The 72,089-nt window shown below is 32.8% G+C and overlaps 4 protein-coding genes across 4 annotated transcripts in view; 3 read left to right on the forward strand and 1 right to left on the reverse strand.

The window, feature by feature from the left end:
- The first annotated feature begins 133 nt into the window (after positions 1-133).
- Positions 134-26,397, forward strand: LOC132724313 (CD109 antigen-like). Its single transcript, XM_060709158.1, has 31 exons — positions 134-213; positions 607-798; positions 1,009-1,079; positions 1,322-1,447; positions 1,871-1,910; positions 2,128-2,212; positions 2,497-2,584; positions 2,847-3,068; positions 3,834-3,999; positions 5,105-5,241; positions 6,558-6,656; positions 6,906-6,968; positions 7,318-7,506; positions 8,814-8,981; positions 9,510-9,632; positions 9,933-9,987; positions 12,310-12,460; positions 12,857-12,965; positions 17,187-17,300; positions 17,495-17,605; positions 17,954-18,082; positions 18,790-18,928; positions 19,703-19,879; positions 20,517-20,758; positions 21,584-21,658; positions 22,205-22,391; positions 22,700-22,911; positions 23,298-23,453; positions 23,912-23,974; positions 24,316-24,425; positions 26,331-26,397. The coding sequence occupies exons 1-31, from the start codon at positions 198-200 to the stop codon at positions 26,395-26,397; spliced, it is 3,882 nt and encodes a 1,293-aa protein (XP_060565141.1). The 5' UTR covers positions 134-197.
- Positions 26,398-26,706: 309 nt separating this feature from the next.
- LOC132724293 (C3 and PZP-like alpha-2-macroglobulin domain-containing protein 8) lies at positions 26,707-28,502 on the forward strand. Its single transcript, XM_060709136.1, has 3 exons — positions 26,707-26,851; positions 27,917-28,022; positions 28,392-28,502. Exons 1-3 carry the CDS (start codon positions 26,729-26,731, stop codon positions 28,475-28,477), a joined length of 315 nt encoding a protein of 104 aa, XP_060565119.1. The 5' UTR covers positions 26,707-26,728; the 3' UTR covers positions 28,478-28,502.
- A 15,797-nt stretch (positions 28,503-44,299) lies between these two features.
- On the reverse strand, positions 44,300-47,879 carry LOC132724304 (uncharacterized). Its single transcript, XM_060709147.1, has 3 exons — positions 47,841-47,879; positions 47,388-47,426; positions 44,300-45,801 (listed from the first exon to the last, which is right to left on the reverse strand). Exons 1-3 carry the CDS (start codon positions 47,853-47,855, stop codon positions 44,596-44,598), a joined length of 1,260 nt encoding a protein of 419 aa, XP_060565130.1. The 5' UTR covers positions 47,856-47,879; the 3' UTR covers positions 44,300-44,595.
- A 5,817-nt stretch (positions 47,880-53,696) lies between these two features.
- Positions 53,697-72,089, forward strand: part of LOC132724287 (protein inturned-like) — a gene marked incomplete at its 3' end in the record, with an annotated part of 24,101 nt that continues 5,708 nt past the window's right edge. The window contains 12 exon segments of the mRNA XM_060709126.1: positions 53,697-53,966; positions 60,007-60,710; positions 61,004-61,089; positions 62,213-62,515; positions 63,376-63,488; positions 64,011-64,178; positions 64,821-64,998; positions 65,597-65,650; positions 67,572-67,634; positions 68,184-68,402; positions 69,317-69,474; positions 71,529-71,641. Coding sequence (XP_060565109.1) covers positions 53,833-53,966; positions 60,007-60,710; positions 61,004-61,089; positions 62,213-62,515; positions 63,376-63,488; positions 64,011-64,178; positions 64,821-64,998; positions 65,597-65,650; positions 67,572-67,634; positions 68,184-68,402; positions 69,317-69,474; positions 71,529-71,641 — 2,293 coding nt within the window. The 5' untranslated portion in view covers positions 53,697-53,832.

The following is a 72,089-nucleotide window of genomic DNA, read 5'->3' on the forward strand; positions in this document are numbered from 1 at the left end:
TGAAATTTGAAAACATATGTGTTTTCACTGAAACGTATACAAAAACATAAGCATTTTATATGAAAACGTCAGTGTTTTTGTTTGAAACACTGGTAAAACACGTGTAGTGTTCCCAAAATTTACAGTGTACAAAACTCCCCAAAATTGTCTTCAATGCTGAAATCAGCTCCAAGTCGAAAGTTATTGCGGGGGACTCAATGTCTGTTGCAGCAAGTATGAGCTATTTGAAACAAGAAACGATTTATTTATTTTAGTTTGCGTTTATCCGCAATAAATAACAAATAGGCAATATAATTAAAAAGCCGTATGAACAATTCAATGGTCAAGTTTCATAATTGTGAATTAATCCCTGTCTCACCGGAACACCGTGTTAGTTGTTCATTTTAATATTACCTATTAAATCATACATCTCCGCCGAAACAATGCTTAAAAATAAGATGTCATTGAAAGTGCGCATAGTCATACATGCTATGTACAGAGGAATAAAATTTAGCATCAGCTTTTATTAAAAATGTCTTCAAATATTATCAATGGATAATTGTACATGTAATATCTTATTCCCATTATTTTTGAACGCTCGAGAGGATATACAATGATTATTTACAGCTGCAGTAAGTGCCAAAATCGTCTTGAAGTTACCCCTTGATCTCCCCAACTCTCAGTACCAGCTAAATGTAGAAGCCAGAAGTAATGATAAGACTACAGTTTTCAAGAACTCGACAGATCTTAGCTATAGCGAGAAGGGAATGTCCATATTTATACAAACGGATAAGGCTATTTATAAACCTGGACAAAAAGGTATATATTACTATTGATATTTGTGTATGTAGTCAACTTACTTAAGATTCGCAATTTTATACTGTAATGACCAAAACACTCTGTACGTTTGTTACGCTTTTATATCAACAATAGATACTCGGTCGAATGTTACACTGCCGTTCACTTTGGTAGTGTCTCAGGGAGTGTATGCCTCTAAGTGTTCTAATGAGTACTTATAATTTGTTGCAGTTCAATTTCGCACATTTGGAGCAAATCCAGATCTTTCTTTGGTGTACAAAAAGATCGACGTCTCAATTTTTGTACGTATTTTCAAACTAAAAATGAAATAAAATGTTGTTATAGATGAATATTTACATAAGATTATATGCCATCTTGGCCTTTATAAAAGAATAGTTTATTTTATAAAGATATAAATTATGGTATAAGAAACAAATGTTTAATTTTTTTTAACAATCATGTAATGGTGTATGTGATATAAAACCTAATATTTGCTATATAATTCAGTTGATGGATATTCTTATTGTGATGCTGTTTATTTAAGGATCCCAATAATAACAAGATAAATCAATGGTTGACAGTTGATGACCCTAGTGGTGTATTTCAAGGTGAACTTCAGTTGTCTGACCAACCACCGCTTGGTGATTGGAAAATAGAAGTTATACAAGGTGTAAGTTTGACATGTTTTTTACTTGTAAAGATAAGAAATTGCAAATTTGCTGCTTTATAATTTAATTTCAAAAATGATAACAATATTTCTTAACGAAATGAACCTAACACGTAAAGTGCAACGTGCAACGGCGTGTGTTCCCAAAAATATTCCCAATATTAAATGCATGATGTCTTGTCCGTTAATGCGTAATTGCATGCGCAGTTTTTATGCAAAAATACTCATTTATGATACACAATACTATCTCTTAAGTAGGGATTTTTTTATTTAAACGCTTTTTATGAAATCCTTGCTATATAATATTGTTGGACATTCACGCATCTTGTTTCTGTTTTGTGTATGTTTTATTAAGTTTAATGTTATCTCAACGTGTTTTGAAGTGAATCATTTAATCAATCAATCAATATATTTTGTTACATTTAGGGTACGTCGAGCACGAAGACGTTTACAGTAGAACAGTATGGTATGTATCTGCAATAATATTAATATTGGTATAAATAAATAGTATACATTGTATGTTCTATGATATATGCGCATGAATGTCAATTGTATTACTTGTATAAATTGTGTACATGTATGTTAATCAAATAGAATTTTAAAATGTCTGGATATTAACCATAAACATAAATTCATTCCGGTATTTCTAATTCCTTTGTTCATTTTCTATGTTTTCTATATAGTATTACCCAAGTTTGAAGTCAAAGTTATGGTCCCTAGTTTTGGCATAACATCAGACAAGGCTTTGTCCGGTAAAGTGGAAGCAAAGTGAGATTTTAAAGTCATGTTTAATTCATGTTTATGTTTAATTCAGTCTTATAATAATAATAATAATAATAATAATAATAATAATAATAATAATTAAATTTATTAATTAGATAATTAATAATCGAATTAGTTATGTTATATTCTGCCATCTATAGACACCACTAAAGCTTAACTTATTTATCCCATACTTGAGCATTTAATTGTATATGCTTTAAATACTCATCATATAACGTAAAGGTAGAAATTTGGAACAATGTACTAATCAAATTAACAATATCTTTTAGGTATACATTTGGCAAAGGCGTAGAGGGTAATGGGACTCTGACTATCAAGCGTAAATATAGGTCAGGAGAAATAAAACATTACTTTAAGGTACGTGTTTATTTATTAACTATGTATTACATTAACATGCAAATAATGTGCATTTCTTAAGATGTACATTCATATTCTTTAGATATACAGTTATATATTATATGAATGTGACTTTAATGTATTAGGTAAGATTCCTGTTTTCATCATGTAGCCTTGAATTCTGCCTAGGTTAATGGATTAATGACAATATGTTTAAAAATAAATCACCTCGTTGCAGCTGGATAAAAAAAAATCTAAAGAAGTTTTTTCCTCTTATTTACAGATAAATGGCATTCAAAGTTTTTCTATTGATATGAAATCACTTGTTGACAAATTTGGAAATCTGAACTTTGCAACACTTGAGTTAGTGGCTGATGTAGAAGAAGGTCTTACTGGCAATATTAGAAGCGGGTCTACCGAAATAAAGTACTATGAAAGAGAAGAAAAACTGGTATTTATGGACGGAGCCAATAACTTCAAACCCGGATTAAAATATACGTGTTATGTAAGTTAAAACATAATAGAACTCTTTAAAGGCAAAATTGAAAACAAAATGTTGTGTCTTTAAATGTATGTCGTGGCACTAATCATTGTCGTATATACCGTACATACTACATTATCTAGATATTGTATCATAGTTTGGGGACCTTTCTGTTGAAAAAGTGTCAGAGTTAAATCGTATACATATACATGCACAGTGCGGTAACTGGAGTGCAGGTATCAGTTACCCGCACTCCAGATAATGCCCGTTGATTGGTTCATTTTTGCTGGGGTTTACTTATTGTGACGGCAGAGAAAGGGAAAGGGGCAGAAATATCATATTCAAATGCTCGTCCATTGGTTCATTTTTTCTGGGGTTTCGTATTATGACAAAAGGGAACGTGCTGTCATGTTTGACTATGATACAAAAGAGAAAGAACACCAAAACACTCGGCAATCTGATTTATACTCGGGGGCTACGCCCCTCGTACAAATCAGATAGCCTCGTGTTTCGGTGCTCTTTCTATTACTTGTAGTATGTACGGTATATATATACCGTGGGTAACCGACGATGGGCACTTATATGAAGTTAAATACTTACATACAAAGGCATGAAGATATGAATTACCATTGAAACACAACTGGCAATAACATTATATCGTTTTGGTATTATAATACATTTTACTTGTTAAAGAAATGTATTTAATTAAATACATACGTTAGATAATTATAGCTTTCCATTTCGTTCGACAAGCTGCTTTTAAAAATATTATTTCTTTCAATTACATAGCTGTTTCTGTCTGACCAAGATGATAAACCTCTGGGAGCCACAGACTCGCAAGTAAATGTAACAGTGACCATGCGCTTCGGAACAAAGACCCCCGAGCCAATCCCACTTCCGGAACCTATACCAGTACCGATGCCGCTTAATGATGCACCAATGGCGAAAATGATCGGTTGAGATCTTTATATATTTATCAGAAACCACTTATTGATATGATCCAGTTGCTTTAATAATAATAATAATAATAATAATAATAATAATAATAATAATAATAACTTTATTTTGAGAAGGTGACATATTAAGAGATACAACTTATTTTTAATATGGCCTTCTGTACATAATTAAACAGAAAACAGAAATTACAATAAACAGTAATATAATTACGACAAACACTCTTACAAAATACATGGCAATTTTGTGGATTATAAATAATAAGTTATGGAAATTAGTATCTCAACATCGTATGCACATACAATCATCAATCAATGTTAACAATCAAACAAGCTATATAAATTTCTGTTAAAAAATCAATTTTTTAAGTTTTTAGCGCTTGAAGTGGTATTTTATATTAAAATATCCTTAAGTTTACCCTTAAAGGTGTAGTTTTTTGTCAGTTGGAAATGTATTCCATAAATGTGCCGCTTTGTATGTAAATGTTTGTTTCATATAATTTGTCCGTGGCCTGAAGTGAATAAGATCATTATTCGTTGAAGAGCGAACATTATATCTATCGTTATTAGAAAAAACTTGTAGTTCAGATATATATTGTGGTGCCAGATTATGTTCACTTTAAAAACCAATAAGGTCATGTGGTAATTGCATCTGTTTTCAAAAGTAAGCAATTTTTGTGTTTTGAATACACTTTGTTACATGCTGTTTCAGAATTACTCGAAGTGCCCTCTTTTGTATGTTGAATATTCTTTCGGTATCCTATTTGCAGTTTTGTCCCTATATAGTATTGCAGTAGTCCATTGTTGACACAATATATGCATTATAGTATAACATTTTCATATCATCCGTCAAAAAATATGAAATTCGTTTTAAAAATGCAAGTTTTGAATTGATTTTATTTATTACATTATGAACTTTCATAGTAATGTAATGAGGTTATGTATGAACAAGATTTTTAATGAATAAATTGTATGTTTATTAATGTACGTTTGATATATAGTGTAACATACAATCTACTTTAAGTGATATAATCTTTAAATTTGCCTCATAATCATAATAATTTAAATGTCATAGTATGATGGGTTTTTCTTTTTTATTCCATATAGCACCACCTTTCCCACCACCGACTGACTATCCTGATCAAACAATTGTGCTTGGACCCAAAACACTGAACGTTCCAAAAAATGGAATACTCCCATTTACATTTTCCGTACCTATATTCATTACTAAAATAAACATCGAGGTTAGTTGAATTTTAGAATATTTATTTTTTATTCATTTTTAAAAGAAACTCTAAGAAGGAAAGAACAGATGATTTATTCAGATTTGTACGCATTACATCTTTCGTACATGTAAATGAATATGTTTATCGACATGTGACACAATATAAGAAAAGACTAATGTTTTACTGTAATGTAACAAAATTGATATGACTTTGTGTTATTGAAATTTAAGGCTTTCACGCCCGTGACACGTACAGGTATCAACTTTTCATTACTTTAATTATCTTCTTTAAAGCATAAGACATTCACTTTTCAGATTTAAACAAATTTAACCGTCCAGTCTTTTTTTTGCGCCATACCTACTCTTTTAAATGCATTTTTGCCAAAATGCAAACACATTATGTTTGCATATGAAGCAAAGTTTTTATAGAATTTATCTTTATAATTTTGTTTTTATTTTGGACCAATTCTATAAATTTAGTGACTTTTAAATAGGCAACAATTACTTATTGCAACTTAATTAAGTGTGTAGGTCATCTATAAACCAAACATATCTTTAAACATATACAAGTTGTAAAACACAAACACCTTTACCCATAATATAGTTTGAATTTGATAACATTTGGCCAGGGTTTCTTTACTTTTTTTTAAAATGAAACAATTGATTTATTTTCTTTGCATTTCTTGGCTAATTTACTGTCATACAGAGCTAACATTGTGATACATTTATATGGTTTATTCATTCAACCAATAATTATTTATTTGTTTGTTAGCTTATGTATTTATCTATTTACCTTAAATATGAGTATGCTTCTAGAAATTTTGTAAATATTGATTTCTGGATTGCTGTTTTCTGTAAATTGATATTGCTTTATAGTTATATTTGACTACATGTTAATATTGTATCTAGCTGTTTAAACTGTTTTGTTAATATTGTAGTTATATATTTGTATATATGTTCAGCTCTTCATGTACATTGAAGGAAATAAAGAATCTATCTATGGCTATTTTACTGAGATATCAGTACAAAAGGACACTGGAAATAAAATGCTTAATTGGCTGGGATTCGAATCCCGTACATTTCACATCAAACCTGTCGAAACAGAAACAAGTCAGTCGTAACCAAATGATTTTAAGAATTCCGCGAGGATTTGAAATTAAAGCACATCGATTGTTTTCACACTCAATAGCCCAGTATCTAAGAATATGTTATACATATATTGCATTGTTAAATAAACGTTTATAATAACATTTTTATGCTTAACGAAACAAATAAGAACCAAGATTATGATAAAAATGATATAATTATCCAAAATATTACATATGCACATTGCAGGCAAAGTTTAAAAACCTGAAGCAGTTAAAATATCTTGAAAAGTTCAATTCACCCAGTCACTCATACATTCAAATTGCACTGAAAACAAGAAATCCACAGGTAAATATTAATACATGTACTTTTATATAGTGTTGAATTAACCAATGATTCTGCTACAGAATAATTAATGCATCGTCAGCAAATTGACTATACTTGAGTGTAAAATGTTTATGAACAAAACATTTAAATCTACAATAAAAAGTTTGCATCCAACTAGTGTTAATTTAGATAGGCTTTGTAAAAAAATATGTTTTTTACCATTATTCCTAATTGCTCATATCAATTTTCAAAAATATTTTAAAATTACAGACCGGTAAAAAATGCAAATTTAGTGTGCAGTCAACAGTTCGCAAAATCAAGGTCAACTACATGGTAAGTGCAAAGTTATTTCTTGCAGCTTTCGTTAATTTTATCAATGATGGCAATTTCAATCTGGCATTAAAAGGGGAATTCTCAAAAATGACGTCGTTAAAGCGTAAATGAAATTGAGAATTCATGCTCTACTATGGGGAAAATAACTTTTTTTCGAAAATTTAATTCATTTAAACTATTGATGATATAATAGAATGTGCAAGAAAAACATCTGCCAAGTTTTTGAAGTTTGAATCGGCTGTCTCGTGCGGATATTCCGTTCCAGGCTGCAACATATTAGTATTACAGGTATTATCAATATGGAATTTATTATGCGTGAGAATGCTTAATTTATTCAAATATTTTACAGATTATTTCTAAAGGATTGATTGTCAAAGGAGGTGTATTCAAAATGAAGAAAACATCGAAGAATTTTAAAGTAATGATTACCGCTGATATGGCACCATCTGCAAGATGCGTAGTCTACTGGACTAAACAGGATGGTGAAGTTATTGCAGATTCCGTCCAATTTGATGTAACTGGTATATTCAAAAACAAGGCAAGTTCTTGTCAATTAACTACTCATTTATTGTTAATTTCCTTTTTAACTCGACTGTACGAAGTATATGGAGAGCTGCCATACTCGCCCCGGCGTCGGCGTCCAGATTTCAGATTAAAGTTTTGGTGCAGTAAAAATATTTTTCACTATAACTTTTTTTATTTCTTAAGGTATCAACTTCAAACTTAAATATATGTTTCTTATCATCAACCACATCTTATGTGACAAGGTTCATAACTCTAGCACCAATATTTACAGACTTATCTGCCCTTGAACTTAGAATTTTCCTTAAAAATTCCAATTTTTTATTGTAACTTCATTATTTCTTAAGGTATCAACTTCAAACTTCAAATATATGTTCCTTATCATCAACCACATCTTATGTGATAAGGTTCATAACTCTAGCACCAATATTTTCAGCTTTATCTCCCCTTGAAGTTAGAATTTTCCTTAAAAATACTTTTTGTACTGTTACTTCTTTATTTCTTAAGGGATCAACTTAATTCTTCAAATGTATGTTCTTTATCATCAAAACCACATCTTATGTGACAAGGTTCATAACTATAGCAACAATATTGTCAGGTTAATCTCCCCTTGAACTTAGAATTTTCCTTAAAAAATACTTTTTTTACTGTTACTTCTTTATTTCTTAAGGGATCAACTTCATACTTCAAATGTATGTTCCTTATAATCATCCACATCTAATGTGTCAAGGTTCATTTCTCTAGCACCAATATTACAAGAATTATCTCCCCATAAACTTAGATTTTTTACATGAAAACTGTTATTTTGATACTATAATTTCTTTACTTTTAAAGGTATCTACCTCAACCTTCAAATACTTATTCCTCATCATCAATTACATCTTATGTGTCAAGGTTCATAACTCTTAAAGCAATATTTTCAGATATATCTCTCTTTGAACTTAGGATTTTCTTTAGAAATATCATAACTTCTTTACGTACTTCAAACGTCAAATATATATTCTTATCATTACACACATGTTGTGTGACAAGGTTCATAACTCTAGCGATACTATTTCCAGAATTATTCCCCCTTGAACTTAGAATTTATGTTAACAAATGTTATACACAATTGATTTTTCTTTCATAGTTTTGTCCTCCTTACTGCATCCAGTATTTTATTAGTCGAGCTTCGCTGCCTCCTGTGACAGCTCTTGTTATGCATAATTGTTTTACTAACATCTCATGTTTCACATTACAAGAAAAAAGAAAAAGTAGGAGAAGTATATATAACATTCTTAATACTACCAAAATTGAAATAAACATAATTTATTTACAATATAGGTTGATATAGATTATATAAAATCGAATGGTAAGAAGACAGCACGTGAACAACCAGGAAATGACGTTTCTATACGAGTGACAGCGGACGCAGGGTCTCAGTGTAACGTTCTTACAGTTGATAAAAGCGTTCTTTTGTTGAAGTCTGGAAACGATATAACGCCTTCTATGGTACAAATGTTTTATATTGTCATATTATTAATTAATTCATAGATAAAAAACATAATGTTTGTGCGTGTCTTTATCACTTTAAATACTTAAATACGGAAATAAAATACAAAACGCAATGGTAAGATTTATTTCGTTCTCATTGAAGTTAATCTTTGAAACTATAATTTTCCATTTGATGTCTGCTTTTCAGCAGTTATCCATAATCTTTACCGACTTCGCTTTTAATGTAACGTAATAGATGATTCTATCTCAATATTTATAAATGATTAAATTCTTTTATCTTCATCGGTGAAGAATATTTTAGTTGAAATGTTATTTAGTATGTAAAGTTTAAAATACGCCGTGCCTTGTGAATCTTTGTTCTCATTTTACAACATCTCGATGACATGCCCATTTCAGATCTCCCTATGAGATAGATTAAGTCAGCAAGTGCTGTATCGTCTCATACAAGTATAATACATTAATATTATAAATGTGAGGCAATTTGTATAAGTAATCTACTGTCTATTAAATTCTTGAACATTCTAGGTAGAAGAAGAACTAAACTCATATGACAGTCAAGCTCCCCCATCATGTAGAGGTTTTTTCCCCTGTTGGAGATCGTATTATCCCCTGCCAGTTAGCGGTGTCGATGTTACTAGTATATTCGAGGTGCTTATCTAGTTAACTTTAAATCAGTTCATTCAGTAAAAAAAGGGGGTTTTTTTGTCGAAATAATTCACGCGTTTTTAGAAGATTTAATAAAGAAATTTTCTCTTTATTTCGAAAGTCGCTTTTCTACTGTACTTTAGTTATGCCACACGTGTTATTTATTCATTATTATCATATATCGGGTGAATCTTAATTTCATATTTTCGTACTTTTATATAGGACTTAAACAATTTTTATGTAGCTTAAGAAATAAACATTTTATAAGTACATACTTTTCTTGTAATTCGTGCTTCTTTTCAGAACTCTGGACTGAAGGTACTGACAGATGCTTACCTGTACCAAAAGCCTTACCATTGTAAGTTTTTCGCTTGTACCATGTTTATTACGAAAACCGATTATTGTAATGCTGAAGTCGGCTGGCGGGAGGACTTTCGTGAACTTTTGGTTAACGCTTAATAACTTGAGTTTGCTTGGCCTATTGATACCACTTGGTGTCCATGCGTCTATGATTAAGGTCAAGGTCACTATTGCTTTAAAAAGAAATGCAGTTTCCGCTCAATAACTTGAGTTTGCTTTGGCCTATTGATAATCTTGGTGTATGGGTAGCTTATATCAAGCGGCAGCTTGGGATTGCTTCCTAGATGTCCGTGATCAAAGTCATTGTCGCTGTAGCTAAAAATAGAAGTTCCGTTTTCTTGAAATTTCTTCAGTTTGCTGAGACCTATTGACACAAACTTGGTTTGTGGGTAGCTTATATCAAGACGCTACTCGAGATTGTTACCAAGGTGTCTGTGATCAAGGTCAAGGTCAATGTTGGTAGAAATAGAACTCAATAACTTGAGTTTGCTTTGGCCTATTCACGCTAAACTTGGCGTATTGGTAGCTTTTTACAAGAGGCAGCTTTTGATTGCTACCCAGATGTGTTATCAAGGTCGAGGTCACTGTTGCTAAAATTATAAGTTATAAATTAAGTTCCCGCTCAATAACTTGAGTTTGCCTTGACCCATTGACACCAAACTTAGTATGCGGGTAGCTTGTATAAAGACCATACTAGGGATTAATACCCAGGTGACTATGATTAAGGTCAAGGTCACTTACAACAAACAGAAATTCAGTTTCCACATAAAAACTTGAGTTAGCTGTGACCTATTGGCTGCGAATTTGGTGTGTGGGTACCTTAAATCAAAACGCAACCCGGGATTGCTACAAAGATTTCTGTAGTCGAGTTCAATGTCACTGTCTAATAATAACTTCACGTTTCTGAAACCTATTGACACCGAAATTAGTATGTGGGTGGCTTATGTCAAGACGCAACTTTGGATCGCTACCGAGGTGTCTGTGAACAATGTGAGGGTCACTGGTGAGTAAAACAAACACTTGAATTTGAGTTGACCAATTGACACCAAACTTGTTGTGTGGGTAGGTGATATTAAGATGCAGCTTGGGATTGCTACTTAGAAATAAGAAAGCAAGGTCAAGGTAACTTGCTTACAATAGACATTGTACCATAGTTTGGAGACCTTTCTGTTGAAAATGTGTCAGGGTTATATCGTATACATATACATTTGTACATGCACAGTGTGTTAACTGGAGTGCGGGTATTAGTTACCTGCACTCCTAACTAATACCCGCACTCCAGAGCATTCCCATTGAATTGGCTTCATTTTTGCTGGGGTTTACATATTGTGACGCAGAGAAAGGGGAAAGCGACAGGAAAATATCATATTCAGATGTTTCGTTCATTGGTTCATTTTGGCCGGGTTTCATATTGTGACAACAGGGAACGTGTTTTTATGTTTGACTATGATACAAAAGAGAAAGAACACCAAAACACTCGGTAATCTGATTAATACTCGGGGGCTACGCCCCCTCGTACAAATCAGATAACCTCGTGTTTCTGTGCTCTTTCTATTACATAGAATTTTCAGCTTCTACATAATAACTGCAGTACATAGTACAGCCTGGCGTTGCTACTCAGGTATCTGGTTTATTTTCATTTTGAACTATTGCAATTGGTAGAAATAACAGCATCATTTTTACTTCACTGCCATATTTCTTTCCTAATTCCTGTCACATCACTTGGTCGTTGAAAACCTAGTTTTCGCCGCATTGCGACGTTTCTTGTTTCATCTTAAATTACTTCTACTGATAAACATTCCCATATTTTTTGTTGTATGTTTGTCCATAACAAAATGCTACATTCAAAATGTCACTAATGATATCACATAATTTACTGTTACAGACCAATTTTTAATAGTTCATTCTTCGTTCAAACATATTGACTTCTTCTTTAACGATCTATAGATATTGCTTTTAATTCTAATATCAACACATCATTATCTGTTAATTTTGGAAGAAGTGCCCGTGGCCGAGTGGTTAACCTACAAACAACGTGTCCCTCAGTTCTGTGGGTTCGAATACCGACAGGGACCTTGGACTCTTTTACATGAGGAAGCTATCCAGCCAGCTTCGGAAACGTAGGTGATACTAAGGTGCCCGTTCGTGCCTTAAGGCAAGAACGCGCGCCTTATGCACGGTAAAGTTGGAAAGTCGCCCTACGACCTATATTGTGTTGGTGCAACAATAAATCCAACTAAAAAAATATTAAGAAACATTAAGACAACAAAAACAGAAAAATTCGGATGTATAAATACATATTAGTATTGCATTAATTTAGTTCGAGGAATAATGTTTGCTGAAGCTATGATGGATGGTCCCCCAATGATGGCGATGGCTAAAAGTAGTAGTATTGGTGGTAATGAGGGACAGGGGCCAAGAGTGAGAACTCTGTTTCCAGAAACATGGGTGTACGAATCTGCTAAAGCTGAGTAAGACTTAAATGATTTGATATATATAATTGATAAACCTTGACGTGAAAAATTTGTTAAATCATTTTGCAACTTAATCAGTATTATTGTTGTTTTTTAAAGTTTTACTATTTATTGCATTCAATTTGTATACAGTTGACTATTCAAACTTTCAGAAATAACGATTCACTGATAAGCGTTAATAAATGTTATTTAAAATTGACAACTATCAAACCGAATTCAGCAGAAAACTATTAGCCTTCATCTATTTGGACAGCACATAATTGAATCTAAATAGATATAGAAAAACAGCAAATATAAAGGTAAATTTTTACAACATTCCTTAACTGATAAAATTGTACATATAGTTAAGAAATGGCTTTTATCATTGAGCATTGGTCTAACAATTCTTTGTAGTTCAAAGGGTAATGCAATCATTAAAAAACAACAGTTCCCGACACCAAAAAACATCAAAGGGTTTTCAAATGGTTTTTCTGTTCATCCGAAGAGTGGAAATTGGCGTTGGGTCCACTACCTGCAAAGGTTTTGTCATTTTAAATTTTAATCTTTTTAATAGCAAGGGTACTTTTAATTATTTGCTCATTGTTTAGTTTTTTTGGGGCAACCCCGTTAAAAACTTTTAAATTTTTTATAGAATGGGTTTAAAGTATATTTGGTATTTAATTCAAGGCAAAATTTTTACAAAAATCATCATAAAAATGCACCCGTTTTTTTAAAATGGGCCCTTTAAAAAAATTTAAAAAACTTTAAAAAAATCCCGGGGAAAAAACGGGGCAAAGATGTTTCCCAACCCCGGGAATCAGTATTTTTTAATTTAAATTTTTTTCAAAATTAAATGGGAAAATGGGGAAAATCAAAATTTTAAACAAATATTTTAAATGTTATTTTTGTTATGAAAAAGGTTTTTGGGCTTCAACAAACTTTTTGTTTTTTCTTCTAAAAATCTGTGCAACATATTTTTTTAAATTTATTTAGTAACAAGACAAATTATTTAATCAAACATTTAAGGCTTGAATTAACTAAAATTTAAAATAACTACCGGTGCAAATATTAAATTTGCAAACTGTTTTTTAGATTTTTTTAAAAAATAAAGGGACAAAAGAAAAGAATACGCTCCCAATTTTTTAAAAAAGAAAAATTTATAAAGGGAAATGGTATTTTTTGTCAATTTCGTAAAATTCCCCCCATTGTTAGGAAAATTTATTACAGAAGAAATCCAACTTTTTAACCCCATACAGTGGCCCCCGTTTTTACAAGTAAATTTAAAATAAATTTGAAAAACAATGTCACAAAAGGTTTGGGTGGTTTATCTTTAAAAAATGTTCAGGCTAATTCAGTGCTAGGGGGCGTGGACGTTGTTTGGCATTTGACTGTAACCGTCTATGAACAAGCTCCCAATCAAACCGAGCCCTGCAACATTTTTAATATTTGCCGTTTTGGAACTTTCTTTTCGGGATTCTTATTTTATTTTCTCTATTTTTTAAAACATTCCGAGTAAAACGCATTGAGAACAATTATAACGTGATTTAAAACACAGATTATTGAATTTCTCTGAAAACCATTCTTAAACCCAAAGGACTTTTCGTTTTTCTATTATTGCTGTTAAAATTGAGTAATTGGCTGTTGTCTAATGTCCAAAAAAGTCGTTAAAAATAGCATCATTGAATACACTAAGCTTTCAACTTATACCCGTTTTAGACTGGCCCATTTATAATTTTCTGATATTTTGAATGAATTACGGCTTGTTTCCATTTATATTAAATGATAATGGTACATGGTCGATTAATGTTTTGAAAGCAAAGATCTGTATCTTTTAACAAAAAAAAAGACAATAACGCTACATTCATTACAGTTAAAAATATGTACGCGTCCGTGTTTTAACAAAACGTTCGTTACCAATTCGTAAACATGTCGCTTTACACAGGTCTAGCATTTTTAATCCGCGGCTATTACATATGTTATCACCTTATTCCCATTCTACAATTCCAATCTCCCCAACGAATGGGTGCATCCTATCTTGTCAAATTATAAGAAATGAATAAGTAAGTCGTACAGATTTACATCTATAACCCGAGAGGCAGTAATCAGTTGTAAAGAAAATTTATACTCGAGACATTGTTCTCTAAAGGTTTTGAATTATTTATAGATATACAGTGAAACCCCTCAATTAAGACCACCCATGGGACTGCTCTAAAGTGGTCTTAATTGCGGGGTGGTCTGATTAGTGAGTTTTAGCATGATAGCCTGGTTATTTGTTTGAATTCTTTCCTTACTGTAGATCTACAAGGTAAATATACTTCCTGTCCCATTTGAGGGAAATACTTCAGGATTTGATAAAGTAAATAAAATTTTCATTTTACATAACTTTATTGCAATAAATCAATCATTTGTCATAAAATAATGTGCAATGTTTTTTATTCTTCATTTATTTATAAAACATTTAACTATGAAAATCTCAACATACATGTACATGTACATAAATTAAGTGCACTAAAATAGCCATTAGCATTTAGATTGTTCTTCAACATAGTCATTAAGTCCTTTTTGAAACAGTACAACTTGAGCTGTTCAATCCACTTAAGGGCATCCTGGTGGGAATTGATTAAACACTCAGTACCAGGTTCTAAAGTCATCAGTACACTCATCGTTATCTACATCTATAGATCCTGTTAGATTTATGAGCTTCAATAAGCTCGTTCTCCCAGTTTCTCACTGATATCATCATTTGCTATCAATTCATTGTCAATTTTAATGTAATCCTCTGGCGTCATCACAGATTCAACAGATATTTTTGACTGAGCGGTTCTCAATCAATTCTACTAAATTCCGCAATAGGCACATTGTCATCATCGTCATCATCTTCCACATCCACACTTTCACGACGACAGTTCAGTCCACAGGCCTTAAAAAAACACTTAGTGACAGTCTCTGGCTTTATTTCTTTTACCGCACAACTAGTCCATTGAATGGCATGCTAAAGACAGTCAAACTCTTAGAAAAGTTCATCAGCACTCACAGTAGATCCATTGTCAAATTTAGCAAGACACTGATGCTTAGCAATCTCTTCCTGTAGATCTGTTTCATGTTTTGAAATAATGCCCTGGTCAAGAGGCTGAAGCTTTTTGATGTAGTGTTGGCTGGAAGGTACTACAAGTTTTCACATTTGATAGTTTCAGTCATGAGGATGAGATGGAGCATTATCTAACAATAACAAAACACTGGCGCCCAGCACGTTTCATTCTAGCATTAGAATCCTTCACCCAGTCAGTAAAATAGTCCACTAGTCATCCATGCTTTCTTGTTGTATCTCCAATCTACAGGTAAGTTCTTTGTGTTTATGTTTTTAAAGCACCTTGGTTTTAGCTGATTTCCCTATCACTAGTGGTTTTTCAAAAAGTCCCTTCCATGTTCAACAAAGCATGACTGTTATGCGATCTTTTGATTTTTTCCCACCTTTACATGATCGCCGCGCAATGTTTAAAGACTTATCTGGAAGTGCACGAAAAGAAAAGTCCAGTTTCATCCATGTTATAAAATGTCACATGACCTGTAACCAGAAAACTATGTCTGGCAACCTCTGAATCCAGTCATCTACTTTTTCCTGAGGTACACTACCACTTTCCCCACACACTGACGCAAAAGCTTATATTATGGCGTTGGTCTTAAACCTTGATAACCATCCGTTTGATGCCTTAAAATCATCATTGATAACCTAGGTCTTTAGCATACACAAGTGCTTTCTCCTGTAGCATGGGACCAGACACTGGTATACCTTGTGAACGAGCAGTTTGGAACCACTGCCACATAAGTGTGTTTACTTCCTCCATTGGCGGACGTTGACATATGCGTTTTCTGTCTACATTTTGATTTGACTCATACCCTTCCATAATCTCTGCCTTACGTTTCAGAATACCCTGGACCTGAAATTACAAAATGAACACATTTAAAATCATAATCAAGATTTTTTTAACTTTGTATGTTTACTTTAACATTTTTTGAATTTCGTTTTTCTTAAGAATTTAAACGGTTAAAGTATCACAGTTTCTAATTGTGATGAAAATTAGCGGGTTGGTCTTAAATCCGGAGTGGTCGTAAGGAGGGTTTCTACTGTACGTGTGTTTAAACTTAAGTGAAATATTTTACAATTCATTGTGCAACCCGTGCCAAATATAAAAAAACCACAGTGGAAATAAGGGACAACTGTTTTTAATATACATATCTATATATAAATCTTCCTGCAGGGTAAAAATTCTCGTTTTACAATGTATTTCACACCTTTGGATATTTCCGGTTTTTGGAGGTAAAATTGCATTGATTTGACTCTAATTTTACAAAAATATCGTCCGGAATTCAGAATTTAGAAGTTCCGGAATTCAGAAGTATTATCTTAATAGAAAATAGAAGGGAAAAATCGGGACCGAAAAAAATGTTCGGTTTTTAGAAGTTTCCGGATTTCACAAGTTCCGGAATTCGGAAGTTACACTGTATCTTTAGTGCTGTAAAGATTTATGTGATAAAAATCTTTTTCATATTGTTTGTATGCACTGCGATGCGTAAATAAAAATGTCTGTCTAGAAAAAAATAAAATCAATCTATTTTCTTGGAAGACAAAATATTTGTGTCTAGAAGAAATCAATCTACCTGTCAAGAAGGTGTATGATACAAATATGTGAATCATAACTACATTACTTTCATTTTATTTCTAAAAAGACGCTTTTGCTTTCAGCTTGAAGTATTTCTGCAGTTTTTCATCCGTCTAGAACTACCGTACTCTGTGATTCGTGGGGAACAGATTATACTACAAGCAAACATCTTTAATTTCTTTACAAAGACACTTACGGTAATAATAGCAAATCTTTGTCGTTTTTTTTAACCATCTTAAACATCACTTGTTTCATGCAAATTGTATTGTAAATCATTAATTACCTTTAAATTTGATATTACTCAGATAATGTAGATCAGTTCTAGACTTCCCCTAACAAACACCCGATTCTTACACTATTTTGTATCTAAAATCTATGAAATTCTTTACAGGTTGATGTCGTATTGAAGAAATCATCGTCTTTCAAAAACATCATAGTTAAAAAGTCTTCAGGCTCATCGACCCTGGTGTTCAAACAAGTAGAGGTTAAACGAAGAATTCAGGTAATCCTTACAAACAATCACGTAACTTACACAAATTGTAACAATGTTTCTATAATGCTATATTTCATCAAAATCTAAAAGCATAAAATACATTTGCTAATGAAAAGGAAAGCGTGTAAGCAAATTTTAGACAATGTTTTTAATACAAATCAGGTATTTACATGAATTATACCAAATTGCCAACGGCGACTAATTATATAATACATGTATAGATATTTCCATTCTTACAAATACGATACTAATGTAATGTGTTATGTTATGTTATTACTTGTATTTAACTGAAATGTTCTAAAAGAAAACTTCTTTGAATTATGAAGCATGTTATACTCATCACAATGTTACATTTAGGTAGCTCCCGGCGGAGGGACAACTTTAAACTTTCCAATAATGGCCGTTGAAGTTGGAAACATAGACATTGAAGTGGGTGCCGTTTCAAAGGTCGCAGGTGATGCTGTTAGGAAACAATTGCTCGTGGAGGCATGTATATATCTGTATATTGTTTAAATTTTTATCGAATGAAACTCAGGTACCCGTTCGTGCCTGAAATAATGCACGGAAGGGTACCTGACGTCTTCCTCTACCTATAAAGCTGAAACGTCGCCATATGACTTATAGTGTGTCGGTGTGACATAAATCCCAATTAAACAAAACAATCAAATAATAGAATGAAATTATGCATGGGCATAGCACGGCGTTTATTATATTAAAACCGTGGTCATGGTAAAAACGCCCGTGTTTTGTTCTTTATTATGAATATTTGTTCGTATTACGGAATAATTCTGAAATACAGTTTATTTGGTGATTTAAAATATATTCAACAAGTAATTAATGTGCATCTAACATATTTGTGTATAAATAGGAACATATAATTAATAAATTTGCTTATGTTGCTTTAAGACAACTCAAACACTAAACAGCTTAATTTCAGTTCCATTAAATTAAAAACCGGAATTCAACTGACACGAGTTCGAAAAAATGAGCAAATGATTATGTTGTATATAAAATTGTCCCAAAAAGATGGATTCTTGTTGTTGATATTTCTAAATAAAAACTTGAAAGAAGTATATGTTGCCGACATATACTTAAGCGTGTCAAGAAGCAGATCTGATAATTCATGGAAGATGGTTTGAATTATTGTATTTTAACACAAATATGATAGAATATAATATTATCAAATTTTTCAGCCTGAAGGTATACCTGAAAGTTATAACATACCAGTTCTGATTGACTTACAAAATGCCAAATCATTCAACAAAAGAATACTGATTACATTACCAGATGACGTCGTTGATGATTCCGTACATATCAGAGCTTCTGCAATCGGTAATTATATAAAATTTATTAAACAGTAAACATGCATTAAGTCGGGCTTGTCCTTTGACGCATATTTTCTCTAACCTGTATATTACTGTTTAAATACCAGGACCTATCCATATAGGGCAGTGATAATAAATAGAAATAGGTGAAAATTCTGATAGGTCATTATGCTATTAATAAAAGAAAACCTCCCTGCCTAATATGTAATGAGAAATGTAAACAAAAATTAAAGAGTTTTAAGATAAAAGTATCACATACTCTTATAGTTGGTTTATTCCACGATTTTATGTCAATTGAAATATATCCATTACAAATGCTTAACATATTCAACATAATATACCCCTTCTTTTGTCTAAAAGATTAAATATTCCTTGATGTGACCAGAAATGATAAATTCTTACTACTTAAATATGTGGAAAAAGTCATTTCAATTACCATTCTCCGTGTACAGATACGACAATCTATCTTATTTCTTCGATCTTTAGAATGAAATCACGTAAAGTTAAAAACAAATGTGTATGTGAGCCGTGCCATGACAGAACCAACATAATGCGTTTGCTACCAGCATGAATCCAGAGCAGCCTGCGCATCCGCGCAGACTGATCAGAATACATGCTGTTCACTATCAGTTTCTCTACTTGATATAGGGTTTGTAAGCGAACAGCATGGATCCAGATCAGACTGTGCGGATGCACAGGCTGGTCTGCTGGTCGCAAACGCATTATGTTGGTTTTGTGATGGCGCGGCTCATATGTATAATTGCTGATATTTATTTCAAAGGTGATCTGATGGGACCGTCTATATCTGGAATTTCTAATTTGTTGAGGATGCCGTACGGGTGCGGAGAACAGAATATGATCAATTTTGTTCCAAACATATTTGTTATAAAATACCTGACTGCAACAAATAATCTGAAGCCAGAAGACGAAAGTAAAGCCAAATCATTTATGCTAGTTGGTAAGCGATAATGTTTTGTTAAAAATCATTGTATAAAAGAAAATAATTTACAATGTTCAAAATGAGCAGACCTAGGTGATATAAAATCGCCGTAAAAATTGACACCGTGCATTTAATTTTTTCTTGAAGTCAGTTGGTACATCATTTTATCATTTACTAATGTCCTAATATAAAAAGGCAATATAAAAAAATGAAATATTTAAAAATAGCTAAAAAAAAAAAGAGTACATCCGAAGCATGTAGCACCACGTTAATGAAAATTATCTGTATATAGCGTACCGCTAAAGTAGTAGATAAATTAATCAACCATTTCTTAGTGCTTACTGATATTGACAAAGTGTGTACATGTTTAGCAGTGCAAGTATTAAACTCTTCACCATGCTTTATTCCAAATCATTGTATTGGAAGTAGAAACAATAATAATGTCACTCTGTTGTTTAAACTACTATAATTGTGAAATGTCAACTAAAGAAAAAGAAATTAATTTCAAAACAAGATTATTGTCTTGTTTAAACGAAAGCCAATTTTACTCTGTGATTGCATGTTTTCGTATGAGGTAATTTTCACTATAGAATTTAATTTTCAGTTAAAATTTATGATAGTAAGTAACGTTTCTTCATTTTGATATTATTTAAAGGATACCAAAAGGAATTGTCGTATCAACATTATGATGGGTCCTTCAGTGCTTTTGGCAACAGTGATCCATCGGGGAGTACTTGGCTTACAGCTTTTGTGATTAAATCTTTTTCACAAGCAAAATCGTACATTTTCATTGATGGTAATACTGTCAAAAGAGCAATCGATTGGATACTGGCTCAATATAAATCTTCAACGGGAACATTCAACGAACCTGGAAAAGTCATACACACTGAAATGCAGGTTTAGTAAAATGTTAAATTTATAAAAAAAATGTTAAACATTGTATTTGTCTGACATTAAGTACGAGAAGTTTACAGATAACCAGTTGTATGATTACAATATTATTTATATAGCACGTACGCAGTAAAGAACAAATTTCTAAAAGACATATGATTTGTAATAAAGGGAACTAGCAAGAATCATTAAATATGATCAAAGATCTTCTGTACGATATATGAAATTATAAGACGCTATATAAATAGTACAATAACGATGGTTTGTTGTTATAAGTGCAGTTTCTACAAAGAACATAAGCAAGGTATGTTATAGTATGTGTATATTGTGAGACTGTATACTCAAGTCATCCTAGCTCTGTACAACTATTCTAAGTTAGATCTAATTTCATTCTGTAAGAGCGGACACAATGGTCAATATAAGATTTGTTTTGTATTTTGATTTTATTCCTTTTTGCATGTACTTGTAAAGTAGATATTTACTCATTTCTAGTAAAAGCTAAAATTTGACTGAAAATCGATTCTTTTTATTTGCGAGTTATTTGAAAATTGTACCTACTCCACCTATCCCTTTTAATGAACGGCGCTAATTTCACAAATGTAACAGAAATGAAAATGAGCATATCTTTATGCTAAGTACATTTTTGCATGAAAATTGATAGAATAATTATCTTTTTCAGTATTTTGATCATAATTATATTTATGATATTATGATATATACTGTCTGACGGTATTTCAATACAATAATAGCGCCAAGATTTTGGAAAAAAAAACTTAACTCATAAGGAAAAGATATATTGTCATGAAGGTCAGATTGTTTCGTTGTTTACAGGGTGGATCAGCAAAAGGAGATCTTAACCTAGCAATATATACACTAATAGCTTTGTTAGAGGCACAAGAAGCAAAGGTATTTCAACATTGTTATTCTTGATAAAGAAAAAGCTACATACCTATAAGACTATTTTTGCCCTAGTAATAAAAGAATACCAATTTTCTGTTCAAGACATAAAGGTGTATTAGTCTTTAGTCCAAATAAAAGTTATTTTACGTTTTATATTCATGATTGTGATATATTACATTTTATATTATCAAGACTTTTTTTACAGCGTATATGGAAAATGAAAAATAAAAATATCAGATTCATGATCTTACCATGCGTAAAATAAATTACGTATGGTTTCTCATCACAAAGTCCTTGGAACTGATGATAACAATATAGTCTGTGCATTCCAAATGATAATGTAAGGTGTGCCACCTAAAAAGCCTAGTGATTTTGCATGGAATTAAAGCAATGATAAGTCTAGTGTGCATCTTATCGTATGCGTGATAAAAAAATTTGTATCCAAATAACAAGTATCTTAATATTTTATCCGAGTTTTTGTTTCACCATCAGTATAATTTTCTTATTTCTTTTTCCCATTAATTCTTACAATAAAGTGATACATGTATTCAGTTTTCTAGTAGTGTTCCGGCCAAATTGTCATCCACTATTACTGGTGTAAAAAATGCATTAGAGGATAAAGTACCAGGCATGGATGATGTATATGAGCTAGCCATTGCTAGCTACGCTTTAGCTTTGATCAAAAGTTCCAAACTTAATGCTGTCCTTGCCAAGCTTGATTCCAAGGCAACGATATCAGGTAACGGTATTAATATTTTCTAACATTTGTTAAATATGTCATAAAACATACTTCTGCATCACGTTTCAAATATAATCTTTGTTTGCAAGAAATGTGATATATAAGCATTTCTATAAGGCTTTGAATCCATTTATCATGTACTAGTATATGATAAAAAATGCACTAGAATTAGTTGTGTACAGTTTTGTTTTTTTAAAATATTTTTTGCATCAATGGCTTTTCGATATTTTGATATTGTATACTTGTTATTGACATTTATGTTTGCAATGTCTTTACCTTTAATAATTTTAATTCTCATTTTAATTCAGGTGGCATGAAGTACTGGAAGGTAGAGGAGGAGCCTGACACCAGTAATTTAAGATGGATACCACCACATTCTCAGGCCAGGTCTCGTAATATAGAAACGACAGCTTACGTTTTGTTGTCATACGCTACTACCGCGAAAGTAACTGAAGGTATTCCAGTAATAAAATGGTTGGTAAACCAACGTAATCCAACTGGTGGATTCGGATCGACACAGGTATTTGAAATAAAAAAATGTCAAGATAGATTAAGTTCTAATCTATAACTTTCATCCTTTTATGGGTACACGTATGCTAAACTTATGTAATTTCAATGTTGTAAATCTGAAAAAGTGTAAATACATAACTGTGAAGTTACTTGCATGTTGAGACATAGAAAATAATTATGTAATTAGAAAAAAGCATTACTAATTCAATCGTATTCAAGAAAAATGTTTTTCAAGAAATAATTACTTGTAGTGAAAATAATAACTTTAATCTCTAAACCAGATGACTTGTAATCAACTGATGCAAACATAATTCAACTTTATGACAATCTATGCATGCTTTAAAGTCTGTAAATTACAACAACTATCCAAAACTCTATTATTTTATTATATAACAGGATACGGTGATTGCTCTACAAGCTCTGTCAGAATTTGCAGCTCTAATATATTCCAAAAAATTCAATGTCAACATCAAGATAGAAGGAACACCGACAAACTTTGGTCATTTTTTTGAAATCAAGTCACAAAATGCTCTTCTACTTCAGTCAGTTGATGTATGTTTCTTTTGTTTATTAATTATTGTACGTTAGAAAAAAAATCAAACTTACAACTGTGAGGATTCTGTCTCATTGTTTTTGCACATCCAGACTTTATTTGTTCTTTGTTATCCGTTATCCCCCCCCCCAAAAAAAATAAATAATTGAAATATGTAAAAGATAAACACAAACACCTATATCGCTTGTAACAATTTAGCTTTAACTTACATGTTTCTACTTCAAACCTTTTTAAATATAGTCACCATTTGGACCCGTAATCCTAATTGATTACCTATATAACAGTCGGCAGGAAGTGTTAACGTGTTGCGATTGTGTTTGAAGAGTGTACAACTATCTTCCCGATGTAATACGTAAAGATATTGTTGTAACCCCAGAGGGGCTCGAACCCGTAATTCCTTGGTTGAAATACATCAATCAGCTGGCCGAGAAATTTTACCATTATGTTTATATTTCAGGTTCCACCTCCAACAAAAATAGTTGACATACGAGCCGATGGTAATGGAATGGCTCTTGTAGAGGTTGGTTTCTTTCTAAACATATCTCTCCTGTGTCGTATCATGACTGGATTGTTTGAATTCAGTAACTGGGATATCTGAAGATTTTGCCATTTAAATGTTAAATAAAAGCTAATTGATAATTATCTAAAAAATATTTTTTTAAACATAAAACACTTTGAATTTTTACTGTCCATACCGTGCAATGTTAGAATCTTACAAGTCAATTTACGTAATTCACATAATGCATTCTGAATACATGTAATAAGTATTATCGTTTTAAAATACCGTAAATAAGTCACCCAAATCACAATATGTACAACTGTTTCAAGTGTGTGTACATGTACTGCATATAATAATTTCAGATAGCTGTAAACTATAATGTAATGGCAGATGTCGTGAAACCGTTATTCTCACTTTTACTATCCACCACTGACGAAACAATGTCAGGCTTTACACTACAGGCCTGTTTCAGGTCATATATTTATGTTAAAATTATATATTCACTGAAATCAAATTTCTCTGTATTATAGTATATTTTCTCTGTATATAGTTAAACAAGATTTTTTTAATGTACGCATGTTCCTGTTTTCTTTTGTGACCTGCTGTACTGCTTTTGCCATTTTCTGACACATATAGTAACGTTTATTATAAGGAACTGACAGGACAACAACTCATATATGTGTATGTATCACATGAAGAAATACTTTTGGAAAAACCACGATTTGATTAAAAATATATGTGTGTATAAAGCTTTATATTTGTTTTTTTACCGCCTCCGTGGTCGAGGGTTTAGAGACTATGACTTCTAATCCAGTTACCTCTCTGGCGTGGGTTCGGTCCCCGGGAGATGCTTATGTAGTTTAGCACGGAGGAAGGTAGTCTAGTACTGGTGTAACTCTCCAGGAACGATGATTAGGAAACTACCGCCTATATGACTGAAATACTGTTGGGAAAAGGCGTAAAATGAAACAAACAACTTTGGTGTTTTTGGATGTCAAAAATATTGTTTAAAATAGCTACAAAAAATAAAACAAAAGAAACATGCCCATATATTTTAATGAAGCGAGTGGAACATGTGTTATATAATCGCAAAACCAACTTAAATAGCAGGGACTATTTTGTTCCGGAACATGTTATTCTGATTTACGTACAATATTCATGTATGTTAAATAACAGGGGCATTCTATAACTTTTTCCAGATATTACCGTTAGCATATGAAAACAATATGTATTTACGGCTTTTAATCTTTACAAAATTTCTCATCAGATATAGCTTTATACCCTTTAAATGACACTAAGAAGTCCGAAGTCAGTGCAAGGCTAATCCAACCATAATGTTTAAAGTGTACTGGTCTGTAATGGAAGACCTATAGTACCATAAAAAAGTATGTTGATAGTACTAAGTATAATGCATAACAACAAAGCAGGGTATTCTTAAATATAAATGTTGTTTATGAGAGACACATGATCCGATAATACATATCTTTTTCTCGATAATAATAAATGATTCGAGAACAAAATATAATTTTCATCATATAAATGTTCATTCTGACTCACTAGAATTTTATCATCTTTTTTTTCAAGAATTTTCAAATTAAAGATTTCTACTGTTTTTATTAATATTTGAAATAGCAATGGGAACTGTGTCCATTGTAGACAAATCTAATTTAAAACTTACTTGTTGACGTATTTAGATATTTTAATTCGTCTGTGTTAAAGCAGCATCCCTCCAGATTCATGCTAATTTTCATGAAACTTTTAAAAAAAGTATTTAAAAGTGAAATATTGTGAAGTGAACAAAGAAAATAACTTACACATTACAAGCAGCGTAAGCAACCAACATAAAATACCAAAATAGGTCAAAATAAGCCCTTACCCCGTTTGTAACGCTGTAGAAATATGATGATAAATACTGCAAAAGCAGTTCTGAATCCCAAATTACATGTAAATTATTAAGTGAATCCTAAATCTTTGTACTTTTCTTAAAATCTTAGTACATTTTTCTCAAGTTTAATTTTCTTGAGAAATATTTGGTCTCATCTGGGGCATTAAAGTTGCATGGTGCTTTATTGAATAGTGGACTAGCCTTAATCTGAAGCTGCTATTTAAAGACCCATGCCTCCAGATGAGCAAAATGATTTCGAGAAAATAAACTTTAAGAAAATTGTAGTACAATTCTTCACAACGTAATTAAAGATTTACATGTTTTATGTACTGAATGACTAATTTTTCATTAATTTAACTTTATTTCTACCGTGTGAGGTGAGTTTTGGAGATATGTTGACCTTTTTATCTTAAATTTCGGGGATTGGACATGCGGTTTGCAATGTGTTAATTACTTTATTCACTTGATAATATTTTACATTCCAATACATAGTAATGAAAATGAACAAGAGTGTGGCAGCATGGCAGTTTTAAAGGAGTTCGACATCAGGAAACGATAACGAAGCATCCTACTGATTGTAACGAATATATCGATTCTGTATGTGCATACTAGTACTTAGATGAATGCAAGTTTATTTTAGTTCGATTGTGTTAGAATAAGCTTATTGAAACACTCTCGAATCCGTTCCTTGAAATAACCAGTACTTAGCAGCGGCTGGTCTAGATTCATAACTAGTAAGATATAGACAAAAATGTCGAAGCTAGCATTCAAATGGTTATTTTGAAAAACTTAAAATTTTGACATGGTATTTGCATACTATACAGGGGACCTGAACTGATACATTATTACTTTTTTTAAATTACAGTTGGCTGGGTGATGGTAAGAGTGGTATGGCAATTATGGAGATAGGGCTTCTCTCAGGATTTGCAGCCGACACATTCAGTATTACACACGTCAGAATCATGAAACGTGTAGAAGAAGGAGAAAAGAAAATCATCATTTACTTTGATGAAGTACATATCAAATTCTAATTTCAAAACAAAAATTTATGTATCTATTGGTGCTAACTTTGACCTGTAATTTCATTGGTCATTTTAAAATTACAAACAGGAATCTGGGAATCTCACTGGTCATTCTAACATAATATGTTAAGGATGGTTCTTGCTCTCCTAAAATAAAATTTTAAGGATGGATAGTTCTATAAAATAAAATGTAATGGATAATTCTAGCCATTATAAAATAAAATGTCAAAGTTACATAGTTCTGAAATAAGATATACAGGATAGTTCTTTCACTTTCTAGTTAAATAGCTTAGTATAACCTTACATTTTAAACATTTTACACTATACTTAGATCTCATTACATTTTCTAGGACACATTATATAATACATAAGTACTTACAGACTATATTTTAAAGTTATAATTTTTGTTCAAAGTAACGACACAACCAATAACGTTCACGATCCTGTAAGTTTATACTCATTCACACGAAAATACCGAAAACCACACCAAAAACAAAACCAACGCCCGTTAACAATTTTTTACAGTGTTTCAGCGTAGCTTTTTGCATTAAAGATAATGCGTTTATAAGCGTTGGTTTTTTGTTTTATACTATCCAATTATTTCTTTTTGCAATATTTTATACATGTATGTAACTCTTTAAATAATAATTTACCAATATTGCAACCATAATGTTCTTAGCTACAAGAAATTATTACGACTTTTATATTATACAAGCCTTGTTTAAATTTCTATAGGTATCGAAAACCAGTTTGACTTTGGCCGAGTGCCTCTATTTTAAAGATAATGTTTGATTCAATTAAGAAGGAGAACCTTACTTTGTCCGCTAAATAGTTCCGTTTTTATTTATTGTTTACAGAAAGTGTTTTAAGCATACCATAATTTTAATATTTTATGTCTATTATTTAATTATCTCATCAAGTTATGCAATGTTTCTAATTGAGTATTCACGTAAAGACCTGCACTCTGAGTAAAAAGTATTAGGCGTTTAAGAATACAAAGTGCAAGCTGTTTATTATCACTACTATATATGACTTGTTATACATTTAATTGTTTAGATTCCAGGAGATATAGGAACATGCATTCAAGTCCGTATGCAGAGAGAAGGACTTGTGGTCGGTAGTCAACCAGCTGTTGTAAAACTATCCGACTATTATAAACCAGGTACTGTACCATTTTTGACAGTGTGCCAAGGTGTTAATTTATATATGTAGTGTTTAATAGAATAGATTCATAATCACGATCTGATTCATATTTTATTCCCTATGTTTCATATTGCACATATAACAAAAGGCGAGATAAATGTATACGGGTACAGGAAAATGTTAAACAAAAGATTTTATTTGGATTAGCGAAATTGTATTGTATTTCTAGAGACCCTGCAATCTGTCACAAAAGTAATGAAAGTCTTTTTTTTTTGGAGATTAACAAAACTGTTTTTCTTCATCTTCAAGGTAAATAAAAGATATCAATACATGTACATTTTGTATTAAGTAAACCTGCTTACACTTATATAATTCTATCTAATTTTAGAAAACCACGCATACAGTTTGTACCAGCCACGATTGTTAAAAGATGCCAATGTATGTAGTTTGTTGAAAAAAGAACTTGGATGTTGATTATAAATAAAACGATACAATCCGATGCTTGTGTACTGTTTTCTCTAAACCCACGAGAAACTTATGTAGCAGAATATATTGACCCACTAACAATGACCAGATAAATAAACAAACAGGTGCGATGTTAAATTCTAGGTCCATTATTAAAAATTTGGAAATAAAGTGATCACTCGATCGGAAGCATTAATCACAACAAAAGTACAAGAGAATTGCAGACTCGGTTTGTTGAGTCTGTACATGAAGGATAATGAATACATGCAACATCCCTCACGCCCCCTGGCACCGGATTGAGCGGTACTCAATTCTCTGCGTCTAAAACAGTGTACATGGAAAAATGGCACTGATTGTAATGGTACATGTAAATAATTGCTGCTGGTTTCTATCCAGAGTCTCTGATTACTATAAAGTCAGTAGGTCCTATAAAAAACACTGGTTGCGAGGAGAAGTATTATCTACTCCGGAAAGAAAGTCAATGGCTGCTATAGAAGTCAATGGCTGCTATGGAAAACTGGTTCATATAAAAAGCCAGTGGTTTTTACGGAAGCCAGTGGTTGCTATGGAAACCCATGACTCACCTTGAGAGCAGGACCGATTTCTACTCCTGTACTGCAATTTGAACTTAATAGAGACATGTTAGACAATATTTCATGCCAAATATCAGCCCTAGCATTTGCAGGTTCAGAGAAGATTATTAAAATGTTTACTATATCACGCACGGCAAACTGTCGCTCCACTTCAAAATTGTGGTGTACGGTAAAACGAGCGAAAGGCATTTCCGAGATGGAGTGGAAGGTTGATTTAAACGGCTAATTGTAAATTTTGTTTATGTTTTTGTCTTGTTATTCATTTAAGATGTATTTTTTCTAACAACGGAAAATGTAGTTCCGTGTAGGATTGTTTTGGGCTTCCAATAATCTAAGTTGTAATACAAAAAAATGTTACATTACATTATATTAAACGTGGGAGAACTTTTTCAACGACGAAGTGACGACGATTTGTAGAATATTTAAATTCCCAATCATTAAAATGCCATACCCTTCGCATCTTTTTAAAAAAAAAGGGTATTAGAAAAATATCAGCCCGTAACAAGAACTTGTCCGTCGTGCAATTTAAATAACGCTGAAAGATTTCTTAAATTTGTAAATCGATATTTTTCGAAAATAGTGGAGCCAAAGCGCAGGAGAGGGAGCGAAAGGTTCGATGTTGAGCGCAAGGCGGTATTAATTTGGCGTATTAGGAGGAGCCTAATCTATGAATTTTTATACATGAAAGCTATAGAAGTTAAAATAGACATGATCAAGTGTTGAGACCGAGAGATATATACCTTTTAAAGACAACTTATAAAGCGTGATATCCTTTCAACGACTATAGCGTAATAACTGTAATCGCGAAGGTGTCACCTGGATTCCATTATTTATGTTCCAAATTTGGACGAGGCCCGGTCATTGAATCATATGCATGGCGTAATACAGGATACTACTTATTCGAGGTCAATCATGATTTTTGACACGGTTATGTACATTTAAAAACGTGTGTCCGTGCTAATTCGACAAACTCGAATATTTTCAGCTCTACCGCGAACAAATGTTTCTGAGCAGGTACGTACGTGTAACGAGATTGTTTACGCTGTTATGTATGCAACATATTACATGTATATAATTTATATCTGACCAGTTGGTATTTCCAATATTATCATTGTTCTATTTTTAGAACATAAACTACATGTATGTACTAGAAGGTTCTTAACTGTTGTAGAAAACTCATGCATTATATTTAGATAGAAACTTCTGGAATGATCTTTATTGTTGAAGTTGCTAGATTATGATTACTTGAGAACACAATAGACCTTTCTGGAAACTTCTTAGTTAATATATATAAGGAGACATTTTTCATTAATCTTATCTTTTAAGTCATCAGTGATCTTTAAGTCATCAGTTACCTTTTTAGTCATCAGTAATCTTTTAAGTCATCAATATATTTGGAGTATTATTCAACTTGGAAATTAAGTGATTTATTGGAGCTTGGATTATTAATTATTCTTGTGGATTTTATTGTGGGAATTTATTCTAAAGTGTTCTTGGATTTAACTTGGATTTAACTGTGCTATTAAAAAAAAAGGATCATTCCAGGATCAGACTAGACATTTGTAATTTTTATTTGGACTTCAGGTATTTGTAAACATAATTTGTTATTTTATTTTTCTTTAATAATTTTTCTGTAATAAATTTGTTATTGTTACAAGTTTGTTGCTGGCTTTTCTTTCTCGTTACGCCTGGCTCGTAACAGAAATTGGGGGCTCGTCCGGGATTGAATATTTCTTTTTGGCTACATTATTGGAAATCATTACCGTTTATTTTACATTTTATTATTACCGTATTTACTCATTTGAGTTGATATCATAGTTGTTCTATTAAGTGTGCCTTTCAATTTTGAATTTTTTGAAACACACCACTTTCTGAGTTTAAAACCAGCAGCAAGCAGTCATGTCTTTTAATTTAGAAAAGTTTGTAGCTGAACCTTCCCAGGAGGTATTAGATTTGGCTAAGAAAACTGATTTGCTTGATCTTGCAAAAAAGTATAATTTATTAGGAATTAAATCTTCAATGCGTAAACAAGAAATTAAAAATTCTCTAATTCATTATTTTGTGGATGAAGATATTTTTGGACAAGATGCACTTTCTCTGATTGTTGAAACAAACCCAGAAATTAAGATAAAAGAGCTTGAACTTCAATTTAAATTTGAACTAGAAAAAATGCAGTTTGAAAAAGAAAGGGAAGAAAGACAGATGGAAAAAGAAAGGGAAGAAAGGCAGTTTGAAAAAGAAAGAGAAGAGAGAGAATTTCAGTTTAAAATGAGAGAATTAGAAATCAAAGAGAGAGCAAATCAGTTTGAACATAGAATGAATACAAAATTTGATGTCACTAAAAATATTAGGCTTGTTCCACCTTTCCAAGAAAAAGAAGTTGATAAGTATTTTCTTCATTTTGAAAAGGTTGCTGAAAATTTAAAATGGCCAATAGAGCACTGGACATTACTTTTACAGAGCGTCTTAATTGGTAAAGCTCGTGAAATCTATACACAACTTACTGTCGAACAAAGCTCTAATTATGATAATGTAAAAGAATTAATTCTGAAAGGTTATGAATTAGTACCAGAGGCCTACAGGCAAAAATTTAGAAATTCTAAGAAAGAAATTGGTCAAACCCACGTCGAATTTGCTAGAGAAAAAGAACAACTTTTTGATAGGTGGTGTCTATCTAAGAAAATTAATAAAAATCATGAAATGCTCAGACAGCTCATGTTAGTTGAAGAGTTTAAACGTTGTATTCACTCTGATGTTAAATCTTTCTTAGATGAAAAACAGGTAGAAACTTTAGAAGAAGCTGCCCGTCTAGCTGATGATTATTCTTTAACCCACAAAGTCTCATTTATAAATAAAGGGAAGTCCACACCCTCACATTTTAATTCCAAGTTCAATTCTGGTAATTTATCTGGCTCATCTAGTCAGTCAAATACTCCCAAACCAAAGTCATCTGATGAACATAAAGGTCATAATCCCTTATCTCGTCCTACATGCAATTATTGCAAGAAAACTGGACATCTTATTTCTGATTGCTTTACCTTAAAACGGAGGCAACAGCAACGTGATGAGGCCAAACCCACAGGTCTTACCACTTCAAGGTCTGAACCTCAGTCTTGTATTGATAACAATGCAATTTTGAAGGTCAAAGAACCCAAGTCTGATTCTATAATGGAGATTTATGAACCATTCCTTTCGGAAGGTTCCGTGTCACTTATCGGTGATACTTGCCCACCTACTCCTATTAAAATTTTAAGAGACACAGGAGCTTCTCAATCTCTATATTTAGCAGATACACTGCCTTTTTCTGAGAAGACTTCTTCTGGATCTAGTGTCCTTATTCAGGGTGTAGAGTGTGGTTTTTCTAATGTCCCTCTCCATAATATTTATTTGTCCTCAGATTTGGTAACTGGGCCGGTGGCTGTAGGTATAAGATCTTTCTTACCCTTTAAAGGTGTTCATTTATTGCTAGGTAATGACTTAGCTGGAGATAAGGTAGTGGTAAATCCACTTGTAACTGACACTCCTTGTGTGGATCAGATACCTGACCCCATTGAGCAGGAAATTCCTGACCTTTACCCTTCATGTGCAGTTACTCGAGCTATGGCTAAGAAGGCCATTCAAGAAGATAATTATTGTTCAGATATTGACTTAGCTGATACTTTTATAGGTCAGTCTTTTGATAATGAAAAGAATTTTTCTCTTACTCCTACTCTGCCTGAAACTCAGACAGATTTTTCAATATCTGACTTTTCTACACCAAGATCTAAAGATCAAGGTCACGACACGCTGTCAAGGTCACAGCTTATCCAGGAACAACAAAATGATCCTGAGATTTCAGTCCTTTTTCAAAAGGCTTATAGTGAAGATGAAGCTTTACAAGTCCCTGTTTGTTATTATGAAAAGAATGGGATTTTAATGAGAAAATGGCGACCGCTCGATGTCCCTGCTGAAGAGGAGTGGACTGTAAATCACCAAATTGTGGTCCCTAAATCTTATCGCCAGGAAATATTACACTTGGCTCATGAAACACCCATGGCAGGTCATTTAGGTGTTAATAAAACCTACCATAAAATTCTCAGTCATTTTTATTGGCCTGGCCTTAAAGCAGATGTATCTAGGTACTGTAAATCTTGTCATACTTGTCAGATGGTTGGAAAACCTAATCAGACAATACCTAAAGCTCATTTACAGCCTATTCCTGCATTTGATGAACCTTTTAGTAGAGTTATTATTGACTGTGTAGGTCCATTACCAAAAACTAAATCAGGTTCTCAGTACTTATTAACTATTATGTGTGCTTCTACGCGCTTCCCTGAAGCTATTCCTTTAAGAAATATTAAAGCCAAAACTATTGTCAAGGCTCTTGTGAAATTTTTCACATTTGTTGGTTTACCTAAATCAGTACAGTCTGATCAAGGGTCAAATTTTATGTCTGGTATTTTCCAGCAGGTCATGCATGAGTTAGGAATTACTCAATATAGGTCTTCAGCCTATCACCCTGAAAGTCAAGGTGCATTAGAAAGATTTCACCAGACTCTGAAAAATATGATTAGGTCATATTGTTTTGACACTGAAAAAGACTGGGATGAAGGCATCCATTTATTGTTATTTGCTGTAAGAGAATCTGTTCAAGAATCTCTTGGCTTCAGCCCTTTTGAATTAGTATTTGGTCACACTGTCCGAGGACCCTTAAAACTTCTAAAAGAGAAATTCCTGTCTGAAGATGACATTTCTTTAAATTTGCTTCAGTATGTATTAGATTTTCGAAATAGGTTGACTAATGCATGTGAGTTAGCTAGGCTCAATTTAAAATCAACACAAAGTAAAATGAAATCAAGGTATGATGAGACTGCTCAGGAAAGAAGTTTTAACCCAGGTGATAGAGTACTTGCTCTTTTACCTATACCTGGAAAACCATTACAGGCAAGATACTTTGGTCCTTACACTATTGAAAAGAAAGTCAGTGACCTTAATTATATTATTAATACTCCTGGGAGGCGAAAGCAAAAACAAATGTGTCACATAAATATGTTAAAAGAATATTTTGACAGAGATAGCAAAATTAGTAAACCTATATCTTTTGTAAACTCTGTTCCACAAAATCAATGTTCAGTTGAATCTAATAGTTATGAAAATTTTGAAAAGTCTGATCCTGGTTCAGCAAAGCTTGAAAACTCTGATATTCTGAAAAATCTGGATGAAAAACTTGCTCACTTAGAACCGTCAAAACGAGATGAACTGAAACAGCTTATTTATGAATATGAACATTTATTTCCTGATATTCCCACACGGACTGACAAAATACATCATGACGTCATTCTTGAAAACTCTGAACCAATAAAACAGCATCCATATAGAACAAATCCTGTAAAACAAAAGTACCTAAGACAAGAAGTTCAGTATTTATTGGATAATGACTTTATTGAACCAAGTCAAAGCAATTACAGCTCTCCATGTATTCTGGTACCGAAATCAAATGGAACATATAGAATGTGTACAGATTATCGTAAAGTGAACTCTGTAACAAAAACTGATTCATTTCCTATACCAAGAATTGATGACTGTATTGACAAAATTGGAAAAGCAAAGTATGTAACAAAGTTTGATCTTCTAAAAGGATTCTGGCAAGTTCCACTTACTGATAGAGCTAAAGAAATATCAGCCTTTGTAACATCAGACGGCTTATATCAATATAAAGTCATGCCATTTGGTATGAAAAACTCACCAGCAACTTTTCAGAGACTTATAACATGGTAATATCTGGGCTACACGGATGTGACGCTTACATTGATGACGCAATCATCTACTCTGATGAATGGGAGGAACATCTCAAAACTATACGAGCATTCTTCGACCGACTTAGTGATGCTAAATTGACAGTTAATCTTGCAAAAAGTGAATTTTGTCATGCAATTTTAACATTTTTAGGACATGTAGTGGGACAGGGTAAAGTTAAACCAATAGAAGCTAAGGTCAAAGCTATCTCTGAATTTCCTGTGCCTACTTGTAAAAGACAACTGATGCGATTTCTTGGTATGGCAGGGTATTATCGTAAATTTTGTAATAATTTTTCGGTTATTGCAGAACCATTGACAAATTTGCTAAAGAAAAGAAACAAATTCATTTTGGAATGACAAGTGTCAAATGGCATTTGACAGCCTTAAAGCCATACTTAAGAGTGCACCAGTTCTCTTGGCACCAGATTTTAATAAAAACTTTAAGTTAGCTGTAGATGCTAGTGACATAGGTGCTGGAAGTGTATTGATCCAAGAAGACAACAATGGTGTTGACCATCCTGTTTGTTACTTTTCTAAAAAGTTTAATGAACATCAGAAAAATTACTCTACTATAGAGAAAGAGTGCCTTGCTCTTATTCTTGCTATTCAGCATTTTGAAGTTTATCTAACTTCTTCAAAGTTGCCTGTTGTTGTCTTTAGTGATCACAACCCCCTCACTTTCTTGCATAAACTTAAAAACAAAAATCAAAGGTTGTTGAGGTGGAGCTTATTTTTGCAAGAATATAGTCTTGACATTAGACACATTAAAGGGAAAGATAATTTGATCCCTGATGCACTTTCACGTGTCTAAAACTGTTATTTGCAGTATTTTAAATTTAACATTTATATGATATGATTGATTATTTTTTTTTTTGTTGTTTGCTATTGTTTGTAAAAGCATCTATATGATATGATTGGTTAATTTTTTGTTGTTGTTTGTAATACACATATATATGAATGTATAAAATTGTTTTACATTTCTCCTATGTTATTTGTAAGTTACATTGTTTGAATTTATGTAAAAGAAATATTCATTTCATTCATATTTCTTTTTCTTGAAGAGGGGAAGTGTTATGTATGCAACATATTACATGTATATAATTTATATCTGACCAGTTGGTATTTCCAATATTATCATTGTTCTATTTTTAGAACATAAACTACATGTATGTACTAGAAGGTTCTTAACTGTTGTAGAAAACTCATGCATTATATTTAGATAGAAACTTCTGGAATGATCTTTATTGTTGAAGTTGCTAGATTATGATTACTTGAGAACACAATAGACCTTTCTGGAAACTTCTTAGTTAATATATATAAGGAGACATTTTTCATTAATCTTATCTTTTAAGTCATCAGTGATCTTTAAGTCATCAGTTACCTTTTTAGTCATCAGTAATCTTTTAAGTCATCAATATATTTGGAGTATTATTCAACTTGGAAATTAAGTGATTTATTGGAGCTTGGATTATTAATTATTCTTGTGGATTTTATTGTGGGAATTTATTCTAAAGTGTTCTTGGATTTAACTTGGATTTAACTGTGCTATTAAAAAAAAAGGATCATTCCAGGATCAGACTAGACATTTGTAATTTTTATTTGGACTTCAGGTATTTGTAAACATAATTTGTTATTTTATTTTTCTTTAATAATTTTTCTGTAATAAATTTGTTATTGTTACAAGTTTGTTGCTGGCTTTTCTTTCTCGTTACGCCTGGCTCGTAACAACGCCAAAATGTTATGTTTTTCGAAAAGTTAGATATTCAAGGTGCAGAACAGAGACAAAATAATGCAATGCACGGGGCACATAAAATGGATCACTACTACCATGACTTTCTGTAATAAATATCTCTAACGTACATGATCAGATCAAAAACAAAATTAATATGCCACGTTTTCATGAAATTGAAAAAGACTTTTGTAAGGTGGGGAATATCTATGAAAATGGTTGACAAAGTGACAGTCGTTCTAAGGATATAACACGTGCTTCAGTTATGTTTCAAGATACTACCTATCTTCTTTAGCATTATTGTATAGTTTATTATTTTATCTCAATGTGTAAATAGAACTGTTTACCTTTAAAATCAAACACTGAATATTGTCAGCACAAATCTTGGTTTAAGAAAAAATTAAGTTAAAAAGATATCTGTAATTTTTTTTTTATTCACAGAGTATCAATGAACAAAACGAATATAATAAAAAATGCAGTGCTCAGTCGGTGTACAGACTAAAATTTTCAATAATTGATAGACATACAGTAGTTATAGTTAGCATAAAATAATATATTATCATATATTTCTCCGGCTTCACATTTTAGTACATCTATTTTAACTTTGAAAGATTTTATTATTAGAAATTCATAGACTACGCTATTGACACGAACTTAATATCGCCTTGCGCCCAACAACCGACCTTTCGCTCCATCTCTTGCCCTTTGGCTCCACCATCTCGAAAAACAATTGATATACACATTTAAGAAATCCACCAAGAGTAGTGTATTTTGCACGAAAGACTAGCTCTTGTTACAGGTTGATATTTTTCTAAAACACTTTTTCAAGAAATCCGTAGTGTAGAGCGTTTTTGATATTTAACTAATCGTCATTCACTTCGGCAGGGGGAAAAGTTCTCCCGGGCTTAATATAATTTTCTTTTTGAAACAGCTTAGATCATTGGAAGCCTAAAACAATCCTACACGGAACTACATTGATCGTTTTTGATTAAATACAACTTAAATGAATTACAAGACAAAAACATAGACAAAATTTACAATTAGCCGTTTAAATCAGCCTTCCGCTCTATCTCGGAAATGTCTCTCGCTCGTTTTACCGTACACCACAATTTTGAAGTGGAGCGACAGTTTGCCGGGCGTGTATATACATTTGTACATACATGGAAAACCCATGACTCTCGGGACAGACTATTTTTACCAAAAAGATATGTTTAACAAACTTGAACTCACTAGACAATATTTCATACCACATATTTAGCTCTATGCATTGCGCATTGGGAGATAAAGATCTTTTAATATACGTTTGTACATGTATTTTAGCTCCTGTCACGTACATCAGACTGGAATCATTTATACATCCTTTGTAAAAGGTCAACTGTGTATCATCTGTAAAGTAAATCAAAATCCAAAAGTGATTTATGAGATATATTTCTTTAAAAAAATGTTGACGACGACGAATGACAGACAAGCTGCTGTCTCTGAGCACTTGATGCTCAGGTGAGCCAACAAGAGCTGTATTAGGAGCAATGGTAGCGCTTTTCTTAGTACGCACGGGAAAGTTAACTTCTCATTTTCAAAATAAGAAACAATTTCAAATACGAAATACGTAAACGTCAAATAAACCTTGACCTTTTGGTCCAAAAATGAGTGTGGCATCAAGGTGCATTAACATTTCAAGTTTCGAACTCATAGTTGATGTTATTGACAATAAACAAAACACTTTATCTAACTAGAACTCCGCGAGTCGGATGTGTCGCCTTGTGAACAATGTAGTTTAGGGGAAATGGCCAGGACAAAAATGAAATATGAAAAATAACAAAGGGCAATAACTAAAAAAATAATACGTGCAGAGCAGCATTTCTGTATACTGCACTTCTTATCAATAAGATCTATCATTCTATAATGTTTCAAGTCCATAGCTTTCATACTTGAGGAGAAATGACCAGGACAAAAATAAAGTAAGAAAATCAACAAAGGGCAATTACTCAAAAATAAGAAATGCAGAGTATCAGTTCTTATGCACTGCACTTCTTTTTAATGAGATCTATCATCCTATGAAGTTTCAAGTCCATAACTTTTATACTTTTGGAGAAATGGCCTGGACAAAAATTAAGTATGAAAATTAACAAAGGGCCATAACTCAAAAATTAAGAAATACAAAGTACCGATTCTTGTGCACTGCACTTCTTAATAATGAGATCTATCATCCTATGAAGTTTCAAGTCCATAGCTTTTTGAGAAATGGCCCGGACAAAATTAAAAAATGAAAATAAACAAAGGGCAATAACTTAAAAAATAAGAAATGCAGAGTACCAGTTCTTGTGCACTGCACTTCTTCTTAATGAGACCTATCATCCTATGAAGTTTCAAGTCCATGGCTTTTATACATTAGGAGAAATGGCCCGGACAAAAATAAAGTATGAAAATTAAAAAAGGGCAATAACTCAAAAAATAAGAAATGCAGAGTACCAGTTCTTGTGCACTGCACTTCTTCTTAATGAGACCTATCATCCTATGAAGTTTCAAGTCCATGGCTTTTATACATTAGGAGAAATGGCCCGGACAAAAATAAAGTATGAAAATTAACAAAGGGCAATAACTCAAAAATTAGGAAGTGCAGAGTACTGGTTCTTGTGCACTGCATTTCTTCTTAATGAGATCTATCATCCTATGAAGTTTCAAGTCTATAGCTTTTTTAGTTGAAGAGAAATGGCCCGGACAAAATTAAAGTATGAAAATTAACAAAGGGCAATAACTCAAAAAATAAGAACTGCAGAGTACCGGTCCTTGTGCACTGCACTTCGGGTTATTGAAAGAAGCATGCATACCAAGTTTGAAGTCAATCAGACTTATAGTGACTGAGTTATGCTCCGGACAAGCTTTAGCGGACGCCGACGCCGACACCGACAACGACGCCGACACAGACGCCGCCGCCGCCGACACCGCCGACAAAAGTAACCCCTATATGTCACCTTTTCAAGGCGACACAAAAAGTGTACAAAAGTCATTCTTACATAAATTTACCTCTTGCCTTTAAAGAGTATGACATGTAGTTCAAAGTTTCTTGGTAAATGCACTTTAACTTTTTAACAAGAAATGTCGAACGACACATATGCCCCCTCCCCCATTTCCATAGCTTGACTTACATTATTGGTAATTTAGTTAGAGATACTTGCCATAAATAGGTACCTGGAAGTGTTCAATTATGGAAAAAAGAAAAATGATGAAGACTTTGTGATAAATAGTTTTGAAGATAATGAGACATTTAAGGCCCCTGTGACCTAGACCATTGACCCAGTGACACAAAATCAATAGGGGTCATGTACTAGTTATGAAGAGGAGGACCCCCGATAATGTTGTTATAACTTTTGGCCCAACCCTTTTGTATATTTACATTAATGTATTTATGTATAATTGTGAAAATTTATGTATGTATGTACATATATACAATTATGAGCTTTCAAGATAATAAGCTGAAACCATACTAACATTCAAGAATCCTGTGACCTTGACCTTTGACTTAGTGACCCAAAAATCTATAGGGGTCTTTTCATAGTTATGACCAATCAGTATGAGAAATATGAAGACTTTGTGATAAATAGTTTTCAAGATTATGAGCGGAAACCATTCGGACATTTAAGGCCCCTGTAACCTTGACCTTTGATCTAGTGACCCCAAAAGCAATATGGACCATCTGTCGGTTACGACCAATTACCATGAAATATGAAGACTTTGTGATATCTTTCAAGATAATGAGCTGAAATCATATTACCATTCAAAGACCCTGTGATCTTGATCTTTGACCTAGTGACCCTAAAATCAATAGATGTCATTTACTATCTATGACCAATACATATGTGAATTATGTAGACTTTGTGATGAAAACTTTGCAAGAAAATCAGCAGAAACCATTTCGACATTTAAGGCCCCTGTGACCTTTGACCCCAAAATCAACAGGGGTCATCCACTAGTTATGACCAATCAATATGTGAAATATGAAGACTTTGTGATGAATACCTTTCAAGATAATCAGCGGAAACCATTCAGACATTTGAAGCCCTTGTGACATTGACCTTTGACCTAGTGACCCTAAAATCAATAGGGGTCATCTACTATATATGACCAATCAATATGTGAAATATGAAGACTTTGTGATAAATAGTTTTCAAGATAATAAGCGGACATCATATTACAATTCAAGGCCCCTGTGACCTTTGACCTAGTGACACCAAAATCAAAGAGGTCACCTACTAGTTATGACCAATCAATATGTAAAATATGAAGACTTTGTGATGAATACTTATCAAGATAATCAGCGGAAACCATTTGACATTTAAGGCCCCTGCGACCTTGCCCTTTGACCTAGTGACCCCAAAATTAATAGGGGTCATCTACCAATTATGACCAATCACCATGTGAAATTTGACGACTTCTTCAAAAGGGGGCATAAAAAGTCAGTTTAATGCTCCAATGGATCTTAAACTTTGACCTTATTACTTGAAAATTGGTTTGGCAGTAAGTACTCATCAGGGTACATCTAAGCAAAACATTTGAAGTTTCTATGTCTATGCACTTTGATTTAATTTTATGTTTTGTTTTAAGGTGCTAGTGATCTTAGACCTAAGAATGGGCGTGGCAGACAGCGTTCCTAAAGACAAAGTATCAAGTTCCTAAGTCAATGCACTGTGATCCTCATTTTTGTGTTCAATAGAAAAAAATACGAGTATCTCTCTCCTATAGTATTGCATTACCTTTTTATGCCCCCCTTCGAAGAAGAGGGGGTATATTGTTTTGCTAATGTCGGTCTGTCTGTCGGTCTGTCCGTAGGTAGACCACATGGTTTCCGCTGATTATTTTGAAAAGTATTCATCACAAAGTCTTCATATTTCACATATAGATTGGTCATAACTAGTAGATGGCGCCTATTGATTTCGAAGTCATTAGGAGAAAGTCACAGGGGCCTTAAATGTCAAAATGGTTTCCTCTGATTATCTTGAAAAGTATTTATCACAAATATGTCATACTTCAAAAAGTGATTGGTCATAACTAGTAGATGAACCCTATAGATTTTGGGGTCACTAGGTCGAAAGTCAAAGTCAAAGGGGCATTAAATGTAAGAATGATTTCCACTGATTATCTTCAAAATTATTCACCACAAAGTCTTCATATTTCACATATAGATTGGTCGTAACTAGTAGAAGACCCCTATTGATTTATGGGTCACTAGGTCAAAGGTCACAGGGGCCTTAAATGTCAAAATGGTTTCTGCAGATTACCTTGCAAAGCATTCATCACAAAGTTGTAATACTTCACAAAATGATTCGTCATAACTAGTAGATGACTTCTAATGATTTTGGGGTCACTAGGTCAAAGGTCAAGGTCACAGGGGCCTTAAATGTTAAAATGTTTCCGCTGATAATCTTGCAAAGTATTCATCACAAATTCGTCCTATTTCGCATAGTGATTGGTCATAAATAGAAGATGACCCCTACTGATTTTACGGTCACAAGGTCAAAAGTCAAGGTCACAGGGGCTTAAATCATGTCAAAATGGTTTCTGCTGATTAACTTAAAAAGTATTGATCACAAAGTCGTCATATTTCACGTAGTGATTGGTTATATCTGGTAGATGACCCTTCAGATTTTGGGGTCACTAGGTCAAAGGTCAAGGTCACAGGGGCCTTAAATGTCAGAATGGTTTCCACTGATTATCTTGAAACAATGTCTACATATTTTACACATAGATTGGTCATAACTAGTAGATGACCAATATTAATTTTTTGGTCACTAGGTCAAAGGTCAAGGTCACAGGGGCCTTGAATGGTAATTTGATTTCCGCTTATTATCTTTGTTACTATTTACCACAAACTCTTCATATTTCACATATTGATTGGTCATAACTAGTAGATAACCCATATTGATTTTAGGGTCACAAGGTCAAGGTCACAGGGGCCTTAAATGTCTGAATGGTTTCCGCTGATTTATCATGAAAAGTATTCATCACAAAGTCTACATATTTCACATATTGATTGGTCAAAACTAGTAGATGACCCCTATTGATTTTAGGTCACTAGGTCAAAGTCACAGGGGCCTTAAATGTCAGAATGGTTTCCGCTACTTATCTTGGTTACAATTCATCACAGTCTTCATATTTCACATATTGATTGGTCATAAGTAGTAGATGACCCTTATCGATTTAGGGGTCACTAGGCAAAAGGTCAAGGTCACTGAGGCCTTGAATGTTAATATGATTTCGGCTTATTATCTTGGTTACTATTTATCACAAAGTCTTCATATTTCACTATTGATAGGTCTTACCTATTGATTTTGGGGTCCCCATGTCAAAGGTCAAGGTAACAGGGTCTTTGAATGGTAGAGGATTTCAGCTCATCATCTTGAAGGATAATTTTCACAAAGTCTTCATATTTCACATAGTGATTGGTCATAACCAACAGATGATCCGTATTGCTTTTGGGGTGACTAGATCACAGGGGCCTTAAATGTCAGAATAGTTTCCGCTTATTATCTTGAAAACTATGCATCACAAAGTCTTCATATTTCTAATATTGATTGGTCATTACTACTAAGTGACCTCTATAGATTTTGTGGTCACTAGGTCGAAGGTCACAGGGGCCTTAAATGTCTTATTATCTTCACAAGAGGGTCATGGTGGCCCTGAGATCGCTCACCTGTATATAGGCCCCCCGGAGCAGGGCCAGCTTAAACCCCAGGGCTTTTATTTGAACAAACTTTGAAGACACCCATTAGAAGATGTTACATGAGTTTTTACTACACATATATAATGAAAAACAATAATTTGCCCCCTGCCTCTTCCACCTCCCTCCCCCCCCCCCCCCCCCCGGCAGGGCCAATTTTAACCCAAGGGCTTTTATTTGAACAAACTTGGTAGACACCCATAAGATGTTTCATGCTAAAACATCTAAGCTATAGTTCATTGGATTTTTTCAAAGAAGATTTTTAAGTTTTTGCTATACACATATAAGGAAAATCAATGACCCCCGGGGCGGGGCCAATTTTGACCCCAGGGCTTTTATTTGAACAAACTTGGTAGACACTTATTAGAAGATGTTTCATGCTAAATATCTTAGCTCTAGCTCTTTGGGTTCTTTAAAAGAAGATTTTTAAAGTTGTTTTCTTCCGGTTGCCATGGCAACCAGAGTTCTGCATGGAATTAAATTCTTTGAACAATTTTTAAAGGTGACCACCAAAGGAACATTCCTGTAAAGTTTGGATGAAATTGGCTTAGTGGTTTATGAGGAGGTGTCATTTAAAGTAAAAGTTTACGGACGGACGCCGGACGGACGGACGCCGGACGAAAAGCAATCACAAAAGCTCACCCTGTCACTTTGTGACAGGTGAGCTAAAAACAAATTCATCACAAAGTCTTTATCATTTTTCTTTTTTCAATAATTGAATACTTCAATGTACCCATTTATGGCAAGTTTCTCTAACAAAATTACCAATAATCCGAGTCAAGATTTGGTAAGGGGGCATATGTGTTGTTCGACATTTCTTGTTTACTTGTTGATTTTTTGTAATGCTTTTTTTATCAAAGTTTAAGAGATTTCAATATCGAACTCAAAAATCTGAGCTGGCAACATTATAGGGCCTGGTCAGTCTCTAGTGTTTATTTACTTACACAGTAAGAAAAAAAATAACTAATTAACAAACCAATAATTGTCAACTGTATTAACTTTTAACTATTATGTTCAATGTCACTTAAAAAAATACATATTTATTAAAATCAAATTTTACCACAAAACAACATATATACGTTTCTATCAGTTACCATTCTACTGCATTTTAATTTGTTAATATCAACTAAGATTTCTTTCTCCAATTGGACAGCATTCTTCACATAGATATTTAGTAATTAAACTACCATATGTTTGTCTTGAAACAGATTACCCTAGACTTTTAGGAAGTGTGAATTTCTATTGTCTGTTTTCGTTCACTAATGATATTTTCAACTGCTAGAAATTTGGAAATTTGTCAGGCATTTAACTGGTTATGTAGATACTGTTTCAGTCTGTTCAGTGTCACTACTATCTATTTCTGATGCGACATTTCCACACTGAGCAACATCAGCACTGAATGGGTATATGCCCTCTTTTTCAAATGCACTACATATATTATTATGCGTAAATGCCTTTGCATATGGTTTTGATGTTAATCTAGCCACATCATACCTTGTTACATCAACACCAGGATTTTTGTGCACATATGTCTTACATTCCTTGAAATAGTAAGTCTTCATAGAACCAAAGATCTCCTGTAGGGGTTGATCCAGGTGAGAACAATGGTGTGGTAGGACAAAGAGTATAATGTTGTGTTCCTTGGCCCAATTAGATAGGGTCAGTGATAAATGTAACTTGTGTCCATCATACAGTACTAGAATTTTAGGCCTCTCTGACTCATTACAAAGTGTAGTATGCTTTGCAAAATGACCTGTTATGTAGTCTTCAAACAAACCCCGAACAAAACCACTCTCAGACATATCCCCATCTGCATCTGGAGCAGCACCATCTAAAAGATTTCCAAACCATCGCTTCCCTGGGAAAATGTAGAATGGTGGAATGTGATTTCCATTTGCATTTGCTGAACCTATTACAGTCACTGTCTTTGACTTTTTAGAATTAACAGATTTACTTTTGGTAACTTCAGCATATGCAATTTCACAAGGTTTATATTCTGCTGAAATTTCACATTCACCAATATAATAAATTCTCTCTGGTGAATTCATCAAATCATTTTCAATTAAAACATTCTGAAGCTCACTGAAATAGCTCCTTAAAGTTTCTTCAGATGCACACTTGGCTCGTTTCTGTACATTCACAAAGTCCAGTACATCCCATCTTTTGATGAATGAGTAAACCCATCCTTGACTTAGTCCTGCCTTTGCCCTGACAGATTTTCCTATTGATCGTGCATAAATGGCAGCAATATCCTGTATTTCAGTTATACAGTAGCAATAACCAATTGTTGACATATAAACAAGATAGTCAACCAATGACTTCTCCTCTTCCTCAGTAAAAAGTCGCGCTGCTCCACGGGAACAATCTACAGAAACCTTGTTTCTGGTTCTATCTCTAAGGGTGGATTCTGGTACATTGAAGATTTTGGAGGCTTTGTACACTGACATGCCAGAGAGTGTAGCCTCATAAGCCTTTTTTAGGTTTTCTCTATCATAGGGCTTCTTAACAGTTTTGAGCTTCTGTAAAATATATAAAAAAGAAATATCAAATAATGCAAACAATGGATATACAGGAATCATTAAATACGTAGATTGACAAAAATTAGTTTATGTATATCTAGAAAAACTATCTTTAAATATTTACAAAACAATTAGTATAACTATGCCCTAGCTTAGTGCAATTAAACATTTTGTAACTATGCCCTAGCTTAGTGCAATTATACATTTTGTAATTTAACATTTTCACCCATCTAACTGGTAATTCGCTCCACTTAATCTTCAAATTAAATTAGAAATATATGACATGTGTCCATAGCAATATGGTCCCATTTTATCTCCTGTCATAGTGAGATATTGATATACATGTAATTATGCAATATATATTTTACAAAATTAACATATTTTATAAATATAAGTCACACACATTATGTGACATATATACACAAATAACAACATAATAATAACAGAATCATAATCAGAAGTTTCACAAACTGTAGTCTGTATGACTGAGAAAACTCTTGTTCTTAATTATACAAGTAGTTTACGTTTCACTAAAATCAATAGGCATCTCTTACATGGGCATTCCCTTTACAACGTTTCATAAACTTAAAGCTTATTTCTTTTTAAGTGCCCTGATGAAGGTCTGTATGTATCAATGAATTAGTAACGATTCGCCACACTAACAATTCGCCACATAACGATTCGCCACAGAGTAATAACGAATGCCACAGTTAAATAACGATTCGCCACAGTATGATTATAGATCTAACAATGATTTTTTATTTAGTTATCAACAAAGTTTTTCCTTTTGTTTTAATAATTTGACAATGACAATAATTTGATAATGTTTCTTAATACAAGTAACATGAACTTAAAGTCTCCATCGCCGATTTTCAATTTATCAAAGTAACATTATTACAGAAGTACATTTACAAGAAAGTAATTATATGTTGAAATAAATATTGAATTAATCATAAACATATATTTCAATTAATATTTATATATATAAATATATATTTCATATATTATATATATGTCAAATATTAAAAAAAAAATATTGCAAAAACCAGAGACATAGATAACAATGTTATCTATGTCTCTGCAAAAACATGATTGTGATCATTAGGAAAATTGATTTACGATAATTGATTAAAGAACGCATATCTAAAACATTTGTCACACCTTTAATTTTAATAAGCCAATCATCTTAAGCTTGTTGTAGAAATATTTAATTGAAGCCGAAATAATCCTTTAATTATCTGACAATGTGAGCAGATTTCAATATAATGCGGCAATTAAGCTTACATGTATTTATGTAAATTTTGTAATAAAATATGTTAGTTATATAAATGTGTATAAATTAGTAGAGTTACTACAATATGTTATGTTATGTTAAAAAAAAATTCCATCAACAATTTGAAAACAGGTGTGAAAAAGTTTGTATTTGAACACATGGCGAATCGTTATTTAACTATGGCGAATCGTTATTACTCTGTGTCGAATCGTTATGTGGCGAATCGTTAGTGTGGCGAATCGTTACATTACCATATCAATTAATGTTAAAAACTGAAACTAGTTGATCTAATAAAACATTTTGTCAGTCTTACCCCAGTTTTGATGTGTTGTTCCTTCTCTTGTTTATTTTCCTGTAAAAAAATAATAATGTAAAATATTTCAATACATATCGCCTCCATGTATCTGGAAAAATTGACTGATTTCTTTTCAGGAAATATAAAAAAAAAAATAATATAACAAAAGAATTATAAACAATAAATTTCACAATTCTATCACTGATTAAACTCTAGTTCTTAATAAGACATGAATTTCACATTTATCTTGACCTAATGACATCAATATTAAATATTTAACATGTCCCTAAAATGTCTAATAATATTTGACTAAATTTTAAAGGGCGAATAGTTTGAGGGTCGAATATATATCGAGGCGAATTGTTTGCAATTCTACAAACTTTCACAGACTACTTAACATGCTATAAGGAGATTTTGAATGTAATTTTGAAATAAAAATCTTTTTTAAAGAAAAGATAGAAAGTAACTCACCAAGTTTTCAGTCATAATGGTGTTGTTTTTTTTTCGATCGGAGACCAGGGTCTTTCAAATAGAAAGACCCTGCGGAGACACACAACGAGCTAGTATCCGCATCGATAACGATCCGTCCCGCTGACGATTCGCCCTATAACATCTGATGATTCGACCCAATTTTGAATAGAATAGAATAGAATAATGTTTTATTACCAATCATGGGCCTTCTCAGGCATACAATTACATAAAATATCAGCACATTAAATGTACATAAACAAAACAATAAAAAGATAACATAAGCTAATTCTGATTTGATAACACAATTAACAAAGGATTGGTGACAATTTGGTGACGCTTCGCCCCACTACAAATTAATATTAAATTTTATCAAAAAACATTCTTTAAATAAATAAAATCGAGAACTAGTAAGATTAAATGCATGATTTTGTATATTTGTGTCAAAAAATGTTTTCCAGATAAGCCAAATTTTATTTCAAGCAGGGTCTTTGACCCTGTTTTGACCCTGTTTCAAAAAAATTAAACTCGAAGATTTTAAGAAAAGTAAAAAGATTAAAGATCCTGTATGTTTTGATCAAAGTGATCAAATCAATCATCAAATCAAAGATCAATTAGTAATTTACTTATTATGCACAATTTAACAGTGACTGTGTAGTACTTATCACAATATTTCTAATGCGTGACCATGCAGGGTCTTTCAAATGAATTTGAAAGACCCTGGTGTGACTAACGATGGAAGGACTATTTTTACATGTTTGACATTTTTTTTTATTTCAAATTGATTGTTATTGCTGTTTGCAATGTGTCCATTATTGCCTTTGTTCAAGTTAAAAGTGAAATAGAAGACATGATAAATGTTCCTCCGGAAGAATGAGTATTTGCAGCTATCGGTGGTTGTTAAATTCATGAGAAAAAATAGGAATGAGAATTTAAAGTTGGTTCTCTAACTGACTGAATGGGAATTTATTACCTTAATTTGCAAGATATTTTGAAACATAGCAAGAGGCTGGTCTTTGAGAATTTATTGTAGGCTACTCCATCGATCGACTAGTCATTACCAACCTCCTCACAAAATATAAGGGCTATAAGCCAAAGAATTCCCTTGTTATTAGTAAGGCTGTTTTTGTTATTTGAAAAGACGGTGTATATATATATTTAATTACTTGCAGTTTTATTCATTACTTTTAGTTTGATCCATACAGTGTTCCCATGATCACTTTTGCGCAAATTCATCGGCAATCGGACATCATAACAAGTTTCCTTTCTGCATAGAAAATTGTAAATTTCGACAATTTTTTTGCTTTAAAGATAATGTAATTGCCAGAATTCCCTTTATAAACTACAGTAAACATATGTATTTGTATCTTTTAATTTCTTGAAGTGAACATAAAATCTGCCCATTATAAATAAATATCTCTGTTGCCTTTAGAAAACGTCCATCTCGCCGGCATATAATCCTTTAGAACAATACAAATAATTAAAACAAATTTCCTACTTTATACACAATAATTTTTTTAAAGGTTGATTAATTACTGTCATTAATAACCATATGATCTTTCTGTTAATGAAAACAGTATTAGTCTTATATAACATATAAAAATGTAGGTATCTCATTTAAAATATAAATGGATAAAAGAACAGCTGGAGTGAATTAAATGATTTATAATAAAAAAAACCATAAAAACAAGAGTTTTCAAAGTTAGCCGATGCCAACCTTTCTAAGATGATATTAAGGCTGGGGCTAGATTGAATATCACATGGAAGGCTATTTCAGTATTACAAAGGATACCTCTATGAGTGGAGATACTCCACAGTCTTATGTTTTGTAATGTTTGGTTTAAACAGTATTTATTTCATATAATACAAACATATACAATTATGATACAACAACACTATATAAACAGGATTGAAAAGGAAGTCAAAGACTTATGTAGATTTCTTTCCTAGACTTATGTAGGTTTCTTTCCTGTAAAATGTAAAAATAAAGCAAATTTTAATGTAACAACACCAACAAGTACACTAGTTACTAACATGAAATAATTACATAATTACGCCTAGAAAGAGTGAGATAAGTAATGAAAATACAACAAACGACGAAAAAAGTGAGAATTACAACAAATGTGCTATTATATATAAAGAGGACCCCGTACGGAAGGGAAAAAAAGCTCGATCTTAAGTCTGAACAAATATTTTCTACTTTTTTATATGAACACTCAAGAATTATAGTAAAGAAGAAGCATATATAGAAGGATAGTTATAGAACTCAGAGAACGAGATGTGGCCATTGTCTTTGAAAGGGAGTTTAGGTCAGTAATGTCTGTGATAGTTTTTTTATATAAGAAAAGGAATTTTTACTTATGTGTCAATATAAATTATTTGATTTTTGTGGTTATCAGGAGTATTTACATCCTGGATATTAGACCTAGTATCTTATTATTATTGTTACATAAGAGACAAAGTATAAATCATGATAATATAGTAAAGGATGAAATTAAAAGAATGTTGAATTATGAAAGCACGTGATAAACGTTCGTAAGTACACCATTTATATTGTTTGTGAATTATATAAGGAGTTAGGCAAGACAAAACCGCTGTGTGCTAGAGATATATTCATGTACAAGATCACATATTTTGGCATTTGTTTCATCGTTGAGACCTTTGTCGCCATACAGTATAGTTGACAATGTAACTGTTGTTATTTGTTGAAGCTGTTCCTTGAGAATATGGTCCTCTGGAGGGAAAATTGATTACAATTTAAAAAAGTGACATGAATCTTCAATCTCACCGCACTGACAGAAGGGGTCATCAATTATGTTTTTAGAAAAGAGATCTTCCTTTAGAATGCTGCAATGGGTTCTAAGTCGTGTGTGTAAGATTTGGGACTTACGCCCAGCAAACATTTTATATCGGTCCAATATCAGCCCGATATCAGTTGTTATGTCGGCCCGATATCGATTTCTTATATCGGACAGATGTCGGATGTGCAACCCGGCTACAAGTCGGGCCGATATCGGCTGTATATCATTAGATCGATTTGAAGCCGGTGTCATACCGACATAAATTAACCTTTAATTTTTCTTCTAATAAAACATTTTACTTTGATTTTTTCATTCCAATTAACAAAAAAACACAATTGAGCTTAAATATAAGCTTTTTATTTTCATTTGGCAAATATACATGTTTATCATAGAATCAATATTTTTTTTTAACAAATATATGTTAATTGTGTACAGCAGTTAACATCACAGTCAAAAGAGAATTTAACAAAGATTGGAAACAAGAGCTGTCACAGGAGACAGCCAAGCTCGACTAATAAAATACTGGACGCAGTAAGGAGGACAAAACTACAAAAGAAAAATCAATTATGTATAATTATGTATTAAGTTATAGTAAAAGAAACAACATTTTTTAAAATAAATTCCAAGATCAAGGGAAATAATTATAGAAATAGTCACGCTAGAGTTATGAACCTTGTCACACAACATTTATGTAATGATAAGAAGTATATATTTGAAGTTTGAAGTAGATACCTTAAAAAGTAACAAAGTTATAATATTTCTTAAAGAAAATCCTAAGTTCAAAGAGAGATAAATCTGTAAAAATTACTTCAAGAGTTATGAACATTGTCACATAAAATATAATTGATTATAAGGAATATGTATTTGAAGTTTGAGGTAGATACCTTTAAAACTAAAAAAGTTATAGTAAAAAATAACATTTTTCTAGTAAAAAAATCTAAGTTGATGGGGAGATAATTCTTGCAACATTGGTGCTAGAGTTATGAACCTTGTCACATAAGATGTGGATGATGATAAGGTACATTTATTTGAAGTATGAAGTTGATCCCTTTAGAAATAAATAAGTTACAGTAAAAAATAATATTTTTTAAAGAAAATTCTAAGTTCAAGGGGAGATAAATCTGAAAATATTGGTGCTAAAGTTATGAACCTTATCACATAAGATGGGGATGATGATAAGGTACATATATATTTGAAGTATGAGGTTGATCCTTTAAGAAATAAAGAAGTAACAGTAAAAAATAGTATTTTTTAAGGAAAATTCTAAGTTCAAGGGGAGATAAATCTGAAAATATTGGTGCTAGAGTTATGAACCTTGTCACATAAGATGGGGATGATGATAAGGTACATATATTTGAAGTATGAGGTTGATCCCTTTAGAAATAAAGAAGTAACAGTAAAAACTTGTATTTTTTAAGGAAAATTCTAAGTTCAAGGGGAGATAAATCTAAAAATATTGGCGCTATAGTTATGAACCTTGTCACATAAGATGTGGTTGATGATAAGGAACATATATTTTAAGTTTAAAGTTGATGCCTTAAGAAATGACAAAGTTATAGTGAAAAATATTTTACTGCACCAAAACTTTAATCTGAAATCTGGACGCGGACGCCGGGGGGAGTAGGACAGCTCTCCATATACTTTGTATAGTCAAGCTAAAAATATATTTGTATTTTTAAAAGACAATGGTACTGTAATCAAGTATTTGTTGCTTTATCAAAATTAAATTGTTTATCGCAGACTGCAAATAAAACCCAATAACATAACAGCAAACAATCCATTTTTCATCGTTTTGTTATAACCGTGGTAATAGTATATAGGTACTTTTTAAAGTGTAGAATTTAGTTTCTTCTTTTAAATATGCCGATGCTTTCTGAATTTCTGCGACTTCCACAGGTAGTTGGTTCAAATCACTGATTGTAGAATGAGGAAAGATTTAGAGAAGAATTGAGTATTACAATGTATGTTTCTGGTATTATGACCATTTCTAAAATTATAAGGATTGACAGATGAACAGATTCTGGGACTAGAGAGGGGGGGGGGGAATCCCGGGATCCGGGACGCACAGGATCCGGGATCGTATTAGATATAGAGGGAAAACTAATAAACTATGTTTGTGTTGATTATTGTCGTAATGAAAGGCGATTAAACGTTAAGTTTTTATTTTTTTATTGTATGTAATGAACGTTAAATTAATTTATCTAGGATATCAATATATTTAGAGCGATTTATTAACAAACTTAAAATGCGGAAATCACAATACTTATAATTATATACCTAATTCATTGGAAAAATTAAAGACTATATTCTTGAATTTGTCAAATCCCGGGATCGTATATGTTTTAATACGATCCCGGCTTTTCTGAAAACTATATTCTTGAACTGGTAAATTCCCGGGATCCCTATATGTTTTAATAAGATCCCGGCTTATCTGAATTTCCGGGATCCCTATACTTTTTAATACGATCCCGAAAATCGTGAAAAAAATACATTATTTTTAAAGATTTTTATAATTACTACAGTACAAATCAAACTTATTCAGAAATCTCTACAAAACATTCAAATGATGATGATAACAATAATAATAATAATAATACACCGAGAGTAGGTGGTCAATTCCCGGGATTATTATATGTTTAATCCCGGGTCCCGGCTTTTCTATCGGCGATCCCGGGATTTTCCCCCCACCGACTAGAGAAGATAAATTTAATATGATGGTACCAGGAAGTTTGTCATTTTGTAGTACATTATTAATTTGTGTTTAAGCCTTCTGGATTTAAGAGTTTCAAGACCAGTTTTGTTATGTTTTACAAAGCTATAAAATTTCTTCTTTTTTTCAGCCTGGCTGTGAGTCCCCATTGTTGTCACCGTTTTGCAAAACAAAAAAAATCTCAGTTGCATCACGGCTGAAATTACCTTAAAGGGTGTAACTGGTAAAAAGTATATTCAGCATGATTACCATATAAAAATATGAAAATGGCAATTTTCACACGTCATTTTTTTTATTTAAATATTAAAAAAGAATTTTCGTTTTCACATCTCTCTCTAGTATTTACCTTTTCTCTTGTTAACTGTACTTGAGTTAAATTGAAGTGGATACTCTTTAATTATGGAGACATGATAGGTTATTTCGGAATGCCCGGATATTGTGTACTGAAGTTCATGATGGAGAAAGATTGTTTATTTCATTTATAATGGCATATTTCCCAAAAATTGGTCCTTTTTATGATCCCAATCACGAACATCAATTTTATGGAGAATCTGATGGACGTCTTCGGTTGAGGAAATCAGGTGAACATTACCACGAAGAGCAAAGGTTGGCGTCGAAGTTAGTATTTTTTTTTACAAATCAGCATAGTTACTTATCATATATGTATTGTTATACAAAATAAGTGCTTGTTTGTGTATTTTCCAAATTAGCCATAGATCTGTTAAACAATGAAGAAAACAATTTGTCAGTGTTGTAGTGTAGTTTTTTCCTGTCGATTTGTGACTTGCATTAATAATAATAATATGAAATTAGGCAAAGCCTATGAACGGGGAAGTCGGTAAAAATCCTTTCATTTTTCCGTTTTAAAGGTGTCATTCGGTATTATATGTACCCACTTCCGTTTTCACTCGGAACACTCGACGATTATTATTAATCCGAAAAGTTGAGATATGTTACGTTATCGGAATACACCGCCTTTTATCATTGAGTTACATTGTAAATGGCGGCGCCTATCTAGAACTGACACTGAAAATTTCATTGATAGGTATAGAACTCTATATATTTTTTAATTGTTTTTTATTTGAATTTTCTTTTAAATATACACGTGTAGTCTATAGCCGGGCAAGCCAAAGCCCGGGCCCGCTTCGCGGGCCCGGACTTTGACTTCCCCGTATGAAAAAGGCAAAGCCTCAAAGCGAGCTCGATGTACTTTTTACGTGAAATAGTTAGCCTGGGTTACCTGCCTTTACCATTTCATTATCGGAGAGCACATTGTGCAGAGTACGCTGGGAACCAGATTAGTAAAATAGTATGAAATAATCTCAAATGCAGTGACAAGTGCGTGTGACGTCACACGTACTGTGTTAAACTGTCGTGAAATGAATAATGAATAACGAGTTTTGAAAACGTTGATAAAACTTTGTTTATTTTATTTCACTCTATAATTTTTCAAGCGAAATAAAGATTATTTTAAGTGAAATAAATGTAAAACTTAAAACAGTTGCGACATTAAAATAGCGTAATTGATTTGTTTGTTTTGCACATGCTGTTTGGCGCTACATTGTGACGTCACGTAAACAATACTTTAAACGTCTGTACAGCGTTAACGACTGAATAAAAGATATTGGTGTTCGGATTCATTTTCTTAGTTAGACCATTTTCTTTCATTCTAGATAGTTTTCACAACAAAATTCGACAAAAAATTGTTCATTTTTTATCAGATTTTTCAAACAAAATGGCGCCTTCAATTTACAATTTTATACACAGCTTCCGTTATTCTGGTTCCATGTCCAATTATGGTTCCCATTGACATGCGCGGGTGACCAGTCTACACATCCGTTTTCAGTCAGAATTCCTCAGTTTTTATCGTTATCTTTAAATTCCAAAGGTTGCGATGTGTCCAATTCGGTACTTCGGACGAAAGTTTTCAAAACCATCACTTAGCAGGTACTCGCGTTACCGTAAAGCTCGCTTTGCGAGCAGGCCCTTCGGGCCAGCTCGTCGAGCTCGCTAATAATTAATCTGAAAAAGGCAAAGCCTTAAGGCGAGCTCGATTTACTTATACAGTACTGGACACGCGAAACCCGCAAAAGTCGCGTTATGCCGCGAGTGTAGTTTATGTCGCGACGGGACACTTCGCGGTAAAACATCGCCGCGTGCAAGTTCGCCGAATTTCGTGGCGGGTCACGAAAAATCGCCGCGATGTATCGCCGTAATTTACGGCGAATCTTCAGCAATAATTGTATTAGAAAGTACTACTTGGTCCTTAATTCCCGTGATCTTTAATTTTGAAAACTTTAAAAAAAATCTTGTAAACGTCTTGTATATTTATAAATATTTAGCATTTGAACATGTACAGCGTATACATTTTGTATATTAAAACAAAGCAATCAGGTGCTGGTGAAAATTAGTTAACAATAAAACGAGATTGAAATTACAAAAGGTAATTGGTACTACATCAAAGAACGCACGATAACAAATTGTCCAATTGTTATTTTGATAATAATACAAATGTAATTAAAATCCATTGTTTACTTTCGCACATTTTCTATTTTTAGAACAATGCAAAGCGACATTTAGCACCGATTCACGGGTGTAACTAATTATTACGTCTAATACGCTAATTATGATTGTTGAAAATTGTAAAGGTTTTATCACTTAAATTGACATTCTTTACCTTCAATTTCACGAGTAAAAAATGCCAGGTGCAGGAGTAGGTGATGAGAAATGTAAATAAAATATCACAATCAAAATGCACTTACGATTAATAATATGTCAATAATTGACACAATCAATATCCAACATTTTTTTTACTTGAGCAATAATTAAACATGTGTAATCATTCCTTGACAAAAAGAAATGACAGTTTTTTTCTGATATATAAAAAAGAGGTGAAAGTCAATCGAGTGTCGGCATTTCTTTGATGATTCGGCAACAACTACAGGTGTGTAAACATCAAAGATTCACAGATTCTTCAGAAGAGCCGACCAGTCATTTGTCAGAGGTCATTTCGTGTGTAAATTTTGTATTTATTATTTAACAATGGAAACATTATATTCCTTTTATTTATGGATGCTTCTTTTTGCGCGAGTGTTTTTTGTGTCTTTTAGCGCTATGGAATTTCAACAATCGGCGATAATTTTCGGTAAGTAACAATTAAATATTTTAACATTTTTAAAACAGGGGTGCAAATATCCGCCATTCAGAAATTATAGCAGACAAATCTTGCGTGTGTATTTTTTTACAAACGTGTAATAAATTGAGTAATGATCACCCGAGAGAACGAAATGTCCCGGTGATCCACTACATTTAGAAATGAACAAGTTAATGTCTTATCAATTATGTATCTTTTTATGTAACTAAATATCTTTTTACACATATATTATATTTATATCTCTTACTTTAAACTCAATATGTACCCCCCCCCTAAAAATAGTTTTACACGTGTACATGCACACTATTTACCTGCAGATGGAGCCGCATACTTGTACTGCGTCGCATTTAACATTGAGGTCATGATTCCGCCATTCACGGAAAGTTTTTAACGGTGTTATTTGATTTTCGCCGTGGTTATTTATATTTGCTGTTGGCATCAAAGATAAATAGAGAAAGGGCATTTTAGCAAATTACAAGATTTTCTTGATACAACTTCATGTAGTTCTACTAATTAATTTTCGTACTTGTACATGTATATCTGGTTTCAAGTTCACAGACAACACTTATAAATAGATCTACATTTATTATACAAATGAACATGTATTATTCCCCGCGAATCGCGAATCGCGGCAAATGTTCACGGCAAAATCGCCGCGAGTTGAATTCGCGGCGATTGTCTCAAGTTGCCGCGAATTCGCTCGCGTTATAAAGCATGAGAGTTCGCCGCGAATACGCGAATTGTGCGGGTTTCGCGTGTCCAGTACTGTACATCAAATAGTATATAATATACATAATCGTTTATTTCTATTTAACATTTTCTGTTTTTAAAAGTGCCATTCGGTATTGTATGCACTGCTTCCGTTTATTCTGGTTCCCTGTCCTATTATGGTTCCTATTGACCTTTTCGAAAACCTAGCTAAACACCGTTTTCCGGTACGTTACCGATTTAGCTCTGGGGAATTACACCAAATGAAGAACATAACACGGTTACATGATATTTCTATTTTTCTTTCATTATTTTACCGTTTAAGGTGAAAAGAATTTATGTTATTGAAAATTATCAATATTCCTTTAATATCTATTGCAAATTTTTCAAAAAAATAAGTTGTTTAAAATGAAATTCAATAAAATTTAAACCGACATAGTGGAATCTTCCATAATAAATAAGGTTATTTTCGGCGTAAACTTGTGTATTTACTTTATTTTTTGTATGGAATTATTTATACAATGATATTTAATTATTTTCTTATAAAGAAATAACTGTTTTATTTCAATTTAATTTTAAAAAAGGCCGAAAACATCGAGTTAGCTATTACACTCCATTAGGTGAATTCCCCAGAGCTATGTACAGAAAGTACCGGAAAACGGCGTTTAGCTAGGTTTTCGAATTCGTGAATTAAAGTGCGCAGGACACCAGTCTATGCATCTGTTTTCAATCAGAATTCCTCCGCTTTAATTGTTATCATGTAATTTTGAAAAGTTGAGATGTGTCAATTCAGTACTTCCGACGGAAGTTTTCAAAGCCATCACTATCTAGCAGGTACTCGTGCTATCGTAAAGCTTGCTTTGCGAGCAGGCTCTTTTGGCCAGCTCTTCTAGCTCGCTAATATTTTGAAATATCTCACATGTGCCAAGAAATATCTACATAACCTAAATACAATATAGTTTGTGCATTTGTTATTTAGGTGCTATATCTAAATGATTTTAAACATTAAACTTTTAATGACATCTTGAAAACAAACATTCATAGAAGTCTCAACATGCTTAATCATCGATTTATTTAATCCACTTCAGCCTGTGATGGTTTCATGATTATGGACAGGGATTGAAAATTCTTTTCTGAGCCACTCGTCCGGCATTCTTTGCTACTCGTCGGGCATTTTTGATTTGATTTTATTTAAAGATAAACTTTGCCGATGCAATAGAAACTGCAGATGCAAGAGACCACTAAAACTTCTCATAGTCAGTGATTTTTTTTCTCCAATTTTCAAAACAACCTGTGGCTTTCTGAAGGGGAAAATATAGCGTGGGGAAAATCGAATTCCTACAACTGGGAACACTTTTATAAAATTTTCAATTTCAATTCAATTTGACATGCATGGTACATGACTGGGGCTATCTATCGAGACAGCTTTCTGTCTCCTATCTGATATGTCAGCTGCTGTTGAGTCATGGTTCTGGTAGAGAATATGCACAGGGCATTTTAGGGGAAAATATAAGCATTTTTAGGGGAAAATATACCTATTTGAGCTAGGGGAAACAGCCTTTATTCGGCTGTCAAATACAGGGGAAAAAATCATTGATAATCAATTTGTTTACATAACTTTAACAAACCAAAACTGGAAACAAAGCTTGTGTTTTTGGTTATGTATAAATTGCACACTTTATAGAGCATTGACAGGCACATTCCAGATACATCCTTATCCAATTAACAATGCTTTTAGAGCTTTATAAAAAGTGCAACTTATAAATAACCTAAAACACAAGCTTTGTTTCCGGTTGTCCATCGTGAAATGTAAACAAACTGATTTTGAGAATACAAGCTTTCTTTTACTGTTTTACATCTGCAAATTATTGCTCTTCCAGCTGGACGAGCATACAACAATTTTGTCCTGCATCAATGTCTACTCATGGACAAGTGGAATTTTCGATCCCTGTAGGGGTTTACACCACTGTATGTTAGTTTGGTAATAATCCGTCCAATCAGATTGATCGTTGGAAATCTTATCTTGTGTAAAATTTTACATCATAATAGAACATGTTTGTTTGCTAGATTGTAATCATGTATTGTAATGTAAACTTGTGTTCATCCTGTGACGTTTTTATGGTTAGTAGGGGCTTACACTACTGTATGTTAGTTTAGTTATAATCCATCCGATGCGATCTAATTGTTCTTTGAAGTATTGAGTAATTTTTTACATAATTATAAGAACATTTTTTTGCTAAATGTAAACTTGTGTATTTGCTAAATTTATTACATTTAGCATAATAAAGTAATTAGATTATCAAATTGTTTGTAGGATAAGCAGGTTTACACCTGTTTATTTACGCATTTAATTGGATAAAGTTCTGGTATAGTCTCAGCTAAAAATTCCCATTTGGCAAATTGGCTCTTGTGCAGATTTTGTCACAAGTCTGTCTAATGTGTGCATCCTGATTTTCACGAGTCATAACCCTGATACCCATGAGTTTTTGCAATTTGCAAGGTTGGCCATACATATACAATCACATGCTGCTAATCAAAAGGTCTGTTTATATGATGTGAGCCAAGTATTGCAAGCTCACATAAATTATCTAGGCTAGCCAGAAGGGCTACAACATTTTAAAAAGATGACTATTGTTAATGGTCAAAGTTCTCTTGGGTCTTTGACTCTTAGTAAATAATCATGACAATAATGTCAGTCAAAAGTTTTTTCAGGTTTTTGCTCTTAGATCATTAGTTAATATTTTCCTCTCAGGATGTATATATTTTTAATGGCTTATTGATATAATAATTTTTCAGTGATCAAAGTTGGAACCATGTTGTACAGGACCATGAGAATCTGTTCTACATGGATCCAGCAGAGAACAGAGAATCATGTAGAAACTCTTCAGTTGGTATGAACCATAGAAGGCAGGAAAGTTTACAGTCAGTTGGAAGTGCTGGAAGCTACCAGTCTGGCAGCAGTGAATCACCAAGACAACCATTCAGTAGACAAAGTTCATTGGGATCTGAACGTAGCAGTAGCTCAAAATCTGGATTAAACAGGCAGTATTTAAATAGAGACAGACCCCATGTAGATAATCATAGACAACAGTATGAGCATTTTCAAAGAGATAACGCGTTAAGACTGTCTGACCCTAGTTATGCAGCATTTAGTGAAAATCTTAACACAGAAAATGGGCATCCAGAAACAAGCCAGAGATCTCGTCTTAAAATTCCATTAACTGAAAGTAACAGTAGTTCGGTGAATATAACTGTGAGTCAGTCTGGAAAGAGAAAGTCAGTTTTAATGGTGCCAAATGTTAGAAATATTGAAGATGTTGATAACTTGTCTGGTTTAGAACTATGTGAAAAATTGTTTGGCATAAAACTTTGTCACTACAAACAAAGACCTCCACGCCCAAATGGTGCTAGTGTTGACCATGTGTTAAGAGATCGTAAAGTTATTGTTCAGGCTGTTATTACAGATAGTCAGGCAGATATATGTGGTCAAATAAATAGAGGTATGAAACTTGTGATATATCTAAACTTATAGTGAAGATCTTGATGTTGTAAAGTTAAACATTTTGATTATGAATTATAAATGTCTTATGTATAAAATTTCAGTCTTTAGCATTTTACATGTATGTAGATAAAATTTAATTAAGATGTCTTTAGTTTATGGGACTTGTTTAAAACCTGAGGCAAATGTGGTTTGTAAAAGTCTAAAAGCGTAAACAAATATAATAAGGTGGTGTATTAATACTACATGTAATTGTTACTGATACCTTGTGTTGATTTTTACCTATCATTTCAGGAGATATGTTGGTTGGCTTGAATGATTTAGATTTGACATGGATTAATATTGATGACCTACTCAGACAAGCTGTGCCCCAACAAAAGGTAAGAGACATTCATCTTCAGTCTTCGAAATTAACGCCAGTCCGCGGCCCGAGGCCACTAAATTTAGCATCGGTCCGGTGATTATTGCAAGGTTGGTGGTCCGACAGGCCAGTAGATTTTTGGCAATGCAAAAATATTATAAGAAAAATTCATCGAAATAATGAAGCAGGGCTCTCTAAAAGATTTGCCTTTTTTGCAAATGAAACCCATCAATTCTGTCCTAAATGTTCAAAACACAGCGAGAGATGTCTAAATTGTATCGAGTAATGGAGGCCGCCATTTTTTTCTTGGATATTTTCCGTATCGCACCGTACAGTTACGGAAATTAAATCATTGTTTATTATGGTCTTTATTTACCTATGATTTTGTGATTATTGAGTTAAGTAAATATTTTGTGTGAAAGTGATTCGTTTGAAGCAAATTGCATTGTTCATCTTCAGTTCTAGTTAATTTAGCCTAAACATTTTTCAGATTTTTCAAAGCTGTCAACATACAATGTCATGTATGGCTCAGAATACAAGAAGTATTTATTTATGCTTCTTTCAAAATTATCAAGGGAAACATGATAAAGTGTTTTCCTTTACCCATCAAATTATTAACTATAAATGTATTTGGTCCGGCTAAAAATCATCAGGTCCAGTAAGATTTGAAATTTTACTGGCCCGAATGTCCTGTGCTTTTTAAAGTTTTTCGTGAAGACTGCATCTTAATGTGTACACTTATGCCACTGAAATTAGTAAGTTTGAAATATTACAAGTGAAATTTCAAGGCCAGACAGAGCATAATGATATATAATGCAAAAAAAGAATTGGCAATATCTTGTATTTGGGAACTGATTAAGTGAATTGGATGGTGATATGCATAAAGCTAAAGATTTCAAAATTGCTGAAAAGTTAACGTATTGTTATCTGGTTTTCTATTCCTTAATGGATAAAATAGCTTATTGGTTATAGGTTCATCATCGGTACTGCCAAACTTGTGTGCCATGATAAATGACTTTTAATGTTTAACATTGACGTAAAAGAAACACTGAATTTGATGTTAAAACAAACATTTGATTTTTGGAGTGTATAGAAACACAGTAGAACAAGTTGTCATTAATTTGCTTTTATTTATATTGCAGGTAAAACTAACATTCCAGGTGCCAGTTGTAGTTGGACCAAAACAAGCAACACCACCTGTAACACCTACAAGACATACTCCGCCTCCACCAAGACAAAACCCACCTCCTGTACCACCCCATATACCTCTACGCATACCATTGACTCCTCCTCCCAGACCACCTGCACCACAACATACGGAACAGCGTCAGGATTTGGTCTCCATGACAACTAGTGAAACACGATCAAGTTTAGCTGCTGCTTTAAGCCGTTTTTTGTTTTCTGTTATGTATTTAACGTTTGCAGGCCAGTCTGAGAACTCAAGGGTATGTATTACTGTTTTCTTTGATTCTTCTGTAACTAATAGTGTGTGTTTCATTTGTAAGAGTTAATTGCATTTATAGACTTTCACTGTATTGCTTTTATGCATTAAAATGACTCCACTGACTTTTTTGACATGATGGGACTGAAAATAATTGTTTTAAGATCCATTTGATGTAGGTCTAGACCAATAACTTGTGGTCAAAATTTCAGATAGTTTGCTCACTCCGTTTGCACACAAGCTTTGCAATACTTTTCACTCAAATCAAGCTAAGAATAACACAAAAGTACATTTTTCAGTTTATTTCTGAGGATATTTCTACATTAATTTATCTTTTGCATAACTTTTTGTTTTTAGTTCCCCAGCTGATCTCTGTAAGAATGTCAAATTTTGTGGAGTTAGTGTTCAGTGGAGTTCCTTTTATATCACATTTCTCTAATTTTTACTTTTTCCTATTGTTTATGGTTAGGATTCAAGCTGATCTACATTAGAAGCACAGTCTGAAGTATCAAAATACAATTAACACACTTGCAGGTGATTTTGTGTTCTTTCAGGACACAATTACAAAATGATTTAAAAAAAAAATCAATGTGAATTTAGTGATTTTTATGCAAGAAATGGTGGAAAAGACCCACTTATAATGATCCTGGCCTATTTAGTCAACCCTTTATTGTTGTAACACTACTACTCCTATTGTAGCAAAGTGATAGATAGAATACACTTTAATGCATTTCCTATTATAATGCAAATTTATATAAATACAACAAATGACTATGTTTTGTGTTTTCATTTGCTACAGCTTTCTAGCTTGACAAGGAACAATAACCACTAGACTAGGTTTATATTATGTATGATTTATTTCAGGATGATGTTGTATACCAGTATCCCAGTGATGATAATAAAATATTTGATGTACGTGGATTGTTTCTCACACTCAATGGTCTATTACCAGATGTTACTAGTAATTATCCAAAAATGTAAGATTTTTGTTTTATCTAACTCATTCTTAGTTTGTGCTCTTAATTGTATGTACTCAACAGAAATGGTGCTACATGTATTAAGATTGTGATTACTTTCACTTTAAAATTCAAGGCACCTATCATGCCTCTTTAGATTTTTGATCTGAAGCAGACAAATCAAATATTTATGAGTTTATGTGCATGTTTGATAAAATGATGCAATCATTGCTATATATGATGTAATATTATCACAAACTTGCTTTTGACGAAAATATAAGAATTTTTATTTTTACTATAAAAGGACTAAAATATATACATATAAAGCATTATTTGAAGTATGACCTATTTATGACTTATTTTTTCTATTCCTAAATTTCATACTTCATTTTTGAAAAATCATTTACAAATTACTAGTTACTTCATAGAAAATTACTTTGTATGTTTAAGCATAACTATGATAACAGTTAGCTTCAGTCTCAGTATTTCTTTTGTATTCTGTATAACTATATTAACACGGTAAATGTTATTTTTGTGTTTTAGGACATGTATAAATTATCGTAAAAACAATATAAATATTGCGTACTGGAAGACAGATCGGGATGTGTTGTTGCTTTGCTTGCCAGAAGACAAAGTGCCATCTTTCTACCTTCTACATATATTCTCAGACCTGTTACACCTTATACAGGTGTTACATGGCTCTATAACCAGGTATGTATATCTACAATACAAAAAGTAAAAATTGAAATGATGCATTGTTTGATTATCCTTAAACCTATCAATGTTTTTTTCTGAACCAACATTTTGATGGACTGTTCTTCTTTCTTCTGTAAGGAGCAGTTTTACCTTTGTCTTTATATTTGTGAGATGTTTATTGACAGAAAGTGTTGCTTAGAAATGGAGAACTATACATATCAAGACAGCTTAGTTTCTTACTGTCTTGCTATCCATAATGATTGTTATCTTTTGAGCATTTATTTTATATTCCTGTATCTTATACTGAGACAGTTGAACATGCTGTCCTTTAAACAACTAGTGGTTATAGTAATCAGGCCTACTTTCACAAGGATTTTTGAAAGGGTATATGGCCCTATATAAACTTTTGTTTGTATTTTTTAACCTGAGCTGTAAGGAAAGGGTTATACTGCAAATAACTTGTTAAGGAACTTTATAATGGATTGACAATTCTGCAAATTAAAATCCTTTATAGAGAAAAGGGAAATAACATCATAAATCTACTGCAGCTGTGACTATAGATTACAGAAATGTCACGATTATCCAATGAAAATCAATGTTACAGAAGTGCAGTATTATAAATTATATTTTAAAGACAAAGTTTACATTATTTTTCAGGGTATTTAGAGACAGAGAATTACACTGTCATTTAGATGAGCTGGTCAGTTTAACAATGTATAGAGTGTTACATACAGGGGTTCAAACTCAGGCAATACCTTACTGTAACCCACTAGAGCCGGTACTGCTAGATACACTAACTGGTGTCAGGTGGTTACGACTCTCTTCAGATGATAAGGTGAGTGCCTTTAAACCTCTTAACATATGAAATATAAATATTAAAATAGGGTTTGTGCTTTTATGTTATTAAATGACTATTAAATTAAAATTTGATTGACTCAGAGCTATGGCAAGTAAGCATTAAATATGTAATTGTAAACAATAAACAGCATGCTCTTTTAAAAATAAAGTTTTAACCCCTTTAAATTACTGTCTGTAATTCCTGATATACATGTTTAAAGAACAAAATTAAGTTCACTTATTTTCATCTGAAACAAAGTTATCGTCAAGAATATTGCTTTGTATTAGTTCCCTTTAACAATGTAATGACACAAGTTTCTTTTCCAAAAGGGGTAAGACCAGCCATCTTTCCTGCAATGCTGGAAAAAATCACTTAATTTTTCTTTTTTGGCCGTTTAAAACTTATGATTGTAGTCAATCATGATTTAAACAGTATCTGTAGCTATGGAAAAAACAGCAACCTTCAGTCAAATGACTGTACAAGAAACAGTTACTGATGACAATAGGCTGTAAGAATCTTAACATATTCTACTGCAATACTTGTCAGTCAACTTTATATCACCAGTTCTCTAAGCAGCCTAATAATTTGTTTTCAGATGTCCTGTGATGAGATTTTAAATGAATATGAAGCTCAAGACTTCTCTGAATTTGTAAGTTCTTTTTCAAGTTATTGAACGTTTTTATTTTTTTTTATCTGAGCTCCATTATCAGATAATAGAAAAGAATTAAGCCTGATTGCCTTGTTTATTGTACAACTTTTCAAATTAAGAGAGATTTTCTTGTACAGAGTTTGAAATATCATTGAACTAATATGAAATAAAAATCTGATTGTTTTTATAAACTGTTATTAGTCCCCTACCAATTTACCGGAGGGGACTTTAGGTTTACCCTCCCGTCCTTCTGTCCGTCCGTCCACAAAACTGGATCCCGCGATAACTTGAAAAGTACTGAAAATATGTTTATGAAACTTGGTATATGGATAGATGGCAGTATGGAGATTATGCACATCTTTTTCTTTTCTTCCTATGTTGAAAATTCTGGTTGCTATGGCAACAAATAGGCTGAAAATATGGCAAATTTTACACATAAACTGGATCCAGTGATAACGCAAAAAGTACTGGAAATATTTTTATGAAACTTGACATATGGGTAGATGGCAGTCTTGAGATAATGCACGTCTTTTTCTTTTCTTCCTATGTTGAATATTCTGGTTGCTATGGCAACAAATAGGCTGAAAATATGGCAAATTTTACACATAAACTGGATCCAGTGATAACGTAAAAAGTACTGGAAATATTTTTATGAAACTTGACATATGGGTAGATGGCAGTCTTGAGATAATGCACGTCTTTTTCTTTTCTTCCTATGTTGAATATTCTGGTTGCTATGGCAACAAATATGCTGAAAATATGGCAAATTTTATACATAAACTGGATCCAGTGATAATGCAAAAAGTACTAGAAATATTTTTATGAAACTTGACATATGGGTAGATGGCAGTCTTGAGATTATGTACGTCTTTTTCTTTTCTTCCTATGTTGAATATTCTGGTTGCTATGGCAACAAATATGCTGAAAATATGGCAAATTTTATACATAAACTGGATCCAGTGATAATGCAAAAAGTACTGGAAATATTTTTATGAAACTTGACATATGGGTAGATGGCAGTCTTGAGATTATGCACGTCTTTTTCTTTTCTTCCTATGTTGAAAATTCTGGTTGCTATGGCAACACATACACTGAAAATTTGGCAAATTTTACACATAAACTGAATCCAGTGATAACTCAAAAAGTACTGGAAATATTTTTATGAAACTTGACATATGGGTAGATAGCAGTCTTGAGATTATGCATGTCTTATCTGTTCTTCCTATTTCGATAAAATATCAGTTGCCTTGGCAACAAATAGGCTTAAAACATGGCAAATATAACAATATTTGTGATTAGTCAAAAAGAGCTGAAAATTTTTATGAAAGTGCATCTTTAATTCAAGAGTTATCTCCTCTTTAAGAATTTTGCTTTTAAAATGTTATATTTTGGTAACTGGGATGTTTCAAATATTAACTTTAGAGTGTCCTCAGTCCATCTGTCTGTCTGTCTGTTCATAAAAACTGTTTCCTGTGATCACTTTTAAAGAACTTTTCCAACAAATTTACTTAAAATAGAGAAAAATTGAAACATTAGTGAATGGCCAATGGCCCTTCAGAATGTTGATGGGGCTCTAACCGGTAGGGGACTTATGGATTGCTTGCAATACTATGATAATTGCCTGTTTAGATTGGTTCTCTGAATTGTTTTCAACTTCTTACATATTATACTGGCATAGAGAATAGTTAAAAATTCTGATTCAAGCACTGCTATGACATTGATCAGCAAGAGTTGTCTCTCTATTTTAGGAGCACAGATATATATATATGCTTAGATTTTCAATCTTTGTATACAAGTTAACAGTCAATGTGACAGGATTTGAATGTTTGCAAAAGAATAATTTATGACAATATTTCAATATTTGTCAACTTGAAGCAATACATTTGTACATGTTCATGATGTTATATTTATGTGTTTGTAGGAAGAGGTTGACCCTGATGAAAGGAGAAAATGTGGCATTCTCGGGTCCTGTATGTTTTATAGGGTAAATGTTTCTTTTATATGGTTTATAAAATAAATGGATGGGTATTTCATTGTTATCTTGTCTACTTTGAAGAAAAAGACGAGTTATTATGATCACTGCAGCAGCGTCATGCAAAAACTTTGATGTAGCCCATTATTCAAACATTTTAAACAGTTTTTAAGAGGAATATTTGCTTATTATAACAAGGTGCAATTGTTAGACAAGGGGAATCATTCTGGAAGCAATATTTTAGGAATTATACCCTTTTTAATGTAGAACTTTTAACAGATGAGCACAAACATGCCATGCAGTGCTCTTATTGAATTCCTTATGATTTGACTGAAGAGATAAGTGTGGATTTTTTTTTTACATGCAGCACTTACTAACTTGCTGAGTTTGAAAAAGGAAACAAAAGGATGAACTAGTCTTTGCAATGTATTTGTTATTAAATGGAAAGGAAATTAGTAAATCTGAGTCAGTTTAAATGGTTTCACTTAAATGTAAGAAAAGTTACAGCTTTGTCTGTTAGATTTGTATTTTCATTTAATCAAATTATTGTTTTAATTTCAGGATTATTTATTATGTTCACACCTGTGTAGAGAAGATTTACAAGATGTTAATTTATTTCTCAAGTATCACTGTATCCTACATCTAGTCAGTAAACAATCTGTAGACAACCTTGTCATCTGGAGGGAGGTTTATCCTACACGATTCTGTCAATCTACAAAGAAAGATAATCCTGGTTACAGAGAGCCACAGGGGAGATGGTTCTTACTCGTTGTTAGCATGGTATGTTATACTTATTACACATTTTTTCCTCAATTCTTTATGCTCTAACTTGAGGGAGGGCGGTGGGGAGCATATAAATTTGCCCTTGTCTTGTCTGTCACGCTGTCCATCTGTGGACAAAACAGTCGGGCATCTTTGTGTGTGTATTTGCGTTTATTTATCCTCGCCTCCAGTTGCTTAATGGGCGAGTCCCCCAGAAGAGTATTAGTCATTTTAGATTTTGGAGGATAGTGCAATTTCAGATACAGAAAGATGCTCTAATTCCAGAAGCTTCTCCTGTTTCTTTACCGTGCCAAGTGTTTAAGCACCCATACACTGGACCTCACTCTAAAGTCTCATCTGAAAGACTGATTAGTAGTTTTAGTTGGCCAGCCCAAGAATCGAACCCACAATGTCGAGATCACAAGTCTCGCGCTATAACCGATTGAGCGCTGCGGGCTGGTTTGTCGGGCATCTGTGCTGTATGAACACATATCTAGTTTCCTTCATGTTTTTCTTAAGTTAAGACATACAACACACAATCAGTTAAACAAAAAAAGGTTATATGATGACTGTCCACAGTTTTATCGATAGTGAAAGAAACTGTAGAACAAGTAGGTGCTTGTGAAAGACTACAGTTATGTAGTTTTTATGCCAGCTATGTAGTCTTCTTAACAAAAATTGTGTGACTTTATCAAATTTAAACTAAGTTGTGTGACGAAAAAGGCTTTGACCACAAGTATTCTTCACTTTAGACTCCAATTTATTTCAAGTAATCAGATTTTGGTGAATGAGTTCACACTATATACATGTTTTGATATTGACATTTTCTATAATAAAATATTGGACGGTGTGTACATTGACATATCATGATAGTAGCATGTATATGTGTTATCAATGATGTAAAAATTAATGTCTTTGTTTTCCCTTTACAGAGGCATTTTCTCCTATGTACATTATTTGAAGCTGGCAGTTATGCAAGATCTGTGTCAGGTAGACAGCTGATAGACAAGTTTCTATTGGATCAGTCGCGGGCAACATTAGCCCAGCTTGATCTTGATGATACAGATATAGAATTACAGTGCAATGAAAGGTATGTCACATTAACGTTCTATTGACAACTGGTGCTATGATGCACTTTTCATGCTTTGAATTTGAAATTCTATGTTGTTAATTTAAAGGATTATCAATATTATCAGGAAAGGTACATTTTTGTTAGCTACATTTTTAGCTCACCTTGCACAAAGTGCAGGTGAGCTTTTAGGATGGCCAACCAAATGGCGTCCGTCGTCTGTCGTCCGTCCACATTTTAAATATTCTAAGGACATCTTCTATGATACCACAAGGCCAATGTTAATGAAACTTGCAGGATACTCTTCTGTATGAAGCTCTATCAAGATTGTTCAAAGATTCCATTTCATGCAGAAACTCTGGTTGCCATGGCAACCGAAAGAAAATCTTTAAAATATCTTCTTTTAAAGAACCGTAAGAGCTAGAGCTTAAGATATTTGGCATGAAACATCTTCTAATGAGTGTCTACCAAGTTTGTTCAAATAAAAGCCCTAGGGTCAAATTGGCCCCGCCCCAGGGGGTCATTGATTTTCCCTGTATGCATATAGTAAAACTTTAAAAAATCTTCTTTAAAAGAACCCAAAGAGCTAGAGCTAAGATATTTGGCAGAAACATCTTCTAGTGAGTGTCTACCAAGTTTGTTCAAATAAAAGCCCTGGGTCAAAATTGGCCCGCCCCAGGGGGTCATTGATTTTCCCTATATGCATATAGTAAAAACTTAAAAATCTTCTTTTAAAGAACCCAAAGAGCTAGAGCTAAGATATTTGACATGAAATATCTTCTAGTGAGTGTCTACCAAGTTTGTTCAAATAAAAGCCCTGGGGGTCAAAATTGGCCCCGCCCCGGGGTCTTATGATTTTCCCTATATGCATATAGTAAAAACTTAAAAAAATCTTCTTTTAAAGAACCATAAGAGCTAGAGCTTAGATATTTGGCATGAAACATCTTTTTAGTGAATGTCTACCAAGTTTGTTCAAATAAAAGCCCTGGGGTCAAAATTGGCCCCGTCCCAGGGGGTCATAGATTTTCCCTATATGCATAAGGTAAAAACTTAAAAAATCTTCTTTTAAAGAACCCAAAGAGCTAGAGCTAAGATATTTAGCATGAAACATCTTCTAATGAGTGTCTACCAAGTTTGTTCAAATAAAAGCCCTGGGATCAAAATTGGCCCCGCCCCAGGGGGTCATTGATTTTCCCTATATGCATATAGTAAAAACTTAAAAAATCTTCTTTTAAAGAACTCAAAGAGCTAGAGCTAAGATATTTAGCATGAAACATGTTCTAATGGGTGTCTACCAAGTTTGTTCAAATAAAAGCCCTGGGGTCAAAACTGGCCCCGCCCCGGGGGTCATTGATTTTCCTTATATGTGTATAGCAAAAACTTAAAATCTTCTTTGAAAAAACCCAAATAGCTTGAGTTTAGATATTATACATGAAACATCTTTTAAGTAAATATCTACAAAGTTTGTTCAAATAAAAGCCCGGGGGTCAAAACTGGCCCTGCCCCAGGGTGTCATTGTTTTTAACTATATGTGTATAGTAAAAACTTAAAAAAATCTTCTTTTTAAAAAACCCAATGAGCTAGAACTTAGATGTTTAGCATGAAACATCTTCTTATGGGTGTCTACCAAGTCTGTTCAAATAAAAGCCCTTGGGTAAAAATTGGCCCGGGGGGGGGGGGGCTATATACAGGTGAGCGACCTCAGGGCCATCATGGCCCTCTTGTTGTTACTAGTCACATAGCCCAATAGTTAAAAACCTTTTTGTAAGGAAAGTTATGTTTAATGCATTGTTTAGCACTTATTTGATAGAACATGGTTAAGGTACTTTAGAAATACTTTACAGTTTAAATGCTTTTGATAGTATTTTTGTGGACACTTAATCAAACAGGCATTTAGTGTATATCATATTGTTATTATTTTTATTTATTATTATTTGTTCATCAAGCATAAGCCATGCACAAGCCCTTAAAAAACAAAATATAATTTGTTCATTTTGATTTTCTGTGTGCAGAACATTAAAGTTTATAATATTCTCTATTGTAAAGATTAAGAAAATTTGTTGATCTTTTTTCAGGCTTTTCTCTGAGCAGTTTGGTCCAAGCTTGAAATGTATAGACTCAGAAAAACCAACTGGTTTCAACAACGATATAATATCACCTCTTAAATCTACACCTTCACCCAGACACAGTAAGATATATTCTTCATATACTTAAAGAACTTTTACTAATAATTTTCATACAATACTTTTTGTTTAATTTTTATTCATTTCAGTATTGTCAATGGTAAAACACATGCTGTTTATTTGTTACAACTTATTGCAATACTCCTGTATATAAGAAAACAAACCAGTTACTGTAAATTCACTTAATTTCATGAGCATGAAATGTTGAGGTTTGTCACAAAGAACTTGTTTGTGCAGACTGTTTATTTTTCCAAAAGGTAAAAATTTTAATGTAAGTAATTAAATTTCACTGAATCTTAAATTTGTTGATTGACTTATCCAAGAAAGGCACAAAAATTAGTTCCCCACAAATAATAATGATGTTGCATTTTAGAGAACTGCTCCAGAAAATGGCCACACTTGGGTTTTCTTGTACATTTGAGTATGGAACAAATAGAGTGGAAAGTTTTATAT

The sequence above is a fragment of the Ruditapes philippinarum genome, unplaced genomic scaffold (genome assembly GCF_026571515.1).
Source record: "Ruditapes philippinarum isolate M1 unplaced genomic scaffold, ASM2657151v2 ctg3612_1_1_1_1, whole genome shotgun sequence".
NCBI classification, from domain to species: domain Eukaryota; kingdom Metazoa; phylum Mollusca; class Bivalvia; order Venerida; family Veneridae; genus Ruditapes; species Ruditapes philippinarum.

What these genes read in the sequence shown, in the direction of transcription:
- LOC132724313 (XM_060709158.1), top strand. An exon ending in AAATAGAAGTTATACAAGGT is followed by an intron (nt 1,448 to 1,870) that starts GTAAGTTTGACA and finishes TGTTACATTTAG; the next exon opens with GGTACGTCGAGCACGAAGAC. An exon ending in TACGAATCTGCTAAAGCTGA is followed by an intron (nt 12,461 to 12,856) that starts GTAAGACTTAAA and finishes AATTCTTTGTAG; the next exon opens with TTCAAAGGGTAATGCAATCA.
- LOC132724293 (XM_060709136.1), top strand. Translation starts at nt 26,729, where the DNA reads ATGGCAATTATGGAGATAGGGCTTCTCTCAGGATTTGCAGCCGACACA. An exon ending in TCATCATTTACTTTGATGAA is followed by an intron (nt 26,852 to 27,916) that starts GTACATATCAAA and finishes TTAATTGTTTAG; the next exon opens with ATTCCAGGAGATATAGGAAC. An exon ending in ATCCGACTATTATAAACCAG is followed by an intron (nt 28,023 to 28,391) that starts GTACTGTACCAT and finishes ATCTAATTTTAG; the next exon opens with AAAACCACGCATACAGTTTG.
- LOC132724304 (XM_060709147.1), bottom strand. An exon ending in AACAACACATCAAAACTGGG is followed by an intron (nt 45,802 to 47,387) that starts GTAAGACTGACA and finishes TATATTTTACAG; the next exon opens with AAGCTCAAAACTGTTAAGAA.